The sequence below is a fragment of the Chenopodium album genome, chromosome 11, assembly GCF_948465745.1.
Source record: "Chenopodium album chromosome 11, dcCheAlbu1.1, whole genome shotgun sequence".
Taxonomy (NCBI): Eukaryota; Viridiplantae; Streptophyta; class Magnoliopsida; order Caryophyllales; family Amaranthaceae; genus Chenopodium; species Chenopodium album.
Genome location: NC_137844.1, coordinates 2,362,116 through 2,434,204, shown reverse-complemented (window position 1 = coordinate 2,434,204; position 72,089 = coordinate 2,362,116). Strand labels below are relative to the sequence as shown.

At 34.1% G+C, this 72,089-nt stretch overlaps 6 protein-coding genes across 7 annotated transcripts in view; 3 read left to right on the top strand and 3 right to left on the bottom strand.

Moving 5' to 3' along the window:
- LOC145568203 (NADH dehydrogenase [ubiquinone] flavoprotein 2, mitochondrial-like) overlaps positions 1-2,123 on the top strand; it is a 5,753-nt gene extending 3,630 nt beyond the window's left edge. Inside the window, exons 8-10 of the mRNA XM_081627640.1 lie at positions 13-90; positions 180-245; positions 1,731-2,123. Coding sequence (XP_081483766.1) covers positions 13-90; positions 180-245; positions 1,731-1,838 — 252 coding nt within the window. The 3' untranslated portion in view covers positions 1,839-2,123. The remainder of the gene's footprint in view (positions 1-12; positions 91-179; positions 246-1,730) is intronic.
- A 1,150-nt stretch (positions 2,124-3,273) lies between these two features.
- LOC145568202 (protein OSB1, mitochondrial-like) lies at positions 3,274-11,783 on the top strand. 2 transcript variants are annotated; one of them, XM_081627638.1, is made up of 5 exons: positions 3,274-3,740; positions 6,781-6,919; positions 7,011-7,094; positions 7,198-7,308; positions 11,271-11,783. In XM_081627638.1, exons 1-5 carry the CDS (start codon positions 3,385-3,387, stop codon positions 11,445-11,447), a joined length of 867 nt encoding a protein of 288 aa, XP_081483764.1. In that variant the 5' UTR covers positions 3,274-3,384; the 3' UTR covers positions 11,448-11,783. The 2 variants fall into 2 exon arrangements, with proteins under 2 accessions (XP_081483764.1, XP_081483765.1); XM_081627639.1 differs by having other exon boundaries at positions 7,011-7,095; positions 7,202-7,308.
- A 1,959-nt stretch (positions 11,784-13,742) lies between these two features.
- Positions 13,743-15,113, bottom strand: LOC145567146 (auxin-induced protein 22D-like). Its single transcript, XM_081626381.1, has 2 exons — positions 14,707-15,113; positions 13,743-14,582 (listed from the first exon to the last, which is right to left on the bottom strand). Exons 1-2 carry the CDS (start codon positions 14,925-14,927, stop codon positions 14,207-14,209), a joined length of 597 nt encoding a protein of 198 aa, XP_081482507.1. The 5' UTR covers positions 14,928-15,113; the 3' UTR covers positions 13,743-14,206.
- A 19,308-nt stretch (positions 15,114-34,421) lies between these two features.
- On the top strand, positions 34,422-38,070 carry LOC145567145 (auxin-responsive protein IAA14-like). The gene is made up of 5 exons (XM_081626380.1): positions 34,422-35,009; positions 36,225-36,463; positions 36,674-36,809; positions 36,959-37,020; positions 37,718-38,070. Exons 1-5 carry the CDS (start codon positions 34,684-34,686, stop codon positions 37,753-37,755), a joined length of 801 nt encoding a protein of 266 aa, XP_081482506.1. The 5' UTR covers positions 34,422-34,683; the 3' UTR covers positions 37,756-38,070.
- A 2,478-nt stretch (positions 38,071-40,548) lies between these two features.
- Positions 40,549-48,589, bottom strand: LOC145568201 (putative uridine kinase C227.14). Its single transcript, XM_081627637.1, has 12 exons — positions 48,454-48,589; positions 47,119-47,246; positions 46,991-47,034; positions 44,588-44,665; positions 43,682-43,874; positions 43,403-43,433; positions 43,254-43,312; positions 43,006-43,079; positions 42,160-42,246; positions 41,242-41,303; positions 41,124-41,155; positions 40,549-40,899 (listed from the first exon to the last, which is right to left on the bottom strand). Exons 1-12 carry the CDS (start codon positions 48,515-48,517, stop codon positions 40,810-40,812), a joined length of 942 nt encoding a protein of 313 aa, XP_081483763.1. The 5' UTR covers positions 48,518-48,589; the 3' UTR covers positions 40,549-40,809.
- Positions 48,590-56,113: 7,524 nt separating this feature from the next.
- On the bottom strand, positions 56,114-61,585 carry LOC145568200 (F-box/LRR-repeat protein 17-like). The gene is made up of 11 exons (XM_081627636.1): positions 60,993-61,585; positions 59,646-59,747; positions 58,869-59,013; positions 58,570-58,754; positions 58,330-58,434; positions 58,108-58,205; positions 57,787-57,983; positions 57,633-57,699; positions 57,445-57,530; positions 57,065-57,157; positions 56,114-56,557 (listed from the first exon to the last, which is right to left on the bottom strand). Exons 1-11 carry the CDS (start codon positions 61,583-61,585, stop codon positions 56,486-56,488), a joined length of 1,743 nt encoding a protein of 580 aa, XP_081483762.1. The 3' UTR covers positions 56,114-56,485.
- Positions 61,586-72,089: the final 10,504 nt, after the last annotated feature.

The following is a 72,089-nucleotide window of genomic DNA, read 5'->3' as shown; positions in this document are numbered from 1 at the left end:
TTATATTAACAGGGATGTTGTGTGAATGCTCCTATGATAACCATTGCCGACTACTCCAATGGATCTGAAGGATATACCTACAACTACATTGTAAGGCTGCCTTTCTCACTGTTAAGTCATCAATTAAACAAGTTAAGGCATGTCTGGAAATTTATGTTTATGTGCTCTGTCAAATGCAGGAGGATGTCACTCCAAAGCGTGTTGTAGAAATTGTTGAAATGCTGAAGAGGGGAGAGAAGCCACCTGTAAGTCTACTCAGCTGACTTCTTTTTTTTTTCCCTTTCTCAATAAACCCCTGGACTACTGCTTTGAAGTTTTGTTTGTTTACTCTTATCATATAGCAAGGCTTATTTAGTGGACAATTAGGCAGAAGCTGATACTGTGAATTCTCTTTTATTTAATATATCTTATACTATTATGCATGAAAAATGGAAGTGAATCATGTATAAATTTAGTCAGAATTTCAGAAAAAGTAGTAAGAGGCCAGATACAATCCTGGTCAAGCTGTCAATTTATTTTGACATCCTAATTGTAGGATGAAAAAGCTACATGTTCTTTCTGGTAGTCACTGTAAAAGAGAAAAAAGGACCTTCTGGAATCATATTTTTTATCCTAATAAGTTCTACGCTTGCAATATGTTTCTGTACAATCCTGATGAAATTATGATAGTGAGTAGCTCACTGTTACTCTATTACTCTAACTAGTTAGCCTCTATCCTCTACCTGTTTCTTCCGATGTACCTAGGGTAACTTTCAGAGCTCAAAAACTCTCCCTGCAAGGCTGTAATTGCTGTATGGGAGTTTCTCATTCCGTCTAATAGCTACAGCTAGTAGACCAAGTCTCTTCATGTCTAGAAACATCCCTGAGATTTTTAATGGATAGCTACTGAAATAGTCTCATTACACGCTCCACAGCCCAAGGGTATGCAGTCTCTGTCATTCTTTATTATGTGTTATTTGATGTTGAAAGTGCTCTCAATCTCCTCCTTGATGCTGCAATTTTTGCTCATCACTGTTTTGTATTGCTGCCAACGCTTCATGTCATTGATCTTGATGCTCCTTTGATTTTGTTTTTCTATGCTTCACTTCAGTGCTGGATATGATTGTTAATCTTTGGCACAATATTTTAATGAATTTGTTTTAATACTATCTTTTGTCGGTCTTCACAAACCAAAAACAACAATACATGAAAACACTACTAATATGCTCATGTCTTAGCCCCCATTATGGATTAGAATAGTTATTTTGTATTTCAATACATATGCTAGAAATAGTAACAACTACAATAACTACAGTATATATATTTACAAGGGCTGTGTGATTCTGAATTCTGCACAGCCGTTAACTTCTCTAACTTCCGTTTAATTACAGTTACACCCGTGAAAATACCAGTTATGTTAGAAAAACATTGCTTGCCATTCCCTGAAGACCTTTTAAAATACATGGTTGTGAAACTTTTGTACTTATAGATGCACCCAAAAACACTTGATGGTACTTAGGGTTGGACACAAAACGAAAGGAGAAATATTTTTCTAACTTTGATGTTGCCTTGAAGAGCATTTTTCATTTGTATCTGCTGTTCTGCCTTTATGCTGACTCTGCATAATGCATTTCTAACTTGACCCTCCTGTTAATCCTTCTGTGTAATTTTTTTAATATTATAGAGTGATGGGAGTCAAATAGATCCATGTAAATGCAATGCACTGCTCTTACTCTGATTTTCTGTTTCAGCCTGGCACCCAAAATCCAAACCGATTCAAATGTGCTCCAGAAGGAGGAAATAAAACATTGTTAGGTGAACCAAAGCCGCCTCCATGCAGGGATCTTGATGCTTGCTAAGGTGGCAGCTGCAGGACGATGCTTCAAATAAGCGATGTTTATTTCAACTATACACCATGTTGCTCTGAAGAGCTTGTAGCAATTTTTTTGTACTGATGCCATCGCTGTTTCCATTTTCACATCTCTGGTGCTTTATTTTAGTTGTGATTTTAGGTGACAGATTGTTGTACGGATGAGCTCTTGCTGACCTGCATGAGCCCTGTGATTGGAAGAACATAATAATCCTTGTTACTCTGTATGTACTTCTGGTATTACATGTGGAAAAAGCTTTCAGTTGAATAGTGATTTTTTTGGAGCTTGTTGTACTTCACCCTGTATTTGACTTGGTAATATGCATTACAACGTTGCCAAACATTGATATTGCCTTACCCCTTCCATCAATTTTATATAGTTTATGATTTACCAAAAAAAAAATAAAAAAAATAAAATTATATAGTTTATGAGGGTGAAGAAAAATTTATAAACGAGTAGGAAGGAGGCATGAAGCTTAACGTTATGTTTCACACTTAGGGTGCGTTTATACACAAGTACAAGATTATCTCTTAACTAAACTTTAGTGATAACTGATAAGAATCCTAACCTTGGGCATGAAAGCTTATAACCTTATACCAATTGGGACGCGAAACATGTATACCTTGTTATTTTGGGTATTAAATTGTGGATGGATATTCCCATTTTGACAGCAATGAACAACACCTTTTGTATTCAAGGGTAGCTTTTTTGTTCATTTTGGGACCTCTTAGTTAGGGTTTATCTTTTTAAGTTTTTCACTAGGAAGTTAGGGTGTATCTTTTTAAGTTTTTTTGTATTCAATCTTTTTAAGTTCACTAGGAACAAAAAATCTAGGAGGTTTCAAACGGTGAAAAACAACATCTTTTGTATTCACCTAAGTGCACATAGGGTTCAACTTCCTAGCAGAGATCCACCTGATTCATTCATTGATAAGAGTAGCGCTTGATAGGGGTGTCGGATTAAAACCTAAATCCAATTTTTATCTATCTAATCAAATTAACAAGTTTTAATTTTGTTTTTCAAGTTCTGTTTGGTTGGGAGTATTAATAAGCTTAATTTGGCTCTATTTTGTTTCTCCTAATAAGTATATTCAATCTTTGAGTAATTTAGTTATGTGATTTTTATTTTACTTTTTTGTTTGTTGATAGAAATTCGTGTTGCTAGCTCTATTTTTTTTTTTTTTTTTTTTAAAATCATAGTACTAGAATCCGCTACTTGAAGTAGCAATTTCCATTTCTAAAAACAGCCACATCAAGTAGCGACTTCTCTTTAAACCGATAATAAAATAACGATTTATTTTCCACTTGCTTACGTGGACTGAATTTAGGGAATTTATGAAAAAATGACCGTAGTTTGGGAATGGAGTCTTTTGGTAGTATTATATTGGGAAAGAGCTCATAAAAAATAATCACTTCCACAATCACGAGAAAAACCACAAATACCGCCTATACGGCATTGAAGGATACAATCGTCCCCAAGCTTTGGCGCCGAGACAAACTCAAAAAAACACAGAAAGCCAATATTCAACACAAAAATGGCAACATTAACAACAACTTTGTGTTGCAAACTTCAAAATCCTTTGAAAACCCTAATACCCATTTCATGTTCATCTCCATTAACCCCTTCAATTATCTCATTTTCTCTCAGGCAAAACATCAAACACTTGGTGTGCAAGACATTGCCGCGATGTTCATTGGACAACCGAGACGCTTACGAGTCTTCTGGAACATACCCACGACCCTCGGACATTCAGTGGAAGAAAGAACTCTGTAATTCTGTTCAACTTATTGGCATTGTTGCATTGCCTGTTCAATTTAATCAACTTAGCTCTGGCAAAGTTGTTGCTTCTACCCGTCTTGCTGTTCGGAAATCTCCCACTGATACTAGTTGGTACTTTTAAATTTCGCATCTTTTTTAGATTATGATTTAAATTTTCTTAGTATATGATTTGGTTTTATAAATTTTATTGTATTGCTCTGATGATAGCGGTTGAGTTTGTGTAATTTGGTGTTTTCATAGTGGCAATTGGGATAGTGCTGGAATTTGGGAATTGTTTATACTTTATCGAGCATGTGACAGGAAGTCGTATGATTCCGTTGTCGTGTTTATTTAATGCCGGGACTAGAGTCACTAGTCAGATTGTGTATTTGTGTGAGGGAACAACTAAATTGAGAATGTGTTTGTAGTTGGTGTTTAGTTCCTAAAGGTTATGAGATTTAGACACAACTTTGATTTTGTCCCTTTCAATTTAGGTAATATTTAGGGTGTAATTTGAAGGGACCAAATTTTGTGTAGGATTACTTTGTTGAGAATAAAGAGTGTAATTACCATAGACACTTGTTAATTTTCAAATGAAATGCTTGGTGCTTATTAGAGTTTGAGTATTTCTTTATGGAACAAGGGAAAATAAGGTTTGGATGTTTTGGTTGATTTATCATGTATAAAAGCAATAGCTTTGGCAGCTGTAATTGTAGGTAAGGCAAATCTATGTTTGAATTGAGGAATCAAAGCTTTTTCTAAGGAACTTATTCGATTCATTGATGGTCATTTCGCTAGCTTTTTTTGTTGGGTGAGGATGGCTTTCCCTTCTATGCATGATGATAATTGGGAAACATGTTCTTACAATTTGAAAATTTTGACTTGCCTGACTAGACAGATGCAATCTTGTGCTGTGTTCATTAAATCCTGACTGTGGTTCCTTTTTTTATAAAGCTTTCTACTTAATATCTTGAACATAGTGGCTAGCCACATTTAGAAGACTGAAATTCCTTAGTTGTATGCCTTTAAGGTTCATTAATATCAACAGTTGGTTGTTAAATAATGTATTTTTCAATTTTTTTTGTGGCAGTGAGATTCTTTTTTTTTTTTTAAAAGATTCATTTTTGTTGAGATGGAAGATTAGGTAAAGCCTTTTTTTTTATCCTCTATTGTTAATTTTCTGTGAGCCTTCTTCAGTGATTCCTCTGGTACCAAATAGTGGAACATATGTACTTATGTATGGATGCTTTGTGCGACAAATAAGTAGCTAGCTCACAAGTCATATATTTCCTTGATCCAATATTCCAATGTGTTTGCATTTTATTTTATTTGTTTTAAGAGTGCTTGAATTTATATGAAGCTTTATAAGCATAGTCCCTTGTTCATATCCATGGCAGTGCTTGTCCAGCTCCAAACATATTATATTCTTTATATACTCCCATTACCACGTCTTACCACTTCAAAAATGGGATTGAATGGTAATGGGAATTTAGGAAGAAACACTCTTTGTTTGGGGATGTTGACATGGGCATTTGCATGTAACTTCCTTTATAAACACTGTACTATATAAAGTCATCACTATTTCCGCCTACCAATCGGGTGCTGAAAGTATCCTCAAGATTGCACTCATGTTTCTCTTGGATTCTTGAGATCATGTCTCCCTTCAAAGTCAAGGTTACTGATGTAGGCATGCTATGATCTGATGGGGCTTAGTTGGTCACAGTAGGGGTACTATGCCAGTATAAATGTTTGCTGCATTGCTCCATCAATAGAATACCCTTGCAATATGAAAAGCGATAGGAGTTGAGAGTAAAGTTGGCACTTTGGAGGTTCTGAGTATTGCCGTGAGTTCAGAGCAAAATATAAAGTTTCATGGAGATTTAGAGGAACACACATGTCAGAGAGAGATTTCTGGGATTTCCATGCGCACACTAATGAGTGCTCTAGATATGTAAAGATAGTTAGATTTATAAGTGTGGCTAAACTCTCCAGCTAATAGCTAAGAGCTTTTGGGTTGGCATGGGATTTGGCTAATTCATTGTCCATCTTTGTCAAATGCAATTAGATTCTGAAGGTTACTTTCAGTTTGTGTAGTAAAGTAAACTAGGGATGTTATTGGTTGCACTGACACAATAATTTCCAGGTTGTTTACTGATTCGTTGTATACTTGTATTCTCTTAGGGGACTTTGTGTTTCTGTTGATTACCCTTTTCTTTATTTAAAATCTTTTAGTAAAATATGCGTGGTTCAGCTAGAAATTTGCATCAAGTAACTTAGCTACTTTTTGTCTTAGTTACTGCCAAAATCCAGCTATGTGTACTGTGTAGTTTGCCATCAATTGCATGTCAAAAACACTTCTTGCTCCTCTTGCCAGAACCAAGACCCTTATAAAAGACTACACTGTGGGTAAATTGAAAAGTGAATTTTATGTTCAGCATTTGATTTGATTTAATCCCACTCATGGGATTAAGGCTTTGATTGAGTTGATTCATCAAATGCAAACTAAAACCTTTTGTGGTAAAAGTATTAGGGCCTGTTCTCATACATTTATTTTCAGTTCAGTTCATTTCAGCTCAGCTCTAATCAGTTCAGTTCAACTCAGCTCGGATCTAATCAGTTCAGTTTATGTCTAATGATATTGCTAATGATATAAAGCTAAATTTCATTCTTTTAAGCTCTTATTACAACAACGACAATAATAATAATAATAATAATAATAATAATAATAATAATAATAATTAATAACATTGTATTAATTAGAATAATAAAGAGAGTGGTATATAGTTGGGGGGGTTGGCTCTGTTTAATTTCGTTCCAGCTTTTTCTTTTTTTTTAAAAAAATTGTGATAATTTTTTACAAAGTGTTTTGTGTTCTTTTGTCATAATAATATTTTATTTTTTAATTAAATAGTATATGTTTTTAAAATATTTTGGGGTTTCATGTTTTTAATATATTTTCCATAAATATTTTAATTATATAGTATATTTTTCTTAAATATTTTAATATGTATATTTGTATATATACATATGTATAATAATAAATAATAAAAGATCACTAATCCGTAGTTAAAAATCACTAATTAATAAGTTCAGTTCAGCTCACCTCAGTTCAGTTCAGCTTAGTTCAGTCAATGAGAACTGATGAAGTAAGTCAATTGTACTTGTGTTGTAGGATCAATTTGACATTTTGGGAAGATCTGGCACATGTAGCTCATCAGCATTTGGAGAAAGGTCAGCAGATATATGTCTCTGGCCGTCTGGTGTCAGATACTGTTGAAAGTGAAGATGGGAAACAACAGACTTACTACAAGGTTAGTTATGTATGATTATAATTCTTGCACCTTGCTTCATAGCTTTGTATATGGTTTTCTAATATGCAGACTCATAATTTATGATTCTCAGGTAGTTGTTCAGCAACTAAACTTTGTTGAAAGGAACTCTTCTTCTCCAGTGGTCTTATATGATGGCAGCTCTGGTTCAACAACAGGTGATTAATTTATTTAGCAGAGTTGCATGGGCATGATTTTGGAATTTTCTTTTTTATTTTGAATGTTTCAGCTGACATGATATTTTATTTTATTTTTTCCTTACAGTTGGGAAGTTTGACAACTCTGCTTCAACTAATAAGCTTTCCACTCAAGAGCTATGGCAAGCATTTTTTGCCAATCCAACAGAATGGTGGGACAATAGGAAGAATAAGGTAGTCCATTGAGCTATGTATCGTTTTCTGATTGCTTTCATTGCTAGGTCAAATATGAACGCTCTTAAGGACAGAAAGGGAGTATTATATTGGAAAGGCCTTAGGGGCCGTTTGGTTCGCAAGGGGTAAAGGGAATGGAATGAACAAAGGGATTCAAAGAGAATGGAATGAAAAACCATTCCATGTAATATGTTGTTTGTTTTAAAATAACAAAGGGAATCACCACTACCTCAACACCACCACCAACACCACCACACAACCCCTTTTCATTCACTTTCCCACTCCTCCGGCCATCCCACCGTCCAGCCACCACCTTGTCGGAATCCTCCGGATCCCGTCGCACCTCCCCCATCCCTCCCCTCCCCGGAATACCTTCTCCTAATCCCTTTCAATTTGAACCCCAGAAAACCCATATAAGAACCCTAAAACCCCAGAAAACCCCTATTAAGAAATCCAACAATTTCACGTTTTTCTTTCAATTCGAACTTCGAGGAATCGAACAAAAAAAACATTCACTCGTTTTTCTTTAGTCGAACTTTGCTCGTTTTTCTTCAATTCAAACTTCGCTTGTTGGTGGGGGGACGGTTTTCCGGGGAGTGAAGATATTTTCGGGGAAGGGGAGGGATGGGGGAGGTGCGACGACCTTCGGTGAGGGGTAGGAGAGGTGAGAACAAGGGCAACGAGTTCCGAGGAGGGGTCGGGGAAAGTTTTCGAGGGAGCTGCGAGATTTCCAGGGGTCGGCGAGTGGCGGGGGAGAGGCGGCGAGGTTGCTGGGGGTCGGCGATGGCCGGTGGAGAGACTTCGTGGTTGCTGGGTGGTTGTGCGTTGTGGGTAGGGTAAAAGGGTGGTGGTTGATGTGGGCATGGTGGTGGCTAAGCAAAGGGAATGGAAAAGTCTAGGAGGGTGGGTGGGGAATCAGTTTAGAGTGATTTTGGGTAAACTCAAAAATAAAAACGGGTAAAGGGAATGATTAAAAGTGATAAACAAACAGCAACAAAGGGAATGAGGGTTGTTCATTCCCTTTCCCTTTGTTTATTAACCCCAACCAAACGGCCCCTTAGAGAAATGAGTTCAAATCGTCTAAAACCTTGCCTCTAGCTTCCTATTGTGAACATATGGTGGTGGTATAAAGGCATGAGTTAAGAGAGCCATTAACATGACTCTAAAAGCATAATTTTTTATTTCTGAATGAGAACTTGCATTTCTGTCCAAAAATATCTCTTATGTGTGCACTCTGAGCTTTTTGATTCATCTTTGACCCAATTTTGGGAGTGGTTTTGGAATGTGGTTTACTGATGTAGTTAGCAATTTTGGCGTCTTCCTTCCAACAAAAACTTGATTTATAGGCAAATTACCATTGAAAATAATCACCTTAGTGCTTATTAAAGGACCACATATGTTTTGCGTTGTAGCCTTTTAAGTTAGGCTCCGTTTAAGCCGATTTTATGACTAGTGATGTTAATTTTCTCATTGCTGACTTGATAGTCTTTTTCCTAAAGTTCTATTGAGAGAATCTGAAATAGTCACAATAATTATTGCATACATTTGAGCATTTGAAATGACACTAGGATCTTCAAAGTCTCATAGGCATTGAGTTGCAGTGCGGGTGCTTTTGCTGGTTGGGGTGTAAGGACCAGCATTTTAAGTAACCTTTCCTAAGGTGGCTTTGAGTTGCCATGACAGGGGCTTAAGCAACACATGGTGCCTGCTCTTTAATTTTTTTCTAAAGTATGCGATTAGCATCTTGAGGGTCTCGTGGGTGTGGGCTATTTCTGTAGGATAGCTTCACAAAGTGCTATATTGGATGTGGTGTCTTGTTGTGGTTTTGATAGGCATGTGGGGCCTTCAGTGAAAGCTTGTTATTAATATACGTAGGTTTTTATCAAGATTTCGTTGGAAGCGCTGACACGTCCAAAATGGTGATTGGTTTTACTCCATAAAATAGACTTTTCCTTGGTTAATTGCTTGCTTGATGTCATCTAGGGTCATATGGCCACTTCACCAACTTTGGGAATCTTTGTCAAGCTCCACTTGGGAACAACTTTTAGGGTCTCATGAGTATTGAGTTAGCTGTTCAGAAGGAGGGGGGTGGCAGAGGGGAAAGAGAGAGAGGGGGGGGGGGGGGGGGGGGAGCCACCAGAAAGATCTTTTACTATTGTATATTGAGAAAAAATAAGGAGGTATGAGTTTAAGCCTTTGAAACAGGCATTATGCAGTGCAAATTTGGATCTGTGTAAAGACTAATCTATTGATTTGATGGCTAATAGAGGGATAGAGCCATCAGCATTCTGTAGGACTGCCATTTGTTATCTCGAATTCGTGATTGCTAATTCCTAACAGAGCCATCTGATACCTCAAGGGTCTTCTATTGTTCTTAAATACTTAGTGAAATTTGTGAATTGTGTTTTCCCCCTTCAGTTTGTAGCAGTGTTACTGGACAATATTGATATGGGTTTAATGATGTATGTTTAAGGCCATCTATGATTATCCTGACCATCAGGGGACCACTCACTTTAGGAGAAAGTCCATTGCATCTTAACATATAAAGACATGATTCAAAACTTAAGAAGTACGAAATTAACTTTATAGAAGGTAGTTTAGGTCATCTATTTTTTTCATGTCCATCTTTTGACCTTAGGTGGCATTAAGACCCTTTACCCAGATTTGTGAATTTTTCTTCAACTTTTAAAAGGGCATGACAAGTGTGAGTTATAGCCTTCGAAAATGGATTCACCATGAATAAATTTGTAGCTTTGATTGCTATTTGGGATTCTATAATCTAAAGTGAGTGCAAATCTGCAATCCTCCCGATTTCAGGTGTTATTTGGGTGCTGACTTGGTTTTGCAGCATGAGTCATATGCTTCACTATTCATTATGTAATTCCTTGCATATTGATATTACTTGAAATTCATAGTGTACATATTGATTTCTTGAAAAGGTAATTATCCTATGTATATAACTTGTGGCAGGGTCTCACCAATGGAGTGCTAAACTGCTAATTCTCCACTAAATCTTCTGTAACTTGGGTTTTGTTCCATTTCTTGAAAAACCATTATCTGAAATTTTGTAAATTAATTGAAGTTATTGGAACTTGTGTGAATTTTTTCCAAAATTATCTAGTTGTGAATCGAACTTTGATGGTTCATACCTGGGCTTATTGGAGCTTATCAGAAGTTAATGCAACTTTTTTGGACTTTTTTTCCTGAAACTTATTATATTTTATAAAGTGAATGAACAAAGTGCTGGATGTTGGATTACACGATCATGATGAGCCTCACGTTGCAAACACCTCATCTGAGATTCATGATTCATGCTATTGTCCATTCTCTGAGTGCCTTTTTTTTTGGGGTGTGTGTGTGTGTGTTTGTTTTTGGAGCTTAAGGTTCTTTCCAAAAAAATCATGTTGAGAAAATGTGTAAACCCTTAACAAGGTCTCAGGGGTGCAAGTTATGTAACTTTCAATATTGATTTTACTGAAGCTAATTTTAGATTCATTGTCATTTGCAATCTTAAGCTCTTAATGATGAAAGCCTTCCCTTTAGAATTATATTGAACTACAAAGTATAAGAAACTTTTATGATACTTAAGTGTGATGGTCTGTTTAAAAAATAAACAGTTTTGAGTTTATATTTACATTACTGAATCAGTTTGTTTCCAATTTAGTTGGACGTTATCTTAGACACTGCAGTAGTTCAGTGAGTACATTGTTTTAGTAATATACAAGTATCAATTTTATCATTTTACATTTCTGGATTGTCCACCGCGCACTTTTGTTTAGTGTTCTGTTTTGTTGAAAGTTTTCTTTATGGGTCTCTTGGATTATTTCCGTGATAGTTTCAGCTAGTAGAAGGTTTAGTCATTTAATTCCTGCCTATATGGATTCTGCCCTTGTTGGGACGGTGTTGATTTAATTTGGATTTGTTCAATTCCTCACTTGTTGCTGCTGATATCTGTTCTGCAGAAAACTCCCAAATATCCTGATTTCAAGCACAAAGACACTGGCGAAGCTCTGTGGGTGGATGCCAGGTATAATCCTCCATGGGTGAAATCTCAATTGGAAATATTGGATTCGAGAATGCAATCTTTTCAAAAGCAGGAAGACTCAAGTTTTTCCAATTATTTCAATGGTGGTTACTAGATGCTGCGACATCTTTGCTGCTATTGGATCAGTTCTGTATAATTACATGCTCATTTATTGTCCATTTCTGCCCTTTTGTAGGTTGATTTATGAACTTTGAGCTTATCACCTTTCTATTGTACAGTATGTTATGGTATTGGTGTGTGTGTGTGTGTATTTTTTTTTTTTTTTTTTTTTTTTTTTTCCGTAGCCTTTTAGTGTAATGTACATTTTGCCCGGAGTCTATCTTTATGTGAACTTGTTTTCACTAATCTATTCTAAAATAAATCTTTTTGAGTTGTGATGAATTTTGTGCAGTATTTAATACCAGTATTTATTTTTCACTTGACTTTTGGTTGAACACAAATATTGTGGAAGATCAAGTTGCTGTCAAAAGTTGATGGATACCCAAATAATATCACATGATAATGTTGTATATGGTTGGCAGGATGCTAACAGGTCTAAATGGTAAAGAATATAAACCCTCAATGACATTTTTCTACTCACCCTTTTTTCAGGATATGATTCCATTTTTCCTATTCATCGTTTTACTGGTTTAATTACCGGGACAGTGATTTGTTTCTTTGGTTGTTCTAATGACATGGTTGATCCTCTATTTCCCTTAAAGCCTTCTTTATTAAGTAGGAGAGTAATTCTCTGGTCTGTGATAACTTAGCGTTCGACATGCTTTTCTGACTTCTGAGCTGTGTTTCTTAGTGACTTGAACCTACTTGACAAAGAAGGGGGGAAATCAGTTGGTCACTAAATTTTTGCCCAGAAATGAGTGTAACTGCGGATAACTGGATCTCTTTGTCTGTTACTTTCGTCTGGCAATAATCAAACCCTTGTATTTATGGTGAGCCACTGAATCTGTCTAAGGTCGGGTCGATGTACTGACAGTTTGGTTTTCAGTTAGCTTTTAATGGTTTTATAAAGCCCTGTTGTGCGTCCCTAAGCTTTAAGGGTAGTTTGACCAACTAATCTCACATTCACATACACTGTACTTTTCTTCATTATACTTTATCATCAATGTTTGAAGGATTAGTGTTGGCTTCCTTGTGAACAAAGTACCTTTTAAGAAGGGTCAACCCTATAATCAGTCTTAATTATTTTCAGATCTAGTTTTGATTTGCAGTTGTAGTCATTTTTTGTTAATGAAGTAATATGTCACCATACAACTTGCAATGTTCCTGCCTATTTTTTGCACTGCACATGGATAATAAGCAAGTTAATGGCGGAATTGGCTACAAAATCTTTTAGCAGTGAGTATAATGAACTTAGTCTGGTTTGATTATAAATTACTCTAGTTTAGCAAATTATCCTCTGTAACGATTTCATGTAACTGGGATTTAGTTATGATAACTGATCGTAAATCCACTATACGGTCCATGAACTTTAAGATGACATTTTATGTTACAGTTTAGGGCAGTTTGAATATTCTCTCTTTAGGTCATGTTTGATACTTTTTCTTACAGTACGTTGTGGCAATGGCAGCGTCAGCAATTTCTTAATTTTGGAATAATGATGATACCTCTTTTATATTGAAGACATAGGAGTATGTCCTGCTAAAGTGCTACGGCTAGTCCCTTGCTATGTCTGTGACGGAACTTCCTGCTTCTGCTTATCAGTAGCAATTTGGTAGAATAGATGACTGCACGAACCTTCATCTAGCTTCTTTCTAATAGTTTATAGTTCTAGAGAGTTCTAGGGGCTAGTCTGGCTAAATGTAGTCTGAGAGAATTGTATATGTGCTACTTGGACTTGAAACAAGAACTGAACAGTAGATTTGTACAGATGCAGGTAATAAACATCTGTTGCTAAGGCTTTCTCATTCTTACTTCTGATATTCTGGTCTAGTTGAAGTGATCCTAGTGTCATGTTACAACTCAGGGGGTGAGGTGGATAGAACTCAGAACTAGACACTCTACTTTGGAATGAAGAGTCTGTGTAACTTAGACTACGATTTTTACTATGATTAATTCAAAAAACCCTTGCCTCTACAGATGTCTGAACTCAATGAACATTTGGGATATGATTCTATGGATTTGTTTCCGACTTTCAAATATATCTGTGTTGTGGCCAAATTTAGCTAAATTTTCTTCAATCTCATGTTTCCTTTTTCTGTGAGATGATTTTCATGACATGGTTGCTTTTTAATATTAGAAATTTTACACTTTTCAGGTGCTGGATCTTAATTTGTTGAAATCATTTTTGTTTCTACGAACATCAAAGAAAGTAAATTCTGAGGATATCTGAATTCTGAAATGCAAGTATTGCTAGAGGAAATGGAGAACACTTTAAAACACATAAAGAGTATATATCATGTCAACAATGTCATTGTTACTTTTGGCTTTTTTCTGTCATATCTATATTTCTTGCATTTGTACAATTGAATCTTAGGCAAATACATATATATCCAAAGTATAAAAAACAGTACAGGTTTTGACTTTTGTTATCAGTTTGTTGCTGCAAAACCAGAATGAAACTCAAAACCATCCAAGAAGGTCACAAGAAACCAAAATAGAAAACAAAATGAAAAAAAAAGGGAAGAAAAAAAAAAGAAAAATCTGATCTGACAATTCCCTGTATGTGTTCCTAAGCCTCTCTTTCAGAGAGACACAAAGTAAAAATTAAAAAAAAAAAAAAAAAAAAAAAGAACAAAGAAAAACCTCGAGCAGAAGCTTTTTTTGTTTGTTTGTTTGTTTGTTTGATAATCTGCTGATTCTATATGTTGTGAGTTTTAAAGATTGATAATCTGCTCATGTGTTTGTTTGTTTTTTTTATAGACATCCAAGTCCCTTTGCTTCTGAAGACTTCATGATCCGAAGCCTTTTGCAGGAGGTGATGAACATCTCCCATGGTACATCTCCAACCAGCATCCAGTCACCGTCCTTGTCTTCGTAGGTGGGTGCTACATCAGATCCATTATATCCGTCTCTTTCGGAGTATTGTCCGATACAGATCTTGAACATACTTTCCATAGCCTTTAACAGCTCTGGATAACTCTGGTACATCTTCAGGTCAATCTTCCTCAGGTATGGAGCTCCATCCATGCTTACTTTCACAAACATCCCAGATGTATCAGACTCGCTTTTCTTGGTCTGAAGGGTGTTCTTTCTGTATGAACGGATTGGTGGCCATCCAACAATTTGTGCCCTGCAAATTTGATGATGAAACACGTTTAGTTTTCGATTCATTTCGTATTATTATTATTGTTTGATTGATTATTAGTCTGCATTTTGTTATTTTTTTTAGGTATGATTTATGAATCAGAACTTACTTGGAAGGAGGGGGGCAATCTTCATTTCTAGCATCAGAAACACTAGAATTGTTTGTTGAAGAGGAATCCGCAGGAAGTTGATCAGGTGATGATCTCTTGATACTTCTAGTCACATTATTAGAGTTAGATTGATTTTCAGGCTCTTTGCTCCCTGGTAATCCTAACCTGAGCTCAGTTGCTTCGAGATGGAGGTCGTTTTCGTATGTCTCGGACCTTGCCATTGTTTCTTGATCGATAATATTCTTAGAACTAAAATCAGATCAATCCTTGTTAGAGAAACGAAAGACTCCGAGTTTGGTTTGTTGGTTGATGAACTGTTTGATCAATATGAATATGACAGTTGCTAATGATCAGAGAAGAAAACTCCTTTTGGCTATTTCAAAGCTTGAGAGAATGAAATATGTGCTGAGTTGTGATGAGGAGATAGGAAGAGGAGGAATACTATTATATAAAAGAGATTGATTAGGCAAGGGAGACAGAATAAAACACACATCTAAGTCGGAATTTATTCTGCTTTCTAAGGGGAATTATTTATTTAGCCATCCACACTAGAAAAGCTAATCCGGGGCCACGCGCCTCGTGTGGACCGTCTGATCACAAGGGTCGGTGGGGAAGACCCTTAGATGGATGACCCAAACCCGAAGCACAAGCAGTGTTATATGATCTTTAGTCCTGTGGGGTTTAGTTTATGGTTAAGGGTCTTCTTTTGTGTTTACCTTTGTTTATGGGCACAATATAAAACAGCTAATGGGTGTTGGGATATTGCATTGTGGTGAGGAGACAGTGGAGGGACAAAGAACAACCCAATTAGTCTAGAAGACTGTGGACCCAGTTTCGAATCAACGGGCGATATGGATCCTTGATTCGATTTTAGAGCCGTTGGATCACGAGGAGAGAGACACCGAGACCTTGCTCACCATGTGATCAAAGTCCCCACATGGATGATGATGGATGTTGCAATTGCATACCAATGTTGAGAGCATGACCATGTGGTTTAGAGGTTATGTTTATATTAAGGGACCTCTTCTTTGGGTAATACTATTGATTATTGATTTTTCATGTTTTGCCCTTGACATGTGGGGTTTCAGTTTAGGTGATACCCTAATTTATTGCTAACTCATCAGACATTTTAGACTTTGACTTATAATTGCAGTCTGAATTATTGTCATCATATTCTACTGTTATATGTTAGTCTGTTATTTAACTCATTGAACCTGTGTTTTAATTCCTTGTTCTGGGTGAATTCCAGTCAAATTTGCTTAGCAACCTTTTGTTGAACATCTTTTTGAATTCAATCAATTTCGTTAATTATTAGCCAAATGTATAAAGAAGGTTCCTACGAACTTTCTCATGTTTCTGCTAAATCTGCAAGATTTTCAGTTTCAGGTGCCTTCAATTATACTATTACTAGTATAAAAGTTTTGAGATAATTATTTGATATAGGAAGTTTCATCAGCATAATCCCCTTTTCTTTCCTAGTGGAAGTTGTATATATGACTCATAATCAGTTAAAACTTACTGATATTTTAGTAACTGCTCTAGTTCTTAACATATTAAACTGTCATATCCTGAAAGGCCTGTAACGATATTCTGCGTTGGACCAAGCTAGAACTCGACATGTCATTTTCGGAAGTTTCAGGATCTGATACTCTTACTATATAAAATTATTGTAAATCTTGGATTTTAGATTATGTAGTTGAGCAGATAAATTATCACTCTTAAGGGTGTGACTATTGGGCTTGACATGATGGTATATAATCTGATTTTGAAGCGACCTGAAAGAGCTGATTTTAGTTACTCATGTGTTTTAAATAGTTAAATTACAAATAGACTTGAACCGAACTGATTACCAAATTACGTTACTCATTACCTGAACAAGACCCTACCCGACTTAATTAACATGAAACGACTTTTTCATTGGCTAAAACTGTGAAAACTTTCCAAAAAGTTGCGATTTTTTAGTAGTTTCCAAAATTTTATTTTAGTAAATCTTGTTCATATGTGATCAATCTGTTGTGGTCCATAGATCAGGCTGCAATGTAATAAATCCCTGAAAATCAACTATTGTGCACATTTTCTACTAATAAAGATTTGCCACTACATTTTTCTTGTATGATTATTGCTGGTACTTGTCACAACAAATGCTGAGATTTTCACGGGCAACTACCCTTCTTTCAACATCCTTTTGCTAATTATATCTTGATGTTGAAGTTTCTCTACCCAGATTTTCAGATTGATTTGTGGCTAAAAAGCGCGTAAATGGCTCTTTTCATTGATTCGACGAAGAAGATACGTACGTTAAAGATTATCATCCAGGATTGTAGCTGGAAATTCTTCCATCAAAATCAGTTTTGTTGTCCAAGATTAGCAAGTTGCTAATCTTTACCTTAAGATTTTGCTTAATATTCTTAATTATTAATTAATTGCAAGTGGAATAAAATTTAATAATACTATAAGTCTTATTCTTATTGCTGAAGAAGCAGAAAGCATCACATTTATTGATCCTAAGTTTTCCTGCCATACATATATTTGATTTCCCAGCAACAAAATCTTATAATTATCAAGATAATGATGATTAATACTTTATTTTTTGTCAAATATGTAAAAATTAAAATCTTATCAAGAAGATTGGTGATTAATTAATTAAAATGAATTTTCCTAGGGACAAAAAAAATATGGTTTGGGGTTACACATAATTAGCTGTGATCTCTTATTTTTGGCTGTGATGTTTTTTGGCAGATATTTCTCACAATATCTGTACAAGTTCAAACTTGAGGATGAGAGTCATGAGACATGTTCCACCTTGCCAGCGACGTACCATTTACTACTTGATTACGAAATATCGTGACACATTGACGTGTACTTACTATTATGTAGTTTCGCTACTCATGCATGGTGCCCAACTTTTTGTATCCTTACCTTGAATGAGACGGGGACGGAAACCTCTTTCATATGTAACTGAATGATCATTGTGAATTATTTAAACTTATAAACGGGAGATCAGAGAAAGGGTTCTGACACAAAAATGGTTGGAAGCGTTTAATAATGAATGATCCACTTAGATTGTTTTATTGGGCTAATATTCTAGATAAGTATTGGTTAAAGTTGATTCTCGAAAACCTTAAAAATCTGTAACGACAATCTTAATCACGCAAAAAAAGTAGATCGATACTAGTACATACAAGTCAACGAAGTCATCTCTAATTAATCGTACGTAATAGGAATATGGAAATTCCACCAAATGTTCATATGGAAGCACCTTTAAATTCAAAAAAATGGAGCAAGGTACAAGTTGGTATGGGAGACCAAGAAAAGGCAAGTAAATGCAAACCAAGATTGTCTATTATAAGCCTAACACAACTTTTAGGGGTGTTACCCACATAGGGCTTGTGCACATTCATAAATAGATATGTAAACATGGGCTAAAGAAGATTAGATAAGCAATTGTAATTGATCGGACATGTTTGAGGTGTCATTGTCTTAGACTTCAAAAGATATGTCTTATTAATATTTCATGAATATTTTTATACCCAAAAAGAAAAAGAAAAATGGTGAATATATAAAATCTTATTCTATGGTGCCAAAACTAAAACCACAAAACAATTGAGGTCCACTTTTTTTTGTATTATATAAAGTTTTTGCCCTTTATTTTTCCCATACTTATATATATATATATATATATATATATATATATATATATATATATATATATATATATATATATATATATATATATATATATATATATATTAAAATTCAATTTCCATACTTATCTTTGATTGTATTGAAAGTAATGTTTTATATTTATAGTTTAATAAAAGGGAAAATATAGGCACATTTTTTTTTAGTACAAACTACTAAGGCGTAATTTAAATATTTTGTTAAAACATAAAATATTTTGTGATAATTTTTTATGAATAATATAATGTTAGGTGATTGAAATTTAGATTAAGATAAAATTAATATCACTTCAGGGTAACGTTTTTCTTATATTTTAGCATGACGATTGTATATATATTACTCCACTTATGATGTGTTCTTTATGTATCAACACTCAAATAAAACAAATATTCAGTCAAATTAGACTAACAAAAAAAGGTCAAATCAAATTAGACTACATAAATATATATTTGCTCTCAATTTCATTTACATACTCAATTCCTTGGGAAAAAAACATTATTGCTCAACTACAGTTGTTCTTTATAATTCTGATATTGATTTGATTAAATGCTGCAAGAATTTTTGAAAATTCAAAGTGCATTTTTTTTTTTTTTTAATGTCAATGGTACTTTATATTTTCCCACTTAAATTCCCACCAAAAATGGAGCCCCCACATAGTTTTGGAAGCATAATATGATGTTCCCTAAAGTTTCTTTCAATATTATTGCTAATGTTCCCAAGCCTGCCATCACCCTCGTCTTGACCGTACGTCCTTTTTGGACCCATCTTCTATTCCGTAAATCCAACCGTAAAAATGATTATTTTCTGTTTCTAATTATCTGATTAAACATTTTTTTGTTAATTTAATTAGTAACATGAAGAATCTAGACATAACATGTGGATATATGAGTAATAAGGTACTCTATTATGTAGTTTCGGTACGTATGATTATTAATATTAGCTAGTTTTTTTTAATTTGAGCTAGTAAAATGAGAAGTTGCTTGCATTAATAATGTTTGATGATTATATGGTTTACTCTGAAGTACTTTGATCAATAATTTTTTGGTTATATTTGGAGTGTAGTTTTACATAAGTATAATGAATAATTGCTAATTCTATTACACTTTGTATATTCGAGTGTGCTTAATACATTTATACATGAGTGATGAGAAGTGTGTTGGCAAACAATTGAAGATATTAAAGCCTTTTACGATATGATAAACATAACAATAAAAAAATTTTAAATATATTTCCCTTAAGAAATAACTTATGAATGCTTGTTTCATAATGTGATATGTTTTAGTGTAAAGAGAATCATATAGAAGTGATTATGCATAAGAAACGATTTATAGTAGCGATTTATAGTAGCGATTATGCATGCACCTATGACCCATCAAAAACTCAATTTGGTCATAGTTCTCATGGAAGTGAGACATTATCTTAGGGCCCAACAAAAAAAGAAGAAAAAACGTTACAAAGAAAATTACGCAAAATAAGGAAGACAAAATGAGAGAGAAGGTAATTTTTGACTTGAAGAAAAGAGGTCTAAAGACGTGCTATGAAAATGAAGACAAGTAAGCAAAAACAAGGACATAAATTGGGGAAAAGTAAATGGAATTTACTGGTTGAATCAAATCCCTATGTCCATGCCGTCAATGCTTCTGGAACATCGAGAAAAAAAAAAAAAAAAAAAAAAAAATAGAGAAATTTCAATTTGTTTTTGTATTACACCTTATAATTTGCTTTTTTTTTTTAACACATATTATAATAACTTTAATACTTAATACTCGTAATTAAAGTAATAAACACATTTATCACACCAAGTAAAGATTTTATTGTATTTTTTTTTTAGTCCGTATATTGCACATTTGCACTAGGGTTAATTTTTGGGAGGAATTAACTAGTACATATATGTGAAGGGAAATTTAATATGTAATGCACTATATACTACATTAGCACATGTATGTTCTTGATCTTGCTAGGGAATAAATTTGGTGCTAATGAGAGTAATTACTCAATCGTACCCAAGATGATCATGTACATACACGTTTTGCAATTGGGAACACTGAATATTAAAAAGCTTCTACTTGTAGTACCCCATATGTCACGGCTTGCAAGCAACAAAGTGAATTAAATTCAGTTTCATATAAGACACATTTTAGACAAGGTTGATAAGTTTTAATACATGAACTGTTTATAATTCCACAATAATAATAGAAATTTATAATTATGTTCGGCTTGTGAAGTAGGTGCACAAAAATAATGGGGTAGGATGTCGTCCTTAGTATTTTTATTTGTAATTTTTTCTTGTAAAATTAACCCCTTATTTACCTTAATGAAACTATTTCACTCTTTTTCCCAATTCAAGCACTATTCAAGTTTTTGAGTAATGTTTTCAACCAAACTATCCATACATAGACATTAGGTTAACAAAAAAAATGACCAATTTAATTGTCTAGCAAATTGTTAGAAAATCAAAGTGGTTTAAATATTAGTTTAATCGTCATAAAAAGGCATAACATTGTACACATAAATTTAGTAGTAGGCTCAAGAGCAAGGCTCTTTCAAACTTTCTAAAATCAAACTTTTCCATTACATACATAATTGTATTCGATATTATTATCTCCATAATTATATTTTTGCAATTTAACGTTCGCACATCACTTCTTTAGTTATCGACTAAAAAAATGCAAAAAAAAATTCCTCAAAAATAAAAAAAAAAATAAAAAAGAAAAGAAAAAAATAAAATAAATAAATAACACAAAATTGTTAGATTGATCTTCTTGAGTAAGGTTGTACCGATCAAGAGACATTGAGGCACTAAAACACATGCATATGTGTCCAAAAATAGGGTAATATATGTAGTGACAATCACATTATCCATTAGTATTTGGGTAATATGTGATAAATCTACTCAATAAATTAAAGGCCTACAAAACTTAATGGAAATAAAGACCGCAATGAGAAGGACTAAAGTACATAATTTGAAAGCCACTTTTTGGTAAAAAAGAAAAAAGGATTAAAGCTATTCCTTATACTTATTGGAAGCAAAAAGCCAAGACTTGTCTGTATTTTATGCTCAATCATAGTTGAATGGAGCTAAAAAGTTGAGACAAACCATGTTCAGAAATTAAAACTAAAGAAAAGGCTATATATTGGAAGGCAGGCAGGCTATAGCCTTTTTCGATAATAACTTCTCTGTAATAAACACTATTGTACTCCGTAATGAGCGTTTTTGGTTAAACTGTTACAAATAAAAGCGAACAAAAGTAATATACTCGTATGTTGCATTACTACTCTCAAACTACTTTCTCCCCCTTAAAAGCTTACTCAAATATCAATTTAGGGCCTTTTTTTAAATTAGTTCGAGACCTCTTTTGATACGTTTTCCAGTTACTTTTTTATTCTTTTTTCGATCTCATGTCCATGTACATGTACAAAAAGACTAACCCATCATGTACTACATCTTTAGCCTTTTTGTTCGATTTGAACCTTCATAAAGTGATTTTTAGAATTTTTATTTTGATAGACAAGAAAAAAGAGTCATATCGAATCAAAATTTCTCACTAGTTAACTCAGTCCGAATTAATGGAGTAATAAAAAAAAGACAATGGAGATGGGGAGTGTAGTGTAAAAGTCCATTTTTTAAAATAGTATATTTTCCATAATATAAAAACCAAAGTGAATAAGATCATCCATGCTCACCGACCATCAATGTCAGTGTTGTTGTAAACAACACCACGTACGTGTGGAGTAATAAATGATGAAAGTGAGATGTGGGAACTTTCCACACGTGGGATAGTGGGCCCAACAAGTTCTTGGACTCTTCGAAGAAGATTATGGGTCATAGGCCCACAGTCCATATGGGAAGGCCCTAACAATGTTCCTACTTTATTTTTATTTTAATTTTTATTTTTATCTAATGAAAAAGATGGATTATTGATGGTATATTGTGTTATATGGCCTTATTAGCCATTCATGTATCCCTAAGCTATGTTATGTCATTGAGATGTTCAATCTAAGCTTACATTTATATTATAGATAGCTAGATAGTACTTCTATTTTTATTTTCTTATGTTATATTGGGCTTTTGATATAATCAAATTGTACTACTATATAACATGATTTGAGAAAGACATTGGTGGTAGCATCTTGCAATCTGTAGAAAATCTCATGTTGCTTATGTTATCATTTTAAAAAAACAAAAATTGCTTATTTCATCCTCCAAAGATTTAACCTAGCTAATTCAATTTAATCATCTCTGATTATGAACTAGTTGTGTAGTGTATTCATCATTGATTATTATCATCTTATACGATATGATACTTTATTCAGTATGTCAAGAGGAGACAACATATATTTAAAGATTTAAATTGTCGTTGCGTAGTGTATTGTTATCTTGAAAATACTGTGCTTCTAATTAAGTCTTTTACTATACTCACAAGACATGATATATAGCTATGTTTTTTACCCAGCTATAATCCAATTTTCTTAGCTTACTTTTTCATCAAATTAAACTTCAGTTAAGATGCAAAAACATATTTTTGCTGAAAAGTAAGTCGATCATTATTGTTTATTTATCAAACTTAATTTATTGTTGTTGATCATTTTCGTAACATAGCTTAATTATTTTGTTGCTCAATTTAACCTATTAGTGTTGTAAAAAACTTTTTAAAATTAGCTATATCCAAAATAATCCGATTTGCCTAATTCATCACTATATTATTTTTTGATTTTTAGAGAGCCACAAATTTAAAGGATCCTTCACTCTCTCATCACTAAATTAATAACTCTAACATGCATTTTGAGAATTAGAAGAGGAGTGCACAGATATGGAATGAAAATAGTGAATTATATTAATTAGTTTCCTCTTTTGTAAAACCATGCATATAAATAAAATTTATAAATATAAATACTTGGTAGAAGTATATAATATAATAGTGATCCATTGACCAAAAATTAAAAAAAATAAATAAAATAAGAGGCAGTATCATTAACGAACGCAACTACCAACTATAAATTGCACCGTCAACCAACAGCATTGTTTGTGCAATGATGGAATTTCTGGCCGCAATATCTTTATTCTTTTAACAATATATTAATTACTTAATTAACTAATTATCTATTTATTTATTTAGTAATTAATTAATCTAGCTCGGCTGTTTCCACTTTAATTTGATGTGTTCACACATCTACGGAGTAAAAAACTGTATTATCATTACATTTGCCTCCCTAAATAATTTAATACGAGTAAATTGTAATCTCTTTTGCAAGAAATATCGATCAAATAAATAATTTTCTGACAAGTGAGACATTTTTTTAAAATCATTCTTTCTTTTTTATTTTATTTTTGTACTCGTATAAAAAGAGATGTAGATGTTATATATATATTGTGCAATGTAGCAGGCTTATGACATAGTTGGTCAGCCTCTGTAATGTGAAATACGGAGTGTACTTATTATAACGGAATATTAAACCATTTTTATTGATGAGATTCAATTTAGGTCTCAAAAATTTTTCGCAAATTTTATCTCCAATGATGAATGGTAAGTGTAATACTCAATTCGATTTAATTATCTTATTTTCAGAGATTGACTCAAAAGTCCATTGGTGAGATACTCTATGAGTCTGGACCAAAAAATAATTTCAAAGGATACCACCCATTAATTCACTATTATTTTATAAAATAGAACTTTTTTAAAAAAATTTACAAATCTAAAAAAAAAAAAAAAAAATCTACAAATTTAACCTACAATTGCTCTCATTTTTACTAACTCATCTATCAAATAAGGGTCTCTTTCAACAACATTCTCTCCTATTGAGCCCCTATATGAATCCCATTGGATATCCTTTTCGGTTTTTATAATATATTTTTATTAGTTTTGTACATCATGTAATTTTAGTATTCTATTAAATTTGCCACCACGAAATGTAGGATACTCTATTACGGAGTATATTTGTATATTTGTATTTTAAAATGAAATTTATATAATTAACTAACATTGTAACCCATGCAATGTGCGGATTACATAAAGTAAAATTGGGCTATAATTAATTAATTTTTAAATAGTTTTATAATTTTCTTTGAGAAATAATAAAGAATTAAGGAGAGGAAAGTTGAACATCATAAAGATGTGATATATTCATTAAAACTATCAAGTTATGGAGAGTATGAAAGAACCACCACATGTAGATTAAATAATCAGCGATAAAACTATATTTACAAAAAAGGGGGTGGGGATGATGATTGTGGACTAGGTTGAGTTTTATATACTACGTACTATAAAAGAGTTCCTAAACAAGTTTACGTGCCACATGACACTCTCCTTATTTAATCGAATGTTTTATTTTATTTGCTAAAAAGTATGGATTATACAAGACTTGAACTCTCAACTTCAAAATTAAAGTGTTAGCCATTAAACTATTGTCATATTACTTGTTACCATACCAAAATTAAACATAAATAAAGATTTGAATCATGACATTTTTTTATTTTTTTATTTTTTTATTTTTTTTGATGAAGGAGAGAGGCAAGCCTCTAAACAAAGGAAAACAAAGCACACTAAAATAAATAAATAGATAAACGCAGCTAGCCAACTGAAGCAGATCGGGTAGCCTTATTCTTGAAGTCCGCACCATTCGCAACAGCGCCACTCCTCCTAAGTCCTCCGATAAAACCCTATGAATCATGACATTAATTTGATGATCTGGACCTCGCCATGTCCAAAAATTAGTTATGTTTTTTTTTTTTTTTTTGTCAATCATGTTATATTTTCTTGTTGATTACATAGCCAATTAGGCAATAATATATCGAGGATTATGTTCTTCTTATAGTTAATCCAAATTTTAATACATACTACATAGGAAAATCATACTTACAACATATTTAACCAACAGGTAATCACCTACCTTATCTCCATAATTAACGTAATTAATAATAACACTTTTTTTTTTGACAAGATTAGTAATAATACATACGTACTATACATGTATATGATTCCATTTCTTTCAATTCTCTTGCGCTATCTATCTATCTTTTCCTTTCCAAATCCTTTCAAAAATCAAGTTTCTATCATATCGAAAACTAAACAAGTTGTTAAGTATGGAAGAGTGCATGTATCCTCAATCTCGATCAATCCACAACTCAAATTAAATTATTAATAATGGCTTTTAAGTGTACTCAATAGTTCCCTTTATGTCGGCAATAATCAGCCAAAAACTTGCTAAATTGTCAAGTTATATATATGGTGGATCCACCTTATATTTATAGGTGTCACCACTCACCTTAATCAACTATTACTACTTCTTATTAATTTATTAATAACGGAGAATATATATTTACTACTTATAATTTTCATATTTAAACATGCATGTTCTAATTAATAATGTATTGTAATGCTAACATGAATAATATTTTTATAATAATAAGGGCTAGCTTATTAATTATAAGAAGAGGGTATGTGCCAAAGAATTTTGGATAATTCATCATTGATTTTAATTAGAGAGTAACTTTAAGGGAATTGCCAATTTCTTTTTTTTTTTTAAAAAACCTTTTTTTGGATATGATAGATCGAGTGAGATAATACTAAATAATTATAATTTTATTTTCACGATTAGGGTTTTATTTTATTTTATTTTATTATTATTTAGAATAATGAGTTATTAAAAACATGCATCCTATTATGAGGGTTGTTATTACATGCATCTATCCTATGGCAGCGGCCATTATTGAAAGAAAGATGTATACAGCTTGAATGAAGTAACATTTGATGATTAGTTCATATTAGATTAGAACCCGTGCGATGCACGGTTAATATAAATTTTTTTTTTTTTATAATTTGTACATTTTAAAAAAAAAATAGATAAGTATAAATAAGAGTTATGTACCTTGTACAAAAATATATGTACTTTTCAAATTTTAGATCTTCATCAAAATTATGATATAATACTTGTTCAACTTCGCCTAATACATATTTCAATGTAGGAGTCTATTTATTAGTGTGTTACTTAAAATTATTTTAGTTTTTAAGGATAAATTGATAGATTGTATTTGTAATGTAGAAACTTTTAATATTCAAATTTCAAAATTATTAAATATTTTAGGTCAATTCAAATTTATTTCGGGTCACATTCATATACATATTGTAAAGTAACTAATAATCTATTATTTTATCAATTTATTTTGATTAAGTAATCAATCAAGTAATCATAGTAATTCTATATGGATCAAATTAAATTATTGATTATAAGCTAGGTTATGTCAATCAAATTTAGGGTTTACTACTTCACTCTTAAGCCTTGGATTGAGCATGCAATAATCTAGTTTTACAATGTCAACATACCAATATACATTATCACTTTTTGAATACAAGTATATACTACCATACAATATCGCATGTAGTATAATAATGCATGTGTACAGTGTACTCCGTAGTACAGTCAATTATTACAACAAAATACAAGTATTCAAAGAATTATGAATATTGAATAATAATAATGATAACGATAATGACAATAATAAGTACTCGTATTATTATTGGTATATGATTGTTAAACAAATGATGTTCGATCCCCAATAAAGATTGTCAATTCACAATTAAGTTAAACCAATGCATAGAGACGTCGAGCAAGAGTAAGTTCGTAGTAGAACTAGTAGTAGAAGATCGAAGTGTACGTGTTAATGTAAGGAATTAAGGTGGATAATAATGAGTTAATTAGCTTAGTTAATTTGGATAATGGCTAATTGTGGTTGCGCAGGTACAGGGGGGAATCCCCTGCAACAGTGCACATGGGATTAATTTTCATAAAAATGAAGAAGTTGACACTTTTATAACTACATAAGTTTACATACATACTGCCCTTCCCACTTCCCATCACATGCTTCCATCCCACATGCCTTTCTTACACTTCTGTCCCACTCTTTTTTATACCTACATTTTATTCTATGTATACATAACTTAATTATCAGTACATGTATTATCCTATCCTATAATTACATACATACATAAAATTTAATTTGTGTCATTATGTATATTACATCAATGTTAAGTTTATGATGAGTTTTTAAAAATTATTAGAGTGAGGTCTATATAGAATGAAGGTGTATGTAAAGCATGAAATAATAGCGCACTCTCTCTATAGTCTATACCCACCGGCCTATGGAGAGTAGCTCGAGTTAGCTAGGTCGTGTTCACTGATCGATCATACATCCCTCTTGACTAGTTAACGTACAAATCTAGCTTAAGATGTCGAGTATATATGTGATCAGAGTATAAAAGTGTACTATATATACACAACTACCAAATAAATATTTCGGAGTATTAAAAGTGAATATATATATATATATATATATATATATATATATATATATATATATGTATATATATATAAGGTCATCATGCTCTCGTCATCTTTTTTTTTTGGTAAGGAAAACTAATTGCTACCACTTAATAAATCTAAAATAATGATCATATCATATGACATGAATTTTTTTTTTATTATTATTTTTTTTTATTTTGGTTGTTAAGAAAGCCACAAGGCGCGAGAGATGAGAATCAATCCCAAAATCACTTGGAATCGAAAGGAAAGCTCTAACCACTTGAGCTATATATCATCACTCACTCTCATGACATGAAAAGAATTTGACCTTAAGTCTAATAGCATAATATAAACACCTAATGATGGTAATGAATATACAAGTAGTTAGCTTAAACCTAATGGATTTGGTTATAAATACAAAATCAATCTTGGTAGTAGTTACACGAGATTCCATAATCGTTAAAAAGCTCATTATTCCGGGATTTCGCTCATTGACCCCGGGATAATGGTCCCTATCTTCTTTCTTATAGACAAATTGCAACTATATATGACTAATTTGAGGTAATTATTATAATAATCTTCTCTTAAATTAGGTCAGTTAGGTTAATTAATTACGCCACAACACTATCTTTTGCAATTTGCATGCTCTTAAAGACATAATTGTGTATAGTAGTGTCGTAGCTACGTACGCTAGCTAGAAAATGATGAGCTAACTCGTCATTTATAAGTTCATGCACCCAACTCTGGCTAGCTATAATACATATGAATAGATGCAAGTAACGGTTTTTTTAACACAATATGTATATTAGTCGTATACCATGGATTGTAAAGGTTATAGTTATTTAAAAAAAAACACTTTTAATGGAAAATTTTATATTATCCTCTTAAATTTCATCATTTAAACAATTCTCTATCATTCAAACATTTACACGTCTGAGTTTAAATTAGTCTCTATATATTATTGTTAATAAAAGTTATCCAAGTTTAATAAGGGTGTTATGTGTTATATATATTCACTTGACTGATTTTTACTTATATGCATGAACTTATATTTTCTTTGAAATATAAGTCTAATTAAGTTCAATTAAGTTTAATTTAATAATTTAGATAGTTAAAATAAGTGAAAGTCAAGTGAATGAAATTAAACAACATATACACCCTTGTTTTGTAGGCGAGCGACGTTGATTGAATTTGAGTTCAATATTGTTGTATACGTACTATTTGAATGTGAATAAGCAGTTTAGACGATTCAATCCACTCCCCTCGCTCTTATATTGTTTTTAGTTTACCAGTATTTCACTTAGAAAAATTAAGTTATGATAAATTTAAATGTATAAGTTAATTAAGTTTAAGCTTTGCCCTGTGGTTTATTAATTAGCAATGGGTAATATCAATAATGTCGAGTATAATATCAATAATGCTAACAAATTATTAACCTCAATTATATAATATATTGATTTTACACTCAATGCCTTAACTAATAATATAATGTATAGGACTAAATTTAGACCATGATTATATATAATAACGATAGGAAGTAATAATAAATATATAATTAAAAGTCTTGGAGGTGAAGGAATCTTAGGTTTTATGTATTATGTATTGTCTAAGATTAGACATATTTTTGGTATAAACATAAGAAGTCAATCAAGCTAATTAGCAAGCTCTAATATAAGCATAAAAATAATAAAGTACTACAACCTTGTCCACCAAGTACAATAAAATGCATGTGAAAGTCCTTAATTACAAAACAGCTTGGTGCTCCTCAAATAGAAGCATTGGGCATAATTTGTGTTAATTAGTACTAAGTGTCCTTAAAGTTAATTATTTTAGAGTAGCAAAATTAACAGAGCATGTAATTAAAAGCTAGGTAGGGTCATAACCCAACATCTGAATTTGCCCTTGTTTTTCTTCCTAATGTGCTTGCAATTGCCTCCTTTTGTACGTTAAGGTTTACGAGAGAATTCGAGATCGACTCTTTCATTTCCCACTTACGGTGAAAATAACTCTAATTACACAACGTTACTTCCTTCGTCCTTAAAAGATTTCAAATAGGAGAACATGTAGAGACCGAGGGAATGCTTAATGGCTAATTTGGCCCTAGTTGCTGAAAAATTTATGTCAAAGAGTCTGGTTGTGCATCTTGGAAAATCTCCAATACCTCTACGTTTATGATTGAGTATGATACTTGGCCACGTCGAGGCAAGAGATATCCAACATGGTGTCATTCTCATACCAGTCGTACGTACCATAGCCAATTCTGGTTACAACGCCTAGTCTAATCACGCAGGTGCGTGATATGCTATCTTATATTTATATCATAGTCATGCAACTCAAACGACCCATGTTAGCTCGTACCAAAATTGAAAAAAAAAAAAAGAATTAAACACATTTATGAATCGAATAAAAAAAAAAATTGAGCTATTCAAAATTGTAATTAGACCATTAGAGACCCTTTTATCCAATTCATGTATTGACAATTGAGCAAACATTAATCTAGTCACAAAAACTAGTCCATAGGATGATACATGCAATGTTGTGCACTAGAAAAGACCCACCAATTTAAGGTGATTGCGAAAGGCTAAGTAGGTAGACCAAGTTAATTTGCTTTTATTTAATATACTCATTTTAGTGAAAGGCACCTAGCATGATATGTCTTCCTATGTTTGTGTGGTTTGGGAAATTTGTGTAAAAGTATGAAAATGAAATTTCCCACTATTTTTCATAATTTTACACAAGAATAACCAAACCAAAGTTTGGTGTTCTAAATCCCACTATTACCAAGTATAATTCTCTACCATATTTGGTTATTCTCTTGCTTTTGCCCATGTCATAGCCTATTTTGTGTGAGCCAATTAACTGACACATTAGAATTGTACTTTTGAGTTTTGCCTCTTTGATCTTGCAAAAAGACAATCTTTGATGACCTAATCTATTGAAAAAAAAAAGCTTCAAATGAAACTTCATTTTTTGCATGCATGAAATTTGACATATGATCACGAATTGAACTTGGTTTACCCGTCTTGAAGACCTATATGAGTACCACTTGGACATTGTACCAAATTTAAAGGCAGGTGCGAGGAAATTTGCTTGTCGTATGAGCTAAGTTAAGTACTACTCTATGTAACTCCCGCTGTGAATTACGTATCATAGTTTCGAAACTTTAATTTGAAATCTTATATTAAGAATGTAACATGATTTTATATAGTTATATAATTTGTATGATGGTCTGTTAGTCGTTAATCCTTTCTCATCAAAAACTTCTTAGTTCTTCGTTCAAAAAAAAAAAAAAAAAAAAAAGAAAAAAACTTCTTAGTCCTTACTAAGTCAAGCTCAATCTTTTACTTCCAAGTTAGCTTAAGAGATTAAAAGGAGATTTAATTTAGAAGATAGTATATATTTGATGAAATATGATAAATTCTTTCAACTATTTGAATAATATTTTGTACTATTAATTCTGAATCATGGGGACATTTAAAATTAGTTCGTTGTCCGTAATAAGTAGCCATCAGGATTATATTATCTCTAGACTCCAAATAGTAGTGTTCTCTAGATCTTAAACCTAGTGGTACATATATATACATATGAATCGCGATTGCTCTTTAATTAATATATTTAGTATCAAATCAACATCAATTTATCATACCAACAATATGAACAAATGAGACACAACATAATCAACAAAACAATATATATGTGAAGTACAATTCAAATGGCACATGTATGATTTATTAGTATATATTGTGTCATAAAAAACATCTGTAAGTTAAATTTATGTATGTTCTAGTATGTACTACTCTTACTTCTTCAACAACTATGAGAATTAAAAGATTTGCTCACAAATTCACCTTTTCATTTTTTTTTTACAAATAAACATGTTGACCCCTTTTCTTTTCTTTTGTATTTTATGTAGCATGTGCATAAAGAAAAAGAATAATATTACCTCCGATTTTTTTTAGTTGCAACTTTGGGGTATTATTTGAGAGATATAAAATATTCCAAAATTGCAACTAAAAAAAATCGGAGATAGTATATATTCTCAAATCCATCTACAAAATATTAGGAAAAAGACTCACAAACAAAAAGAAAAAAATATATGCATGTAAAGTAGCTAATTTAATTAATTAACATCATTAAACAACGAATATATATAATCAATTACTAATTGCACTTGGCTCAATTTGCTACAATTAATTGCTAGTTAAAGAGGGAGAAATCGATCATTAATCTTTATTAATTATGGGATAATTTTTCCTTAGCTTTATAGGTTTTCCAAATGTACAACAACGTAATATTTGGTCAATGAATTGAACGACATTATATTATGTAGGTTAGTACATAAGAATAAGGTAGCATGCATGGTAAGTGTCAATAGGTGAAAGGTATTTCCTTTATACGCGTGCTAAATGTATGATTATAATGATGTGATGCTGATAGAAGAATTATTCATGTTGGTTTATGCCGTGTAGCACCTCTTCGGCTTTATGTATTCCATTCCCATCACATTGTACAGTAACTTAATATTCTCGCTTTTTAAGATCAAACTTTGATTATTGCAAATTTTACGATGTTTGTTTTAAAACAGAAGGAATAAATTATAATTGACATTACATGAATCACGATGAATATACACTAATCAGATAGCATATATATTATGTATGTATTTGTAATTTTTTTTTTCAGCAGTTTAAGAGTAATTTAGTAGTGAAATTAGACTACAAAAGTGAAGATATATGACATAATTAGACTACACAAGTATCACATGAGTCGCCATCTAGTCAAATACTCAAAAGAAGTTTTCTTTTTAACTGTTGATAAAATCATAAGCCATTATAACTATGAAGGCTAAAAGTTGTAGCTAATAAATTTGTGAGACACTTCATTTTCCATTACTGTGTCAATTTAGTAATTTGGAGTTCTATGACCTATCCCACTTCAATTCATGTCCCATCTAGCTAGCATTTTTCAAGCCATCAAATCATGTTAGTGGTCACACAATTTAAGCTAGTGATAGAACTACTAAGACATGCATAAATTATACTCGTACTTTGTATTTCTACACAGTAAATGATTCAGATCGCGTGATGATCATAATTCTTAGTACTGATATTGCTCTCAACATTAATTATTGATAGGGTTAAATTAATAATTTGTAAATCAATTACATTTAAAAGGATTACCTTAATTTGTACTCCGTGATAAGATTGTAGCAAACTAGCTCGCAGGAATTTTTAATGGTAAACTACATGCCGTGTAGAATGCAACACGTAAGACATAACTCTAATTTAATTCTTAATCAAGATAAGATTAGTAATTAACCAATGCATGCATGTACATATACGTAATCAAGCTATGAAAATTGCAAAGGATATTTCTAGAATGAGGAGTTGTTAGGCTTAGGAGGACTCAATCTCAAATCCCATGAAAACCATATTATAGTATAATATATTAATACGTACTCGAATATTGAAATATGTAATGCAAATAAAAAAAACCATGAAAGAAGTGATAAAAATAAAATTAGTTGTTACGTAAAGAATGAAAATTACAAGGCCAAGGTAGAAAATGTGAATCCCGTGAAAGACAACGAACTTTATACGAGGATTAAAAAAGGAGTTGATTTCCCAATATCCAACTCTGCATGCAGGCTCCAAATTAGTAGCTTGGCTCCTTAATTGGCAACCATTGCCAACTGGATCTGGATGTCGTGTCCACTTATTTTATTTTTATTATTTTTCCACCTATTTTTATATATTTTCTCTTTTATTATTATTTCTCCCAAAAATATTTAGTATTAGATTGTTTTGTATGTGGTTATCGATCTATAATGATATAACTATACAAGAGTGATTTTCATTTTTCATGCTCACTTAATGAGTTATTGACTTTTAGATGGCTATCAGTCGACTAATTAACATCTTGTTAGTAAAAATAAAAAGAAAAAAGGATAAGAAACGAAATGTGACTCTTCCGAATACATAATACCCCCTTGTGAGGCCTTATACAACAACCATTTTTGTTGAAGAACTCGGCATCATGCATTTAGGTTGAATTGATCTCTCTCTCTCTCACACACACACACACCAAATTAAAAAAAAAAAACACTTATTTTTGTGAAAATGGATCAACTTCTGTATTTTAAGGGTATAATTTGTGTGTGTTTTGAGCTAAACATTTTATGATCGATGTCAAAGTCAAATTGAAGCAAATTTTAAGGTAAATTCATGTTCATTAATTCAAAAAACACTTACATCAATAAGAAGATTTATGAAAACAACAAATGAAATTTTACAATATCATTTGACTAAAATTGTGCAAGTAGAATTAATAATTAAAATGAGTTGAAACTTTTTATTATTCAAATTAAAAAAAAAAAAAAAAAAAAAAAAAGGAGAAATTATCTATCAGCAGACAATGCACCAATCAGCCTATTTATTGCCCACATGGCCCAAAACCTCCCCCCTTCTCTTTATCCCACAGCTTCCTGTTACATTCTCAATTTAATTATTTTTTTTGTGACACTTAACAGTAATAAGTAACATTATTATACAATATAACAGAATTATTCTTTATAATAATTTAAACAATAATATTATTAGAAAATAAAAAATAAAAACTCCTAGTAATAAGTATAATAATTGTAGTAGCATTATTATCCCCTTCCCCACAATCTATTATCATATTATATAGTATTATATTATAAATATATGTATTTTTTGTAAAAAAAAAATCATATTTAAAAAGAACCAACCAGGAAGCAGCATATACAACCCAACTAAACTATAGAGGAGAGAGAAATTAAAGAGAGTATTATTATACACAAACCATTCATATATATATAGAGAGAGGGGTCAAGAAAAAGGGAGGAAATAAACTAAGCTAAGCTAAAAACATTATAAATATTTATTAAACAACCATCAAAGTTATTAGAGAAGAAGAAAAAAAAAAAAAAAATAGGGGGGAAGAAAAAATAGAGAGAAATTGAAATAGAGAGAAAAAATGGAAGTTGGTCTGAAAATGGAGGAGACAGAGCTGAGCCTTGGACTAGGACTCGGGTTCGGGGTTCGAGGCAGTGGCGGTGGCGGAGGCGAAAAAGGTGAAGCTGTTGCTGTGAAGAGTGGTGGTGTTGGAAGTAAAAGAGGATTTTCTGAGACAGTTGAGTTGAAACTGAACAATAATTCTGAATCAAAAGAACAGACTGCAACATCAGCATCTCCCTTGGATCTGATGAAAAATGATAAAGCTGCTACTGCTGCTGCTTCTGATTCTGCTGCTAAGGAGATTTCCTCTAAGGTTAATGTTGATCCTGTCAAGCCTCCTGCCAAGTAAGTTTTTGTTATTTCGTATATCATTTTATATGTACTTCTTTCGTTAATTTTTAGTTGCATTAAACAAAGTTTTTATGTCTCACAAATAATACAATCCCTTTAATTTGCTACAACTAAAAATTAATGGATGTAGTAATTTTTTTCATTTGAGATGTTTATTAATTTATAATAATTCTTCATAATAAACATAAACATAATGATTTGTGGGTAATATAATGAAAATTAGCTAGCTAGCTACTTAGGTTGCCATGATTAATTTGGTGCAAAAAAAAAAAAAAAAGGGTTATTTTGCTTATATAATTAGTTGATCAAGAGTAGTAAGATATACATATATATGATGATTATATACTTTCTTGTTACGGTAACTTAGATTATATGGTGATATTTTTCTACTCCAATCGATGGTGTATTTTTTACAACCAATTGATGTATTTGTTATAAAAAAATAGTGATGCTCGAAAAGGTAACCATGTGGTGTTATTGTAACGAAAAATAAAACTATTATAATGATCGATATGGGTGAGATCAATATGAATTTGATTGCATGCATCGAATCTTGAATTATTTCTTGAGATATTTGCAAATACTTCGAACAAGTATATACTAGCAATTCAATTAACAAATCATTGTTAAAGCAAGAAAAAAAGAATGAATAAATTAGTATAGAATATGGACTGTTTTGCAATAATAGTTTGCGCAAATTGAAGGTCTAGGGAAGAAGCAAAAGTTCCGCCAAAAGGGCCGTTTGGTGCTACATATAATATATTATTTCTACATATTAATTTTTTTATGTTGATGATAAAAGTAGATTTCTAAATTAAAATGTTTTATTAGTCTAAAAAATTAATTACTCCGAATTTTTTTCATCTATGCACATCAAAGTTGGGGATAAAGCTCCCTTCAAAAAAAAAAAAAAAAGTTGGGGATAAAGCTAAGGTAACTTATTAATTATGGTAAATTTCATGAATTTTAAAGACAAAAAAGAACTCATAATCAGTATCATCTGCATGATTTAGCTCTTAATTACTTATGAAACACATAATATGAATAAACACAAAATTTGATTAAGAAATCAAATACTTGCACAACATAATCTAGCATAGATCAGATTTAATAAACTTAATTGTATACAATTTGATTCGTTTCTTTAAAGGAGAAATATATATAATTAATAACTTAACATATGTATATATTGTTACGTTAATAATGTAGGACACAAGTTGTGGGTTGGCCACCAGTGCGAGCTTACAGAAAGAACATGCTGGCTGTCCAAAAGAGCACCGGTGGAACGGATTCTGAGACTGAGAAGCCAATGAATGGCGGTGGTGGAGCCCTCGTGAAGGTGAGCATGGATGGTGCACCTTACCTACGTAAGGTGGACTTGAAAATGTACAAGAGTTACCAAGAGCTTTCTGATGCTTTGGGCAAGATGTTCAGCTCTTTCACCATAGGTATATTTAACTCGCATATACTTTATTATCCGTTTATAACATAAAATACAAGTAACATTTAAAGATATATGCATACTTTATGTTCTACATAAAAAATTACTCGTATTGTATTACTTATTTCAACATGGATATTTTAATTACTTGTTACATATATATCGACCCACCTACATATTCTTGTGTAAATTTATGAATTTTTGTGATTGTGTCTAGGCAATTATGGTGCTCAAGGGATGATCGATTTCATGAATGAGAGCAAGCTGATGGATCTCCTTAATGATTCCGATTACGTACCAACCTATGAAGACAAGGATGGAGATTGGATGCTTGTTGGTGATGTCCCATGGGAGTAAGTTCATTCCCTATATATCATGCATAATCCTTTATTGAAAATATTATTAATTATTACTTGATTATCATTAAGTAACATTATATTCATGTTGTGATTAATATATATATTGATTATCTTATAATTGTGAATAAATTTTATTTTACCAGGATGTTTGTGGATTCATGCAAACGACTTCGTATCATGAAAGGAAAGGAAGCTGCTGGACTTGGTTAGTGATAGTTCTTTCTAATTGTTTTCATTTCCTTTCCTCAATTATAAATACTCCTATCAATAATCAATTAATTGCTCAATTGGAAATCATTCACATATATTATATGCATGAAAATACAATTGATAAGGATGAACATAGTCCATTAATATCGAAGTTATCATGTTATTCACCTTGCATGCATAATTGAGTTATAATTGAGTTATAATTGAGTTATTTATTAATAAATAATGCAATTGCCTTCAAAAGCACTATAACCCCCTATAGAATTTAGCCTTCATATTACAAGCTTAAATCATACAAAGTACTTTGCATTGATATGAAATCATCCACGACTTCAAATATGTGGTTAATTTAAGTCGAGTCAGATTCTTGAATCGCCTGACATTGAAATAAAACCAACCGGTAGGATCCTAATAAAACACCACCCACCCTCTCACAAACGCTTATTTGGGCCTAAAAATATATATGAGGGTCCAATCAAATTTTATGATAAAACATCATACATGCATGGCATGAATTCACCTAGTACAATTCTCATTAATTACTTCCACACATTACTATCCCAAGTCTCCTTTACAAGTCTTGTTGGTCGGATTTCCTTAGCCAACTAAGCTAGTTGATACTATACGTGAATTTTCTTGATTAATCTTGTTGATCGAGTATAACCTAAGGAGTTAATATTGTACGTTTTCAGCTCCAAGAGCCATGGAGAAGTGCAAGAACAGGAGCTAAACTAGAAAATGGTACATCAGCCTGCTCCTTTGATCTTAAGGCCAGCACCAAAAGTCAGTTTAAAGAGGGTACCGAGCCTAACAGATGGATTGAGCAGGGTGAATTTGTAATTTCATGTGTACTTGTTTTCACCCCCTTTTTTTTAATTTTTTTTTGGATTTCTTGTACTATGATTTGATATAGATTTATCATATTACTACTTTTAAAAGTCTGTGAGTTGTATGGTGCTGAAATTTATGACTAGACATAGAAACAGTAACTAAATTGTGTCCACAAGTAAGACTATGTTTGGCCCAATATGTTTATGTTTATGTTATGTTTTTTATTTATTGTATTAATTATATTTTGTTTGGCTTTAAAAATACAATAATTATAGTTTAAGTCATGCTGCTTGTGATAGCAATCAATGGGGTTGATAACAATATTCCTTTTGTTCTCTTGATATAAATAAATACTGTTAGTATGACAATTAATTAATTTAATTTTGTTTATTACTCGTATTTCATATTTACTTCATGTATCATTTATCGTGATTATTAATATTATTATGACTCCCTCCCTTCGTTTCTAAATGTTTTCCAACTAAAACTTTATCCGTAAGACAATCACCGTTAGAATAGCAACAATATTGCAAGATGTGATTAGTTCCTTGGCCTGGCTCTTTTTCATTGGATTCTTTGAACCAAACAATGCCCCTATAATAAGGTGATTTATTAAAATAGTTGTCTGTATCAATAAATAATAGAAAAGTGGGGACTGAAATAATGTGCATGTTCCATGAGTTGGCTAAGGAAGGGAGCAAGATCATGTGGATGTTGATGGGGAGGTTGGCATTTATATATCTTTGCCTATCTGTTTAGGCCACTCTATATATATTCTTCAATTATGATGTAGATTGGTGGTTTCAATGTTAATAATTTAACTTAATTATACTTTTTTTTTCTCTCTAAAAATCTATATTTCTCATTACAAAAAATAAAGTATACTACTATATGAAGAAATTATTAAGGAGAATTATAAGGACTAAAGAGGAGGGACCAATGAAAACAAATTTATGCAATGCTAATCATTTACAAAGATTGAAGCTACATTATCTTAAAGAAACTATATTGATATTTTATGTTTGATCTGTCGTCGGATTGGGATAGAAATAATCAAACAATACGCGCTGTTAATTGAAAATAAAAGAAAAGAAAACCTCATTCGTTGCTTTGTTTATGGAGATCAAGAGTGTGTTCGATAACAACTTTTAAATTAGTATGGTGTTTTGCCTTGCTTGTTCCAAACATTAGCGTATAGCAAAGTTGCCGGTAGTATTAGTTTTAGCTTACAGCATTATTAGAGATAGTTCCAAACTTGATGGTGAATGTGAGAACCTCTAGAAAGCTTAGAAATGTAAACTCTTAATCAAGCAAAATCTCTTGCATCGGTTTTTTGACTTAGAGATTTACTTATTGAAGGTAACAATCTTTGTGTCATCATCTCTACCAAAGGACCGCACAAGATTTGTTAGTCAATCAACAATATAATTGGAAATTCGAAGTTTGAATTAGTCTTTTTCTTTTTGATCCCTTTTCATCACCATTTCAAAAGATGAAACATGCGGTTAAATTCAAGGAAAATACACCGGACAACTATAAGTTGGTTATATATATAAGAGCTTAACCAAACCTAGCATTCTTCCCTAGTAAAAAAAATAAAATTTTATTTAGAGTTTCACCCAGTATGTCAATATCCCAAAAGACAATTATGAAAAGCTTATACTACTTCCGTTAACATTTACTTGCAACTTTGGGGTATTATTTGAGAGACATAAAATATTCCAAAGTTGCAAGTAAATGTTAACGGAGGTAGTACATCACTTTAATTAATTTGGCATGAAGTATTGCAATTTACAATCAATAAGAAATTCTGAAACATTCAATACAATTTTAAGATTTTAGCAGTACTTTTTAAAGTATTTTAGAGGTTTCTTCCCTTGGATATAATTCATTTTGAATGTTGTATAGTACTTGTATTTAGTAACCTTAAGGCTTAAGCATTAAAAAAACTCCAACAAACCGACTTTCCGAGACATTAGTTCCATGTTCAAAGATCCATCTTTGGATGGAAGTTGAATTTTCACTCCAATGGTTTTCAAAGGTACATTTAATTGGCCAGACATTGAGGCAAAACTGTGTTCACAGCTTTAGATCTCTAGTCTTTATGACAAATTGACACTAGTAGATAAAATTGACTCTTACTCGATATTCAAATGCATTACATTAATTATAACTGAAACTGATAGAATACAAAATCAATCCTAAGTATTTAACCATCAGTTGAAGCATGAAATTGTTTTGGTCATTTTATACATATATAATATCAAGAGTTGACGTAATTAAAAGAGTAACTAAATATGAGTCAATCATATCAAAGCCAAATCAAATGACTCAATACCCAAACAACTCCCGAATCAAACCCAATCTAAACAGCCTAGTTGATCACATCTACCAATTCAAGGTATCATAAAAGGGTAAAATATTTACGATTTTATCGACTAGAGAGACGGTTTCCGAAAGCCCTACAAGAGCTTTTAAGACAAAATGGCAAGGAGTTGATATAGTAGTAATGGAGTAGGGACAATGGCCTAGATTAGAATGCATAAGTAATCAACATTAACGAGGAGCAAATTGGTGATACTGCCATGTACGGTTGATCTATAACTTTTGCCTCAATTCAGGGAACTGAGTTCAGTAAATCACTCTAAAAGTTGTGTTGACTATCTTTCTTGGATCACGCGTAGTACTATTTCCCATATTACCCTTTATGGAAATAATCAAAGAATAGCATTATTTTTATGAATGGAACAATTTTCAGCAAATTTTGACAATCAAGTTTTCTTGGAGAGATCCAAGGATTTAGGAGGATCAACTATTATGTTAAACAGTCAAGTGCCTACATTTCTAAGCAACTAATTTCAACCCCTATTTGACTTTTATTGTTTCTCCTAGTACTAATTTTTCATCAATTTACTTGAATGAAGTCAAACAAGTTCATGATCGATCAATGAGATTATGAGGTTTCGATTGACCTTATAATCAAGTCCGCATTTTTCTTCGATTTCATGATCATCTCCGCGTTGGGGCGATCGTTGTAATCTATCTGCAACATAGAATTTGTATCAAAAGTTAGTAATGAGTTAAAATCCGATTCAAATCTTTTGTTGCACTTTGATATGTTTTGTCGATCTTTTATATTGGTTTGTGTTGCTAGAATTAAAGCCCTACCACCAATTTTCTAGAAAATGGCATTCAACTATACAAGTGGTGCAAAATAGTGGGAGAGAGCATTTTATTTCGCCAAAAACATAGATTCATAGGACTTACCCGCCTTTTCGCTTCATCATAAGACCTCCCAGCTGAAAGATGCATTGTACCAAAAGGAAAAATCAGTATTGGCAATTAGATTAATATTTAAACACCAAATGTAAGCAAGAATACATACACTTTGACATATGCCGTTTCAGAACCCGCTGCATAGATGTGTCAAGGTCGACATCAATGAACCTGCACATTTTCACAACAGCAATATCACTTGAAATTGCCGAATCATTCTTATAGTTTTTGTGGTTCAGATTAACATAACAAAGCATCATTAGCTTAAACACCCAGTTGAGTATGCTTTCTTCTGACTCGATAGCGTATTTTTTAACTCATCCTGTAATGTCTTAAGCTCTTTGGGAACCCTTAGTATTGCTTAACTACTAGAACAACATCCTTCAGAAACACCTTGGTCAATCACAGACTGAGCCATTATTCTCAAAACCAGGCGTAAGGCGTAACAGAAAATAACTAAATATCAAGTTCCTTGGGGTAATTGTGAAAAGTAGCAGGTATGACAAAACCATACATATTTATAAATTTATAAACAACAAACTCTTAACAAACTAGCTAAGACATGCTTGTAGTTGCACTGTTGCAACACAACCTGTTACAATGAAAAAACAAGTATTCCCTTATCAATAGTAACATAATATTTTAGAATGTCCGAAAAAAAAGGTTGCCATCTTTCCTAAATCAGTAATGGTCTGTGATTTGACTGGTTTAAAATGCAATTACTACCATTAAGTGATTAGAGATAGAGTTGGTGGATGATTGAGTGAACCAATTATTACAAGGGGTCTTTTAGTACTATTGTATTATATCGTTATTAATGATGGGTTGGAGCAATCGACACTTCTGAACGGAGTAATTCTTTTTCACAAGCAAACAATCCAGATAAGTTGGGTTCATTAATTTCATAATCCCTCAAAGTAAAACATTTGGGATCAGATGTGCTGCACATTTTGTTTGCATCACATTTTGTAGCTTCTCACTTAAATTCAGACCAAACTAGAAGCATCATATCAACAAAAAGATTTACCATTTTTCGTCGAACATGGAAGATATATCTTTCCAAACCCCTTCATCAAGGAGCAAGTAATTTCCTTCTACAATCACAACTTTATGCCTGCAGACAAGAAACTCAAACAAAGACTCATCAGCTTTCTCCTTCTACAACTCATGAAAAGTGAAACAGAATTACACCAAAATTAACGTTAAAGTTGATCTGGAAAGAGACGCCTAACAGACACAGATCCAATCAGTTTCAGCATTGGGTCATTCTAATAGGGATCTGTGACATAAGATAAAACCACTAACATTTTATGGTTTCCTATCAGGGAACAAATTTGTCATATAAAAGTTCCATGAGTTTTTAGCTACTTATACGGAGTACAACAAAGGTTTGTTATTCATACCATGACCCAGTCTATAAACCATCAAAAACTATACAAAGATACAAAAAATAAATGATATGTCGAAATTTAAACGGATGAAACTGTTAGCTGCCAGAAATTGTTAAGTGACAGCTGCTGTAAATTTCCAAGAATCATATTATTTATACTAAAGTAATTAGTTATCAGAAGTGAAAAAACAGGAGCACAGCAATAACATTAATCTCAAACGCCTGTTTGCTTTGTAAAGGCCATCTAAGTTTGCCACCCAAACTAGTGGCTAAAAGATGAAGACAACTAATGACTCAAACAGATACAGAGTAAACTAGTGGCTAAAGCCGTAAAGGCTCTCAACTTCTATTGATATGCACAACTTGTTAAGTGGTCTTGAATATGTTGGGCCAAATGGTAAGGGTACAAAGTCAAGAAAACACAAGTATCACCAGTAATTGACAAGGGGCATATATAAGCTGTTACAAAAAGCATTTACTTACTGAAGGGATACAAAGATGTCATCTTTAATAGGATCTCCTACGCCATGATCAAATGATGGTGCACAAACGGATCCCTAGCAAATTGATTGTGTATCAGAAATTAGTGCAAACACACTAAACAGTAATACAATCTAAACAGCATCCACCTTTACCATCAATTTTTTTGCCATCGTAATATATGTTAACATCATGCTAAGAATTAAATTAAATTCATGTCATCTTTCTGAATCACTAGCAGCAAAAGTTACCTGACTCCTCAAAGTCTGAAGACATTTAAGTAGCTTTGCCGGGTCAAATGTCCATGTTGCTGATATTAAAATTGGTGAGACTCCGTCAACATTTCAAAGATCATAACAAGCGGCACCATAATGAAAAAAAAAAAAATAAAGAACCTTACCTCCTCTTCTTGCATGAGCCTCTTTAGGATCCTAATAGGATGGTGAAAAAAAAAAAAAAAAAAAAAAAACTCATGAACAAACATTACTTGGAAATAGAGTAGCAAAATCTGAGACTCGTCTAACACTAGAAAATGGTTTACCAAAGCAATCATTAAATACCATATAAGCATTTACTTATGGAAAATTAAAAGGTTTGCCAGACTCTATCTACTTACTGTTTCTGGAAATAGCATAAAAAATCTTCCTAAATTAATTCAACATGTTCAGGAAAGACAAACCTCCATCGCATCTAGTTCACTACGATAAAGATGGAATCCATCCATGGGGAGAACAATTGCAACATCTGGTGATCCTACTTGTTCGTCCATGGAAGGTGATTTTTGGGGCCACGACTTGTTTATGCGTTGAGCCACTTCATGGGCCACCGTACTTTTTCCAGCACCGGGAGGACCCGCCAAGCCGACAATATATCTGCAATGTACCCAGCATACATATTTACTCGCATATTTTTGAAAAAGCATATACAACAATACTCTCTCCCCATCAAAACGATACAGATTAGACTCCAAAAATTTTTGGTCTAAACTCACTGAGTTTTGACAACTGATTTGTCAAATATGTATTGAGAATTACTTAATGTGACGTAAAAAATACAATAGACTCCATCTTATAAAGTACTTGCATAATGTTATGATTTTGTAAATCTGTTGAGGTTGTAACTCCCAACTGCCAAGCATAGTCGGGTAGGAATTACAAGCCTCAAAACACAGAGACTGCTATGTCCTACCCATGGGCTGCAGCACGTGTTGCTCCTCAGAACAAACACTTTCTCATGAACGCAAAGTGCAACACAAAATTACAGGAACATCTTCCAAAACCCTGCCAGTGGTACCAGAAGACTTGCATAATTTTACATGAAGCAGAGTGTATCTGAATTTTGGTAGTTTGGTTTAAGAAACTAGTTATTTGTTTCCTCATAGTGTTTATATTGTTGCCGTATTCTAGGGTATATTTCAATACACGGGTTGCTTTAGTTGTTTGCTTAAGCTCCAACAACCAATGTTAGTATATATTGCAATTTGTTTCCGCTAATTAATTCAGTCCAATTGACATACTTTCCAAAACCTTAATCATAGCAATATAGTTAAACTTCCAGAAAAAAAGATAAATGAGCATAAACTTACTTAAAGTTGGGGTTTGATGTCACGGCTGCAGTAGGAAGAAGACGATGCGCCAAAGCTTCATACACCTCATCCATAGATCTTAAAATAACATGTGTCAATTAATCATGAAAAAACAATGAACGCCGACAGTTTTAATACATAAAATAATAAATCTCAAAACTTTAAGCATTATGAATTCACAGATTAAATCAACAGACTATATATAATATCCATCAAATTTGGTGGATAAAATAATATCTGAGACTTAGACATATTAAAAGTAAACATATTTCAGACATGGGATTGGCAAACGACATGCAAAAACCTTCTGGGCTAAGAAAGAATGGTAGTACTCTGTCTCATGTTAACCTGTAATGTTCCTCATAGCCCCAAGGTCTATCAGGGTCATGAATGACAGAGCCAAGAACACTAAAGAACGAAATTTCTTGGCCACAATTCGTGCTACGATGTAGCAAATACCCATAAATCCCTACTTGTGAGTTGTGACAAGGCTCCTAGCATTGTCGTCATAGAAAAATCCCCATCAAGACATAAGTAGGAAGTTTGGGAAAGAAAGGCTCCATGACTGAAACTTCTATGGATCCCCAAGGTCAATAATAGTTGTCTTGGTCGTCAATGACTAGACCCAAAATGTCCCCTAGGAAAAGTGAACTATGCTTAAGGGACAATTCGAAAACTGGTAACAAACCTCAAGCACTATTAAGAAGCACCCTCAGGTTGCCTAATGGCTGAGACCATGCATGATAGAACAGCTGAACCAACTGTAGCTGATATTCACAACACCAACAAATATGCTCTAGTGACCCCTTTCAAATACATGTGAAATATCCACAAAAGCTCAAAGGTTTCATGAATCACAAGCAGCTCCTCAAGGAATCAAGTCTCAAATTTCCAAGGTAGTCATCATAAACGTAAACTAAAAAAAAATCTGGATTAGCCTATCAATTGCACGGACCCTTTGCCAACAAAAAGCCAAAAAGTCATGCTTGAGAGACTCTGTTTACAAGTGAAAAATTCATAAACCCCAAGCAGCAGTCAAATATTCCACAAAACCGTAATGGCTACATAGAGTAAGTAAAGATCATACACGACATCAAACTCAAATTTTGGTAGGCCAATTGAGTTTTTAAGGGTAAAATGCAAGTTTACACATCCCAGCCAAACAGCTTATTATAGCAAATATCAAATACAATTTTAGAAAGAAAAACTTTAGGAAGGGGCCCTCAAGTGCATTACACTTAGCTGGAAGATATTTTATACTGGACGGGAAATAACCAAAAGGAATTAAGTTCTAAAGCTAAAAGTCACATCCAAGCGATCCAATGAGGCAGATCAGAAAACGCAACAGAAACACTAGGAAGTCTATATTGTGACACTAGATACAAGACCTAAAATACAAAGGCAACCTCTTGATGAGGACCCATTGTAAATTGGCCAGACATGTCCCCATCCCTCAAGCGGTTAAAGAGTCTTGCCAAGTCCTCCAAGAGCTATAACGGCTATCCAGGCGAATATGTCATGACACATATAATGGAAACTGGAAATCAATTTTGAAGGCTGAAACTCATGCTCATTGAGTCGTCAATTTTTAATCATTATTGTACATGTTGACAATACTCTAACTAATTGACTGGGATCATGATCACCAGTCATCATAACCAAAGAGTTACATAGGAAGCCCATTACTCACACCTCAAACACCTAATTTGAGGTCGATGATACAAACCATCAAATGCTAGGAGGATGCATCTTGGGGAAATGCAGGGACCTCTGGTAGCTTATATGACATAAAACAATTAAAGGTTGACGGTGACAGTAACTTAAGTTCATGACAAAGCTTAAGATTAACTTGAAAGCTCAGTTTTGGAATCCTCTTCTATGATTTAACATTTAATCTTTCGCGAGTTAAGCTTACTAAAGTAGCTAGAAAGTACACTATAACTGGAATGACCAGTAGTTATAACTCAATATTGTACATCACTGCAGGAGCATCACTGCAGGAGCATCACTGCAGGAGCGTGAAAGCTCAATGCCGTGGCCAGCAGCCACTTGTGATCAAAAACCTATACATAGTTGCAAAAGTTCTAGAGTTCTCCCAGATATAACTCTTCTCACTACCCCTTTTTATAGTTTTTAAAATCATGATATGAACAATAAAGACTTTGGCTATTAGAAATTTGAGCATGAGAGTTTCTCCAGTTTCAAATCACCACTTTCATTACACCACTCATCAAGGGAGGATAACAACAATAACCAATTGATCAAGGTTAAACAATATAACAATAACTTTCACAAAAATAACCCAAGACTATATAATACGGTACACATCTGATTTACCCTTCCAATTAACATGCACCTACGAAACCCTCCCTACTTCACTAGTATTATAAACCGTCTCTATACCTGGCTTCCTGGAGAGAAGCTTCACTCTTGCGGCTAAATGATACCTGAAACAGGTGGGAAGCAACCTTTAAAAAAAAATCCTACATACTACTACAAATTATAAAAAGAGACCAGTTCAAGAAATGAACCTTTAGAATGCCTTTATTTTGAATGTTTGACGTGACAGCATACAGAAAAGGCTGAGTTCTATTACCAGTCAACCTTATGGATACAGAAGATTGATGCCATGGAAGAATACCTGCTCCCTTAAGCACATCTAAATGAACAGGCAAAAAAATTCTTATGACTATTGACACAATTCAGTGATGCCCACAAATTGAGCACATGTTAAGCATAACCAAAACCCAAGCCATTATACATAAGGAACGTTCAGTAGAAAATATATAGGAGCATATCACAAGAGATGAACTATTCAATTTGCCAAATTAGGCCTTGTTCATAAAAACAGTATTTTTTCCTAACATTTAGCATGATGTGGATTTTTAAGTATCTTAAATTAGAATGCTAATTAGCAAATCACCGTGAGAAGTAGTTTTTAAAATTACAAAGATAGCAAAACACCGCTTTGACCAAACGCTTAGCATTCCAGGATGCTAATTACTCAACAAACAAACTTTTGCAATCCACCATCTACAAATCAAACCTGGTAATCCAATCTACTGGTTACTAAGTGTGAAACAGAACCACAGTAAATTTTCTTTGAAACGGGTAGAGCCATGTTCTTATCTACATTTACTCCCAAGTTATCAAAGAATTTAAGACTTCATTATCAACAAGAAAGACTCACTAACAAGCAAATTTCATGGAGAAAAATCCTTGATTCAATGGGTATTCAAGGAAATCTTCTTTCATAAGCTCACTAACTGAAATCTTGTAAACACACTCAAAACAGGTACCGTCAATGCCTCAAATAAACCTATCCCCACGCACCCCGCCCTCCGGGTGTACAGCATAACCACAGCATCATCATGGTCTTACTCTCACCTTACTTCATAATGAACCAATTTTAGACCTTTGATTGAATAGCAATTCCATTATCACCACAACATTATTTAATCAAATTCTTAAAACTTTAAAATAAATTAAAGTAACCCAGTATCAGCATTAGGCTAAGAAAACACCAAAATAAACAAAATGGTTAACAATACTATACAATTAAAACCCCCATGAACTTTTTCAAAGGTTCAATTTTTATAAACCATATTTCAATTCAAAGTAAATTCAAGAAAAAGCTCCCAACTTTCATACAAATATAAAACAAATTATGATCGCAGTTTACAGAACAACGAAAAGCAACAACACAATCTGAAAACTAATGTAGAACAACAACAAAATATATACTAGTAAATCAATTGTTAACATACCCAAACTTTTTTAATCTATATAACAAAAACTAAAATACGCATTAATATATACCAAAATAAAATTAAAAAATTAGGGAGGCGAGAGAAAGAAAGACTCACCTCGAGATGAAGGAAATAGGGTGTGAGTTCCACTTGATGTTGCCGGAAAACATGAAACCTCCATTACTTCTGTGTTTTTTTCTTTTTTCAAACTCAAACTGTCTCTCTTGTTTTTTTGTTTGTTTTTTTCGGGAAGATGTCACACGTATGCTACAAATCCGAATTAGAAAAAGTACTTAGTGAGAAAGTTGTTTTTTTTTTTTTTTTTTGTGAGCACGAGGGGCAAGCCCCAAGAAGAAAAGGAAAATTACAAAGTAAAAGAAAAGAAAAAGAAAACAAAACAGAAGAAAAAAAAAAAAAAACAAACAAAACAAAAACAACTAATAGAGCAAAAGCTCTTTATTGACACCAAGCAGCTACTATCAAGTCTCGGACGGTATCAACCGCACCCTCGACACTCCCCTCAAGTCCTCCAATAAAACGGTTCGAAGGTCCTTCGGGACCGCCTCAAAGAAGACTATCTTTTCCACGAACGTTACTCCAAAATTAGCTAACCAATCCGCCACACGGTTAGCCTCTCTGTAGCAATGACCAATAGTAAGTTCCCAATCACGCCGATCAATAAGAGACTTACATTTATTTATGAGATGAATGAAAGGAGAGTTGGTCGGGGTAGGCTCGACCAACATGCGAAGTATAACTTCGGAATCAACAGTAACTTGAACCTTGCGGTGTCCTCCGTTCCAGGCAACAGCAAGGCCTCTCAGAACCGCCAGCAACTCAGCCTTGGTATTAGAACATATCCCACAGTTCATGGCAAAGACTTGATATAGCTCACCCCGGTGGCCTCGAATTACCCCACCAGCACCAGCAGGCCCCGGGTTGCCTCGTGATGCCCCATCAGTATTTAAACGAACCCATCCTTCACGAGGATACTTCCATCGAATAGGCATTTCGATTCTCTTGCGCTTCTTACATCTAGTATCCAACAGATTGTTATCAAAAGCCTTGCGAATATCGCCCACCCTAGCCATAATAAAGCTTAATTGATCAACTGGAACCACTGGTTGTCTATCGAAGCTCCTCTCATTTCGCCATCTCCACAACCACCAACAAGTAGTTGCAAAAATAAGGGGCCAATCCTCTTGATCTAGAGAGGTTTTGCCTCTCAAGTTATTCATAATCCACATCTGCAAATTATCATTATTCCAATCTGGATTCGAGCCTTTGTTTAATTTTCGCCACACCACTCTAGCTGAAGGACACTCCCTTAAAATATGAACCATATTTTCCTCCACCCAACCGCACATAGAACACCTAGGATTAGGAGTCAAATGTCGAAGGAATCTGTTGGCATTAGTCATCAGTTTGTCATTGCAAGCAAGCCAAAGAAAAAATCTTATACGTTGCGGAGCCTTCAATTTCCAAATTCTTTCCCAATGCAGATCAATTGGGGAAGCCTCACTCCCACCAGTTCTCAAAATATGAAGAGCTGAGCTAATGGTAAATCCCCCTGAAGGCGACCCATTCCAATGAATGTGATCCACCGCTTCGTCATCTTCAACTAATTCGTGAGATTGGATTTGTTGAAGTACCTCGAAAGGGAGGTAGTCAGCAAAGTACTCTATCATCCAACCCCTATTCATGTCCCACATCTCATTAACAGACCTCTCCAATGATGCCGGGGGAGGGCTAGATGTGACCAAGTCAATAAGAGGAACTTTTGTAGCCCATCTCTGTTTCCAAAACAGAGTCGACTTCCCATTGCCAACAGCTATATCGATACCCTTGCGAAGAATATCGACATTATCAACTATACCCCTCCAAGCGTTCGAAGAATCTCTTCTATGCTCGAACATATCAACATCACATCGCCCTTTACAATACTTATGACGAACAACTCGAGACCACAAAGAACTAGGCTCCGCAAGAATTCTCCAACCCAGTTTAGCAAGGAACGCAGCATTCACTTGACGCATTGACCTTAAACCCAACCCTCCTTCCTCTTTCAGTGCGATAACTCGATCCCAAGCAACAAGGTGCATCTTTCTTTTTTCATCCGTACTACCCCATAAGAAACCTCTAGTCTTCACATCAATTTTATCACATATACCCTTTGGCACACGAGTGGTCTGCATAGTATAATACGGAATCGATGATAAGGACGATTGAATCAAAGTTGCCCGACCAGCCATCGAGAGGACCTTGGACTTCCAACCTGCTAATCTAGCATTTACTCTTTCAACTAAGAAATCGTAATTCTCCTTAGTTACCCTGCCATTAATAGTTGGAACACCTAGATAGGTGCCAAAATTGTCAGTGACCTCCATAGCAAGTTCACGACAAATAGAGTCTCGGATGTCCAGATTGGTATTGTTCGAGAAGTAAACCCGACTTTTATCCACGCTCACTTTGCTCCCCGAAGCACAGCAAAAATCATCTAAGCACTTTTTCATCACCACCGCTTGATTAGGGCTAGCTTCGCAAAATAAAATTAAGTCATCCGCGAAAGCTAAATTAGAAATCGAAGGACCACCTACACTAGCTCGTACAGGTTTCCAAGCTCCCAATCTACACTCCCTATCAATAAGATGAGCCAAACGTTCCATACAAATGACATAAATGTAAGGAGATAACGGATCACCTTGACGAATTCCTCTAGAAGGCACAAAATACTCAGTCGGTTCTCCATTCCACAAGATATGCAATTAAGTAGAAGAGATACATAGCATCACTAAGTCGACAATATTTTGGGGTAGCCTCAATTCAAGAAGAGATTCTCGAATGAAAGACCATCTTAGCCGATCATAAGCTTTCTCGAAGTCGATCTTAATAGCCATATAACCCACTCGATCTTGTTTCCTTCGCATTGTGTGAAGCATCTCTTGAACAATAATGATGTTATCTATAATCTGTCGCTTTGGTACAAAACTACACTGAGTAGGAGATATAAGAGTAGGGAGTAGGGGCTTTAGACGGTTCACAAGCACCTTAGTCACTACTTTGTAAATAATATTACACAACCCTATCGGCCTAAAATGTTTGGGGATTAAAACTATGAAAGCTTCAGCCAAACCTTCTGGAAAATATTTTCCATCTAAAATGTCCAAGACTGTTTTCGTGACACTAGGCTGAATTAACTTCCAATACCTCTGATAGAACAAGGGCTGAAATCCATCTGGGCCTGGGGCCTTATATGGATCCATGCCCATAATTGCAACTTGGACTTCACAATTCGCAAATGGACGGATCAAGATCTCCCAATCAGAACGCTCAATTTGAGGGAAATAGTCCAACAGTAGCTGACATTGGGCCGGCCCAACATAATCTTCCGAAAATAAAGCATGCCAGTAGTCCACTACCATCCTTTTCACTTGGGTTGAATCAAAAACCCAATTTCCTTCACTATCTTGTAACATTTCAATTCGATTCCTCCTCCTCCTGATCACAGTGGAGAGATGGAAAAATCTAGTGTTACGATCCCCATCGACAATTGCTTGAGCTCTTGATTTTTGAAACCAGAGCACTTCTTCTTGATCAAGAATTTCCTTCATTTGATTTTTCAATTTTTCCTCAAGTTTCAAAATATAGGCTGGAGCTCCTCTCTCTTTTGCTCGCTGAATTCCTTCAAGCCTAGCCCACAATTCCGATTTCTTTCGAAAAATATTATGAAAATGATCCCGATTCCATACCTTTAATTTGTTAGCAAACTCCTTAAGGAATGGAATTAAAGGAGAGGTATTACTCCACGCAGCACCAACAAACTCTTCAAATTTTTCATGCTTTATCCAAGCTGCTTGAAATCGAAAAGGTTTAATAGCCATTGGAAGAGGAGCAAAGCCATTAGTATCGATCAAGAGAGGGCAATGATCAGACACTAATTTTGTTAGGTTTTTCACAGCACCCTCAGCGAACCGTAACCTCCACTCATCATTCGCCAAACCTCTATCTAACCTTGCAGCCTTATAAGTAGCTCGAGAGAGCCCTCTACTCCAAGTATACTTAGGCCCAGAGCACCCAAGATCAATTAGATGATTCGAATTAATCCAATCAGAGAAATCTTTGCACCTTCGAATCATCTCCGAGCCACCATTCCCTACTCTTTCTGACATACTAGTAGTGTCATTAAAGTCACCAGCTAGTAACCAAGGTCCTGTATAAGACCTCCCTATGTTCTCCAACTCCCTCCACAAATCATGTCTTGTGGTAGAGTCGGGGCTAGCATAAATTGCAGAAAACATCCAAGGATCATCTTCTTTTTTCTTCACTTCGACAGTAATGTGTTGAGAATTGTTATCAAGCACGACAACCTCAATCAATTCACTTCTCCAAAAAAGCCAAATTCCACCACTAAAACCTTGAGCTTCAACACGAAATTGACCAGAAAAACCTATTCTGTCACAAATCTTTTGTGCTTGATCTCCACTAATATGTGTTTCAACCAAAGCTAAGATTGTAGGATCATTTATTCTTTTCAATTCACGGATAACCGCAAACTTATTCCCTACTCCTTGAACATTCCAAATCATAATCTTAATAGACATATTAAAATTTGCAAAATTTGGAAATCTATCATACACGTTCAAAGGAACGTTAGGCAGAGTCTTCAGAAAAGCGTCTTTCAACGCCTTCATTGGACCATCTACTTCCCTTGGAATCGCTACTGTCATTAGCATATCCGGCGGGGAGTGGACTGGTGGCAGGAACGAATCCACTAAAATCACTGCTTTGTTCGCTATGGGATGCACCACCACCAAAGTCGGACCATCCATCGGATAATCCACCAGTGCTGAGTACTCCGGGGGAATTTTTGTCACCAAGGTGATCGGGGGCCTGAGGGGATTCATCGATACTGTCTTCCAAGATAGCAGGATCTTTGAGAGCAGAGGGCGTATGAGAAGCAATAGAGTAATGAATCCTCAAATTACTATGGGGAGAATCTTTTTGCAAATCCGGCGGCTCAAAAATATCTTCTCCTTCCACAGATATCTTTTCCGGATTAATATTTTCCTTATTTGCTGCTATTTTCAACTTTCCATCATTCACTATGATACCTTTGGAATTATTCCCATTTCCCCTGTTTTGTTCACGATTATCTCCTTGTCTAATGTTCTTGCCTTTGATAATATTATCAATTTTCCTAAGAGATAACGCCAAATCAACAGTTGATTCTACCGAGTTATCTACCTCCATCTCTTTTGCCTCATTTAACCCCAAAGAATTATCTCTGTTTCCAATAGAATTATCCTCCCCTAAATTCACGGCACCCTCCAGCACATTGCTGTTATCAAAGGTCAAAGATTTGACTTCCTTTTCCTTAATTCCAGCCGAAATATTATGCTCGACTATATCTTCTACGCTTTCCATATCTTCATCTTGGTTCAAAATTTGAAATCTAGACCCACTGGGGTTAGCCATTGGAGCCACTGGATCTACAACCTTATCCTTCTGATTAGCCTCCTTACGTGCTATTGACTTAGTTTTCTGGTTGCTTTTCTCAACACTCGGTTGACCATTCTCTTTGGACTTAGGTTCCTCTGCAGCCTTCTTCGAGCTTTCCCCTTTATTCTTAGGGGAATACTTACGGGTAGTCCGTTGAACTAACATCCAAGAGCCATATTGATCACTCTCCTCTGGTCTTGGTTGTTTCTGAGCACCACTGCTACTCTCTCCTGCATTGACAACTTTTAGAGCACCATTTTCATCCATTCTTTTAATCATTGGGCACTCTTGTTCCTTATGTCCTAACTTACCACACTTGAAACAGATTAGTTTCAAACCTTCATATTGGACTCTCCAGACTCTCCCATTCAACTTAAATCTTGACAGTAGCGGTTTAGAAAGATCCACTTCGATACTGAATCGAACAAACTGACCTCTGCTCATAGACTCTGTATTCTTGTCTATGCTAATTACTCTTCTGATACTAGATCCTATCTTATGCAAGAATTCCTTATCGAAGTATTCGACAGATAGCTGAGGTATCCTTACCCAAGCTGTTAAAAACTTGATAGGAGCTTCATCTGCCACAAAATTAGGCACCCATTTCCTGATAGTTAGATAACTATCACCAATAATCCACGGCCCTTGGGTAAGAACATGATGATAATCCTCCATATTGGTGAAACGAACCACATAATAAGCAAAACCCCCATCTGTCAAAGCAATGTCTCCCTTCAATGCCCACTTAAATCTCAGCCTTTTGATGAAAACTTCATAGCTGAGTTTCCTATCAAACAGCTTAATGATTAGAGCATTCTGCCATGGGCGTCTCAACCTTCTTTTTTCCTCTTTGGTAAGAAGAAAATTAGGGCATGTTTCATCATCTGAATCACACTCTAATGGGACATCATCATCAGATTCCCATTCCTCATCTAGATTTATAGAATTCGCTCCTACAAATCCAAAGCCATTTCCACCCTTAGTCATATTGCTATATGACATTTTCTGAGCAATAGGAGGAGGTTCCTCATTGAAACCTTCTTCAATCTCATGCACCAGAACTGTATCAGCAGCTTGATACTTTGGATTAGGGATTCCCTGGGGGGAAGTCTCTGGTGTACGCTTGAATTTTTTATTCGACCTACGCATTAGGTCTGTTTCCTCGCTCGATAACTCGTTCGCTCTCCATTTTTTTTGAATTATCTATGTTTTTTTATTGATCAAAATAGAAAGTTGTTGTATGTTAAGTTAATCTCCCCTCGCTTAAAGGATCTTATGTACCATTGTTTTGATTATTTTATCGAATATACTTCTTCCGTTTTTTATTTATTGCACCACTTGCCTTTTAAGGAAGTTTCACAAATATTGCACCAATTCTATTTTAGGAAATAAAATATCTATACTCACACTACAAATACCCAATATACCCTTACTTTTGCCACTTAATTCTTTAGTTTATGCTTACATTACATGAATAACTTTGTAATTTTACCCCTTTCTCTCTTCCCTTTTCCCACTACCAAAAAAAAGTGTGCCACCTATATGGTGCAATAATAAAAGAACGGAGGAAGTATTAAGTTTCCGATAAGAGACATATATCAATATATGATATTATCTTATTTGAGCTTTTTTTTATGGTTATATTAAAACTTGTAGTGTATAATTGTTTCAAAAAAAAAAAAGAAAAAAAAAAAGAAAAAAAAAACCACTTGTAGTGTATAAAATTAGTCAATTTTATCTTGTTATTTTTTGATTAATTTTTTTTAAAGATATTAAGGTTACATCGATTCATAAAGTTGAACATTTAAAGACTATCGATTCACAAAGTAAAACATTTTAAGACTATAATGAATTATGTTAGTTTAGATTAGTAAAGTCAAGTTAATAGTTTTCCTTGTACGAGTAACAAGATCTCGGTATTGGGTATATTGCTTCCGTTATTAGAAATACAAGTACAATTAGACCATTATCACCTAATTTTCACTTATTTGTCAAACACCTTATAAAAGAACCCTCAAAATTTGTTATTAAGATAATAAAGTGCATGTCTAACTTATGTTTATCATATTTGTAAACTGGATCAATTACAACAATACATTAACTTGGAAGCAAATCACAGACAAATGGGACGTCACACACTCATACGTGTTTATCATATATCACACAAGCATCAAGACATAAATTTTGTCAGATCATTGGAATTTCCTGAACATTTTCATCTTGTTAACTTTCATTTCTCTACTCTTAAGACTATATGGCTTATTTTTAACAAGGGAAGAGGCAAAGAAAGCTTTTTCTATATGCAAGGCACTGCAGCTTTGGATATACACAGTTCGTAATTGACAAGAGTCTTGAAGAAATCGAAGTTGAGAAAGTCGAAATACAAGATGTGGGAAAGAACACACTTAAATTTATCTAGCAGCTTATAAAATACAGTTTCTTTTTTATTTTTGATGAATTACAAAGCAACTTCAACAACTTTGTTTATCCAATATTCTGTTTACAGTTTTACACTGTTATCTAAACGAAAGAAAGACATATGGGGTTATGTAACCGAATCACCGAAGGATGGAGCCAATTACTCCCTAGTTTAACACTCACTGCAACCCCCAGAATAAAATACATTGATGTACACAAGTCACAGGGAGGGTCATCCCATAAATACAATACATCTTCGCTTTCGAGCTTGGCCTTGCTTGATATCATCAGAAGGCTGCATAAACTGAGAAAAGAAAGATACATTTAGCATACTTTCAGGGAAAGAGAAGGGAAATAGAGACAGAAGGCCCTGGTATAGTTCAATGTTCCATGCTAATACATTAAATTAAACATCAGGAACAGGATTGATAGCTCACAACAGCAAACAATAGCTTACTTAAAGCACAGGGGAAAGTTCGCAAGGATCATAAAAAGAGGAAGATCATATGCTCAGCACCATGGGGGGGGGGGGGGGGGGGGGGGGGGGTGTGGAACATACATATGGCAGTTGAAGATCAAACACGGATTATTGGATAGAAGCGAATAGTTCAGAAAACAAAGACTAGATTTAAATTGGAGAACATTTCAAGTTCATGACAGCCTGACAAGGGAAAAGAAATATGCAAGTTTTGGTCTCGCCTCAAAGTTTAGTGACCTAACTGGGTTTGAAAAGAATTAAGCACCAGTAATAGAAGCATTAAAACCATGAATAATTTTGTATTTTCTATAAGTTATATAGTGTAATAATTACCTGCTGGCTGAGAATGTGAGGAACTCTAACTCTCTTGGATCCATCAGCCATTCGTTTGCTTAGTAGATGGCTTTCTGATGGAGCATTTTCAATCTGCAAGAATTTCAGCATGGATGTCAGCTCCATAACTAAATAAAGTTCATGCAATCCTAGCACCTAGGATTGTTGAGCTACAAAAAATGGTCTCAACTTCATACAGTTAAGTCCACTAAAGCCCTATACTAATGCTACTAGAGCACTGACCATGCAGCTTGAACTTAAGGCAAACTTTTAAATGGACATTATTTCAAAGGAACCCAATTAAAGAAATTTTTCACGCTTCATAACTAGCAAGATGAAATAACAGTGAGACAAGAGACAGGAATGGGCAGAAGATATACCTGTGTTTCAATAACCTCATGCAGCGATTTTACACAATCAGTTGCATGAACGCTTTCTAAATTGGGACACTGAAGAAGTAGCCTCTCTGAATAAAGCAAGAAACAACATCAGAAACCTTAAAAATTGTTTAAATTAGCAGCTTTTACCAAAAACCATCCATCAAAAATTAAACATCTAAATTACTAACCTGGATGCAAATTTCTACAAGAGGTAAGATTCAGGTCACTGAGCTCTGGACAGTTTAAGTATAGAGCCTGCATTTTGTTTAATTCACTAAATCAGAAATGAAACCAGATGTGAAATTTACAGGCAACCAGACTGTGTTCAGCAGAAGGACTCACATCTAAGCCAGAGCAACCCCACAGGCTAAGTTTCTTCATCCGACTATGCTTGATGATAAGCTTCTGGTATATATGATGCAACTTGCTACTTTTGCTTTCATCCACGGGAAAATCATCCATGTCAGGATCACAGATAGACATACCACAGTCCATTAGCTCCAGAAGAGGTAATTGAGCTGTGGCAAACTGAATACCACCTGTTCATAGGCAGAAAGCATTGTACTTTCAGAATCAAACTGATAATGTGTAACTGAAAGTCTGAAACCAACAAAAAAAATCCAAGGTAGCATAATTAAATCTAAACAAGGAATAGAAATTTACTTGAAGTAATATTAGGGCAAAGCGCTAGCAATAATCTTGATAAAGTTCGGGAGAACACGTTACATATCATTCCGATGCCACTATCAGTGATGCTAGACCTACATCAACAACAAAACAATCTAAGATTCTTGCAGGTAAATCTAGTAAACTAGAAACAAAGCCTAATCCTGCTAGTGAATGACAAATTTAACTCAGCAATGAAATACAAAGATGAGGCATTACCCGCTCAAGTCAAGCAGCTCTAGCTTTGAAAAGCTGTAAGCAATTGCGGCAACAGAAGCATCAGTGATGCCAGATCCCAACACTAGTGAGAGCATTTTCAGTCCCCTGAACAAAAGGAAACAGCAACCAAAAGAATTTGTCAAGCCTCAGCATAATATTCACTTTTATGCTAAAACAAAAGGTGTACAGGCCTTCCTCTTTATAAATAACAAGTAAAAAAATATGTATATTTGTACCAACCTCAAATTTGTTGCCGAGAGAGCAAGAACAGTATCATGAGATAATCTAGGTGATGCAACATGAATGTTCTGCAACCTTGGGCAGAATTTTCCCAAGTTGTCCATCATGGTTGTGACATCAGTACTATCATTATCTTGACGAGAAAAATTCAAAGAAATCTCCCTCAAATTAGGGCAGTTGATAATCTGCAGTGATGAGACCCAATTAATAAGCACAAAAAAAAAGGGACTGCAAATAGATTTTATAATTGCAAAAATTTAGATATTCGAGAGTTGGAATAAAAAGGAGGGAGTAATCACCGTCTTTGATAGAGAATGAAGATCAGAAAGCCAGAGTGTAGAAAGACTACTAGAAGAAATAATGACCGATCCTAGATTAGAGCATCCTTCCATCTTAAGACTAGTAAGACACCGTCTATCAGCAACAAAACGACCCAGCTCATCTCTACAGTTCAAAAACAGCAATGTTAATGGCTTGTGATTACCATGAAGGGTAAAAACAGCTAGGAATAATTACATTCGATAATTTCAGGACATACAATATAGTGATAACGCTAAAACTAATGAACCCATATGTTCAGATATAAGCAAAAGAAACCCTCCTCCCCCCAAAATTCGTCATTAGGTTTTTCATTTGGCAATTGACATGTTGATAGTCACTTGAAACAATGAGTTAGCAGCTATTTGTCTGCCTGAGAGTAAGCTATCAGCTACCAGTTAGGTAGCTCAGACCACCACAAACAATAATCAACCTTGCAAAGTCATTTCAAATAGAGAGCCACATAAAGAGCTCACTGCATTACATAAGTTTCTTGTCTACTAGAAGAGTCTGAACCCATCTATCCTTTTAAAACATATTTGCACAATTTCCCTAAATTAAGATGTCAAGTGTTCAAAATCATCTTCTAATGTTCAATCATCCAATTCCACAAAGATATAAAGAGCAAAATGGGGAGCTCATTTCACAAACAAGTCATACCAGAGCCACAAACTTAAAATTTAAACTAATATGGTTTCCTATACAAGAATTTTTTAGACCAAATTGGACTAAATCAAATAGGAGCTTAGTTTATATACCCAGATATACGGTTAATTGATGACTCTGACATAGAGATCTCCATGGTTTCCAGATTGGGGCAAGAGAACGCAATGCAAGCCAGCATTGTTGCATCCATATCACTGCAATGAAACACAAAAGTTGATGAATACAACGCAACACAAATAATTAGTAAATTAAACACATTACATTCTAAAGAAAACACAAAAATAAACCAAGCATTTCTTTTTCATCAGAAATTCACAATCACAGGAATGCTGCTTCTATGACACCTGAGTTTCAGCTCAGGTACAGCAACAAGCACAGAATTGAACTGATTTAAGCTTTAGCAGTATTGAAATAGCTTTACATTTTTCTGCTTCATCAGATGAAAAACAATTTCAGAGCACATCAATCTACCGTACCTAATATATGATCACAACAATGTAGATTCCATCCTTACATTAACAATGTAATAATAACCTTGTCCATTTTAAGTTCAACGGAATATCTCAAAACACAAATTTAAGATTCTTCTAAGCTACATTTTAATCGCTTGGTTAATCTAACTATCCCATTAATGGTTGAGTACCGTAAATCATGACTTATGGGATTAGGGATTACTTAACAATAACCTCCATTGTTACAATGGTAGATTGTTGTACATCCAAGTGATCCAATCCTCCTTACACTACTGAGTGTAAAAGGCTCAGGCATTGGAGTGATGTTCGTATATAGTTCATCAATACCTTTTTATAATCATTTGTCAAAACCCTAGATCTAATCACCCAAAAGAACTTGTCTTTTTTTAATTCAAATCAATGTCACTTTAGATAAATTCAATCAAAACCATGGTCTTACTATCCATAAGAAATCCTTGCTAGCTCAACTTCACTCTTTGTCCCTTGTTTACACTTTAGTTAAGTCATTGAAGCTCAATTTAATGTCATTACAACAATCAACAATCCATTTTAAATTAAACTCCCCTCATTTAACACAAACCAATCCGATTTACAACTACAACAACGATCTCATAACTTCTCTTGATTGAGTTCAAATCAAATCACTTAAAACCCTAAATCTTACTCCACTCAACAACACATACTAAAAATAACACAAACATCAAAATCCAACCATATAAATCCCTTGAAAAATAAAATTAACCCAAAATCCAATCATATTCTAATATTGTGAGTCCATTTATCATCCATAAAACCCTTGATTCATACTTAGTCTTATATACCTAATTTAATTTCACAAACTAACACCGATTAAAATCATAAACATCATCATCTTATAAAACCACCCCATTTCATCCAGATCAAACCCACAAAACCCTAGATCTAATCCACCCCAACAAAATCAAAAAATCAAAAACAAAAACAAACCTCTCCATCCGAAGAGAGATCCTAACAAGAGACGAACAACACTTCTTCAACACCGACCCGACAAACCCAACAGACCCATTAGCGGGTACCCGAACCCGCAACTCCTCCGTCGATTTCCAGACCCGACCCGCTATATCTCTCCACCCTTTACAAACCCCAGAAGCCAACATCACCGATGAAGGCGGCAACCGCTTCATAACCTCCCACAGACAACCAGCCGGCAACCCACCTGAAACAATCTCATCAACATCAAAGTAATCATCATCGTCGTCGTCGTCTATCCCCTCATCAATCGGCCCTAACCCGACAGCCGCCGCCTCGGTATCGGACGAATCCCCGACATCAACATCGACATCGTCAAAGGATAACGCTCGTTGGGTACGAGGTGGCGGCGGTCGAGGGGTCGCCGGAGAATCAAAGACGGCGGCGGAGATGGTGGTGGTGGTGGTGCCGTCGCACACGTGGCCTTTTTTGGGAAGGCCACATCGACCACAGTTGTAACTCCCGCGTTTTTTGGCGCGTTTGGTGGGATCTAAGTAAGGGGTAACTGGGGTTGTTGGGGCGGAGGAAGCGGCGGCGATGTGGTGGCGCATTTTGAAGAGAGAGAAAGTAGAAAGTAGATAGAGAAACAAAAATGGAGGATTTTGGTGGGCTTTTTTGAGAGAAGAAAAGAGAGGTTTTAATAGAAAAGGAAGGTGGCGCGGGAGGGAAAAACAGGGTTTTGGCGCCCTATTTTTGAAGATTTTTTAAATTGAAAATTAAAATCAGCGTTTTTAAAGAGCGGATTCTTTTTTTTTTTTTTTTTGAAAGTTTGGGGTGTTTGAAATTACGAAAATGGGGGAGTTGTTTGAAGGGAGATGGGTTTAGGTTGAAGGGTAGTTTGGGGATTTTGAGGGTGGGATTTTGGTTTGAAGTTTGGTTTTTTGTTTTGAGAGAGGGAGAATCATGGAAATATTGAGTATTTTTAATTTGTGATATTTTATTCCATTTGTGTTGATAGGGTTTTTTGGTGGGGAGAGATGGATCATGGAATTTGGACATTACCACATTGGGTATGGAATTGAAGGATGAGTGTACATCATTTTGAAGGAGTTATGTCTTCGTCGTGTGCAATTACTAGATATATAATTGGATCAAATTATGGAGATAATTAAGTCCGGACATTTGGGTCGTCGTTTTGCCATAGCTAGAGGTACTTACGATCTTTGGACTAGTAAAATAGGCCAAAGCCCAATTGGACGGATCCTATAAGGTCACACAAAGGGGCTAGATCGAGCATTAGAGGACGAGGCCCATCATGGGCCTCATCTCTCTAGGTGGCCGGCCATGTAGGGGCTTTGAGAGGCTATTGGGCTTCGTGCCCTAGTCTAATTATAATGAGATTATAAATAGACTAGGTGCCTAGGTTTGCACGTAAGAAGGAATTAACTGATCATTTAGATCAAACCCTAATTAGCAAACACGAAACCAACCCCCCCTCTCATACTCCCTCTCTCACGGCTCTCTCCTCCTCCTAGGCGCGGTGGTGTCTCGTGGTGGTGGTGGTTCGTGCGGTGGTCGGTTGTCCAAAAAGGTGGTGATCGCGGTTTTCCTCAATCACTCGACCAATCTAGTATTGGTGGACGGCTCGTTCGAATCTCGTGGACTAAGTAGAGGAGCAACACTTGGGGCTCTATTCTCTCCCTGATTTGCCTGTCGAATAGCTTCGTGGAATTCACGCTTCAAAGGTATGATTATGTGTCTTGTGTGTTATGCATGTGATTCTTGGGATTAGGTACTTTATTGAATATGATTCATATATGTTATATCCGCTGCGTAGTACCTATAAACTCCTACAGTGGTATCAGTTAGCCTCTTGCATTAACGCGCTAGATCATAATAATACCATTATTTGATGTCCACGATAATTTTATAATCAATTAAGAGGGAGAAATTAATTTAATTATGGTTCGATTATTATTTTAATGTGATTAAACTTTTGGAATCGATTAAATATGATTTAATTATGCTCAAATAGCCATAAAGAGGACCGAATTATGCCTAATATTTTCGAAAATTTCGAAAACCCTAACCCTATATTTCGAAAATTTCAAGCCCTAAAATATGATTTTTGTGCTTGACTTTGGTTTTAATTCGATTTGTTTTATGTTTCATAATTTTAATTAGATTGATTTATGCATAAAAATGTTTTATGTATGATCATATATTTAATTTTAAAAGTTAGAATTAAATTGGGATTAATTTTATGATGAACCCTATTTTAAAATTGAATATGATTTAATTTTAATCTTATGGACTAATTTAATTTAATTAGGATAAATGTTATTTTAATTAAATTAAAACACAAAAAAAAAAAAATTAATTTATTTTGGCCGGCAACCGCGGCTGGGTGGCGCAGCCACGGCGGCTGCCGACCAGGTGGCGTCCAAGAGGGAGGGGAAGGGAGGGCGGCGGTCTAGGGTGGCTGTGGGCAGCAGCGTGCAACCGTTGCACGGCTGCTGCCACGGTGGCCGGCGTTGGTGGTTGCGGTTTTTCAAAAAAAAAAAAAAAAAAATTTATTCCAAGATAATTACGAATTATTTTAGGATAAAATCGGTTTTATTTTGGATAAGTTAAAATATTTTCAAAATATGATCTTTTATTTTAAAAGATAAAGTTGGTTTTATTTGGATAAAATCTTTTTGTTTTAGGATAAAATCAAATATTCAAAAGTTGTTATATTTGATATTATCCATTTTAGTTTGTTATTTTGATAATTATCCTAAATTAAAGTGGTTAATTAAGGATAAGATTGATGAGGATATTCTGAGCATATTCCAAAAGGATAATAATTGATTTAAATAATGTGATTATCCCATAATTAGATTAGGATGTAATTGATTTTAAAATTATTTGATTGGCTAGTAATTAGGATAGAATCTCCTAAATTAGGATAATCATGGAAGATTAAATATGATTTTATCTTTCTAGATTAAAATATGATTTGATTCTATCTCATGACTAAATTAATATATGATATTTTATAAACCGTCATGAATAATATATGATATTATCTAATTATGATTAAAATATAAGATATTTTAGGAAATGCGTTGACTTTATTATGAACATTCGATGTTGTAGTTTAGACAAGCATGTTGAGTGAATTATTATATGGCACCTTTCTAATATATGATATTATATTGCTATATATAGACTAGTATGGCCCATAGATTCTTAAATACGATCTGCGTATCGTGATGTATTTTTGTAATCTAAATACGGTCTGCGTACCGTTGAGTATTTTCATAACTTTTTATTTAATGTAAATAGAATAGTTATTTAAATGGTGTTAGCCCAAAAGAAGCCCATGAAGTGAAGGCCCAAAGGAGCAAAGTGGATGAAGATCCATGATGATTCAAGTGGGAGCATTTTCATTTCTAGTTTTCCTAGGACTAAGGGGCCATACTATGTCATATTTTATTGCATTAGTAGATTATGCATGTTTAGGTTTATTTATGTTGTTTGATGATGCGCTAGAGTTCACTAAATAATCACAACATAATAAATCTAGATCCCAGCAATATTGATGCAACTTTTCCAATTAAAAACCCGATGAAAACCTTGATCGTTTGTGGTGGGTCGGCCTCAGCAGAGCATCATAATATATCTTGGGGAAGTGGGGGTAGATCACGTTCTACACTTTTAATTGGTTATATTCAACAAGGTTACCTAAAGATCAGTTTAGAACCTTGAAGCTAAGGGTAATAATTAAACATGTGATGGTTAATTATTCAACCAAGAGTTACAAGAGTTGTAATCAGTAAAGAGTTTACTCACCTTGAAAATGTAATGGTTGATGGCAGGGCCTCAGTCCGGTCAATTATTGCACAAATAAAGGATCTTGGAATCACTTAAAATTCAATTGGGATCATTTAATTATTGAATAAAGTGTTTTAAAGTTACCAAATGAATATGTTTTGTGGTACTTTAATTTATTAAACATAATTATTAAACTTTGCCTTATTTTAACATAGATGGGTAGCCGTAATAACAATGACAACAACGTTTACAATTTGCGACCATTCCTTGAAAAGGATAGGTTGACAGGGGAAAACTTTTCCAACTGGGAAAGAATGCTAAGGCTTGTTCTGAAATCTGAGGGTAAGGAGGATATCATTGATACCCCATTACCAGGACCTCTGCCAGAAAATCCAACTGCGGCAGATATCAAGAAGCACAAGGAAGCTCATGATAGAGCTATGCCTATCACTTGCTTAATGATTGCTACTATGGAACCTAGTCTTCAAAAGCGTTTTGAGGACCTGGATGCCTATTCAATCATGGAAGAGCTCAAAGTTTTGTTTAAGAAACAAGCTAGAGTTGAAAGGTATGAGATTCATCGTGAGATTATGGATTGTAGAATGGAGAAGGGTGCCACAGTTCATGATCATGTTTTCAAAATGATCGGCCTAATTCAAAGTATGGAGAAACTGGGGTACCCAATTAGTGATGATTTGGCAACAGACATCATTCTCCATTCACTTCCAGAAAGTTTCAACCAGTTTATCATGAACTTTAACATGACTGCGAATGCAAAGACTATGAGTCAATTGCATGCAATGCTGGTTAGTGCTGAGAAACAAATCCCTAAGGAACCTAAGAAGGAAGTTCTTATGATTCAAAAGGGAAAGGGGTTCAAGAAGAAGGGGCAAAAGGCTAATGCCAAGAGCAAGGGCAAGCAAGTTGCCAAGGCTCCTGAAAAGCCTAAGGCGAATCCAAAACCCAAAGTTGCAAGTGAGAATGAATGCTTTTACTGCAAAAAGAAGGGGCATTGGAAACGCAATTGCCAGAAATACCTTGATTTCCTCAAGAAGAAGAATGGAGCATCAACCTCAGGTATTAAGTTATAATCATTTTAACTTTCACTAAGGTATGTGATACCAAGTTGCAGTGCTTAACATTATGATGTTGCACAGGAACTGCAAGCAAGTGAAGCTAGCATGGAAATGGAGCTTGAAGGTGCACTAGGAGTATTTAAGTGGCCAGAGATAGCTTCATAGTTTTAATTTCTGATTAGTTTATCATGACATTTAGAACTATTTCCAGTTTTTGGTGAGACAATATTTCGGTTTTCTTGTTTTGAATACTGATTTGTTTTACTTGGCTTGGACAAATGTTGATCCATGACCAAGGTAATAAATTGTTTTCATTTTGCTAGATATGAGTTAATTTTATTTATGACATTGATATATGTAGATCACAAAAGTAAATTTAGATGATTCAAAGCAAACATACTTATAACAAAGTAAGGTTAGGTCACATAAACCATTTGCACATCCAAAGTTATGGATGGACTCTTACTCTTATATGATTATGAATCACTTAAGAATTAGAAGTCATGCTTGATAAGGTATAATGACCAAGTTACCTTTTAGTTGAAAGGGTAAAAGAGCTAAAAATGACCTTTTGGAACACAAACATATGATGTGTGTGTACCATAAGTTCAAGATATAGCAAAAGGATTTAACTATTTCATTGCTCTTATTAACGATTTAAGTAAATATGTCGATAATTACTTAATGAAATAAAAGTTGGAATCATTGAAATGTTCAAAATTCCAAAAATGAAATGTAAAATCAAGTTTGAGATAAACAATTTAGCACCACAATATGATTGTTGTGATAAATATTTAACTCAAAACAAATGATCATCTAAAGGAATTGTTGAATTAGTTCACAATCCAGGAACATTACAATTAAAATGTATGTATAAAATAGGAATCAAACTTTGCTTGCCATGGTTCGATCTAAGATTTAATGATTTACAAATATCGTTTTGAGGATATGCATTAGAACAACAACAATTGCGAATATACTAAACAGAAACTTCACCAAAGCAGTAGAAAGACTGGAAATGTTCCAAAGTAATCTTTTCTAAACAGGATTGAGGGAATATGAAATTTATGTAAAATGTTTACAAAGATGACATAATAGACCCTAAATCAGAGGTATTATTCCTACAATCGCGTAAAACAAAATGTTTGTTGCTCGCGATAGTGTCTTTATAGCAAGAAATGTCTTCCTACAAAGCCAAGTGGGAGTAAAGTTAGATCTCGATGAGATTCGAGACGAGCAACAAAGGGATGTAGATAACACTACATTAGAGACGAATGCGCATGAAATCAGCTAATTTGAACAAACATGTGTCGAAGCAAGCTAATTCAAATAGCGAGACTTCTATCGTCGTACTAGAATGAAATGCTTCAATGAGTTGAAGAGAATAATTCTATTGTCGCTCACACCCATCGTAGGTTACTTAGGATTAAAACAAACAGTTTGTTGGAATTCTAGTAAAAGGTGGATTCTAAAATTTTCCTATTGGAATGGTTGGAATCCATACCTACAAGCAAGCTTTGGACAAGTGTCAACTCAGGAAATGGCTTAAGGCCAAGAAATCCAGAATGGACTCCATGTCTGTAAAGATGTGCTAGTCCATGATAGTCTTACAAATAGAGTTAAACCTATTAGTCATGTAAGCCTATTCGGATTATTTCTAGTCATGGAAATCAAAATCACCTTCATGAAATGTTCTTGATGGATGGGATGTATATGATACGACTTAAGTTTTTGAATTCCAGAAAGTCCTAGAAAGTTTTGCAAACTTCAGAAATTCATTTATGGATTGAAGTAAGCATTAAGGAGTTGAAATATTCATTAGGAAATCAAACAGTTTGATTACCTTGGAATAATGAAAAGAAATCTTGTACAAACAAGAAGTTTAGTGGGAGCAATTGGTCTTCTTAGTCTAGTATGTAGTTGACATACATCTCATATGAAATGACATATCAATACTTGAATAAGTCAAGAAATGGTTAGAAAGATTGTTTCTATATGGGAGACTTAGGAGATGTTGAGTACATATTGGGAATCAAAATCCACAAAGTGAATCTTGAAGGATGACTGGACCTAATCAAGAGACTTATGTTGATAAGGTTCTTGACGAGTTCAAGATGCAAGATTCTAAGAGAGGATCTCTTCCCATGTCTCATGGTTTTACACTCAGTAAAACTCAGTGCCTTAAAAGCTAGTTGAGTTGAGTTGTAAAGGCAGTGGACCTAATACTTTTGCAAAAGGGACCATTACATGTACCATGAAATGTACAAAGCAAGTTGTTACATATGACTTGTGCATATGTAGCAAGTTTCAAGCAAATACAGAATAAGCATACGGAAAGTTACCAAGAACAAATCCTTGAGTACTTGAGAAGCACTAAAGGAATTTGTCTAGTTTATGGTGTTAAAGGTAAACAAGTTTGTCAAAAGTTTTACGAATGCAAGTTCTTTCCAAACTGGCAAGATGACTCTAGATTTTGATCTAGACACACAATTTTGTCAGTATGGAGAAATACAGTGAGCTTGAAAAGTTCAAAGCAGAGCACTATTGCATGCTCAATGTCAGAATATGTGTATTAAGCTATAGTCGGATAGTTTTAGAGGAAGTTTGGATTAAAATGTCATATGACTAAAGGGTTACTTTTGCCCAAGAACAAAGGAGCCAGGGTCACATTACAAATCCAAACAAATGGATATAAAATATCGCCTCAGTTATGAGATCATTGACCGGCGGAAGGTCACGTTCTGCGAAGTTTTATTATGAGTGAGAAATCACTAAACCCCTTCCATAGACAAAGGTATGAAAGTCATATTAAAGTCTTGGATTGAAGCAAATTATGTAATTTTAAGTTGTGTATGTTTGTGGAAACATATTACATGAGAAAATACATCAATTTGCAGAATTATGTTTAAAACAGAAATTATTATTTCTCTTATTTAATTATGGTTTTGAAATTAAATAAAATGTCCAAAATAATTATGGATTGATGGGCTCATCAGGTTGTCTATCAGATAGAGACCTGGTGTATGAAACCCCACAGGTGAACAAAATCCACATATTATTTAAGTTCCTAGTTCGAAATCATTAAAGTGGACATAAATGATTTCAATAAATGGACTAGCATGTAAGATTGATTGGATAGCTCGGTTTCATGGGCTATAGGGGCATAGTGATGCTCGATCAATCACTTGGATATGCATGAATGATGCATGATTGAACTATTGACCTACTTTGAAGTTCAAGTATAGAGCTTCCGTATATATTAGTGGATTCCTTTGACATGAGTGGAACATTGATTTCATTCAATGGATGTTATAACTGTGGTACATTCAAACGTCTTCCCGTAACTGGAGATTATAAAGGGTGTTTCCTGGTTATTTCAGAAGTTGAGTGGGAGGCTTGTTGCCACAAGATTGGATAGAGTCTACCTATTAAATTAGGAAATGTGTCATGGCCGCTTGAAGAGGGAGAATTCAGAAAAAACGTGGCCGCGTTCAAATGCATTACTCAGTAATCATTTGGTTTTGTAATTCTAACTCAGATTTCAAGAAACGATTTGTAGATTAATATGATCTCGACATGTGATGCAATCATATTATCAAATCGACATATACATTGACTTAAGGAATTTGAATATTGCACCCTTGTCTCAGACAAGTGGGAGATTGAAGGAGTTATGTCTTCGTCGTGTGCAATTACTAGATATATAATTGGATCAAATTATGGAGATAATTAAGTCCGGACATTTGGGTCGTCGTTTTGCCATAGCTAGAGGTACTTACGATCTTTGGACTAGTAAAATAGGCCAAAGCCCAATTGGACGGATCCTATAAGGTCACACAAAGGGGCTAGATCGAGCATTAGAGGACGAGGCCCATCATGGGCCTCATCTCTCTAGGTGGCCGGCCATGTAGGGGCTTTGAGAGGCTATTGGGCTTCGTGCCCTAGTCTAATTATAATGAGATTATAAATAGACTAGGTGCCTAGGTTTGCACGTAAGAAGGAATTAACTGATCATTTAGATCAAACCCTAATTAGCAAACACGAAACCAACCCCCCCTCTCATACTCCCTCTCTCACGGCTCTCTCCTCCTCCTAGGCGCGGTGGTGTCTCGTGGTGGTGGTGGTTCGTGCGGTGGTCGGTTGTCCAAAAAGGTGGTGATCGCGGTTTTCCTCAATCACTCGACCAATCTAGTATTGGTGGACGGCTCGTTCGAATCTCGTGGACTAAGTAGAGGAGCAACACTTGGGGCTCTATTCTCTCCCTGATTTGCCTGTCGAATAGCTTCGTGGAATTCACGCTTCAAAGGTATGATTATGTGTCTTGTGTGTTATGCATGTGATTCTTGGGATTAGGTACTTTATTGAATATGATTCATATATGTTATATCCGCTGCGTAGTACCTATAAACTCCTACACATATGGCTAGATGTCTTGATGGTGATATTTCAAGTAGTTGAAATTATTAAGTAAAAAAACACTAAATGAGATTAGGTAATTAATCAATAATCGTATTTATTTCTTGTAAATGTTACTCCATATGTTGTTTACATATGCATAGCTTTAAATTTTGAAAAAGTTATGCTATGTGTTATATGTATTAATTTGATACACGAATATTTATTAGAATTTGTTTTAAATATACATATACAATTTACCGGGGAAATTTTCAAGGTAAAATTAATTACAAATCAAATCCCAATCCACACAAACACATTATTGATTGTCTTGACTTGACCTTGCTTAAACACTAACGCAATGAGACAACATCATGAAGAACAAATTATGCGTTGACATGTAAAGTGACTAAACATTGGAGAGAGAAACTCATAATCAGTGTAAGAAAAGAGTAGAGAAGTATTTGGGCCAACGTTGGAGAGATACATCATACATGGAGAGGAAGAGTATATTGGGCTTTGGGATCCAGAAGTTTCAATCTACGGCCCAGTCTTCTGATGATGCTTTTGATTCAATTTTAAAGTTTTGCGGCCCTTTTGGAGTTGTGTTGAGATTTGTGAAGAGGATGTGGGCTGGGCCACTTGATTCAACAATCTATTGTGATCGAGCTAATGGTTATCTAGTATTATTCGAATAGTATGAGTTTTTTTTGAGGGAAAATTCGAATAGTGTGAGTACTTCTTTATTACTATCACCATTGCAACAAATTTGAATGGTAAATTTACCTCATATAACAAGTTAAATTGGTAATTTATACGAGTATTTTTTTTGTTTTTTTATTAGATACATCACTTTTGAAATTGCGGATTTTTAGGTAATTTTTAGATGATGTTACAACGGTCATTTGAAAAATTACTACTATATTATTTTAATGATATATAATATGATCGGTTTATTTTTTTCACATTATAAAATGACCACAATTACTCTTATAATATCTACAATGTAAATATAAGTTTTGAAAATTTTAATTTAACATATAATAAATATTTTTTGAGAAATTATAAAATAAGAATAAAAATTACATAAATGAAACTAAAAATTTGATAAATAAAAAAAAAATATTAATTTTACTATTTAATACTATTAATAAAGTAATATAATTAATTACTCGGAAAAAATATGAATGTGTGTGTGGAAATGGCAAAGGTCTTTAGAAAGGACATTAAAAAACCATACATAATTAGAAAGCCTAAAATGGCAACCAAATTTCCAGTCAAATTGAGTTGTCAACCGTCCAATTCAAGAATCTCAAAGACTTTATCAAAGTCATAAATTAAAGATAAAAGTTAAGATGACCTCAACATGAGATGACAACATATATAATCAATTTTATGATGCATAAATTTTAAATCAGTGAAAAACCAAGGACAAACAAAGCTAGGTGTTAGCTTAGATGAACTACTACGAGAGGGGGGTGAATAGTAGTAGGTTCCAATCATGAAACTTATGCGGAAATTAAAAACAAAACATAAAAGGAACTTAAAGAACACAACAAGATTTACGAGGAAACCTTCCAGTGCCTAACTGAAAGTAAAACCTCGGTCCTTCTTGAGACTTTCAAACAAACTCCACTATAATAGGCAACTCTCCTAGTACAACCTATTACACAGACCTTGCTTCGCAAGTTCCACCACAAACACTTGCCACTTGATAGGACACCTCCTACCAGACCTAAGACACTTCCTAGGTGCCTTTTCCCTTAACCCAAGACGTTTCCTAGGTGACCCAAGACACCTCTTAGATTCCTTTCACTCACTGTGC

Bases quoted from the DNA above. Each gene is read 5' to 3' on its own strand.
- LOC145568200 (XM_081627636.1), bottom strand. From the start codon at position 61,585: ATGCGCCACCACATCGCCGCCGCTTCCTCCGCCCCAACAACCCCAGTT. The intron at 58,206-58,329 runs GTAATGCCTCAT...TTGTTGATGTAG, and splicing joins GAGCTGCTTGACTTGAGCGG to GTCTAGCATCACTGATAGTG. The intron at 57,700-57,786 runs GTGAGTCCTTCT...AACAAAATGCAG, and splicing joins GGGGTTGCTCTGGCTTAGAT to GCTCTATACTTAAACTGTCC.
- LOC145568202 (XM_081627638.1), top strand. From the start codon at position 3,385: ATGGCAACATTAACAACAACTTTGTGTTGCAAACTTCAAAATCCTTTG. The intron at 3,741-6,780 runs GTACTTTTAAAT...CTTGTGTTGTAG, and splicing joins TCTCCCACTGATACTAGTTG to GATCAATTTGACATTTTGGG. The intron at 6,920-7,010 runs GTTAGTTATGTA...TATGATTCTCAG, and splicing joins AACAACAGACTTACTACAAG to GTAGTTGTTCAGCAACTAAA.
- LOC145568201 (XM_081627637.1), bottom strand. From the start codon at position 48,517: ATGGAGGTTTCATGTTTTCCGGCAACATCAAGTGGAACTCACACCCTA. The intron at 47,035-47,118 runs GTTCATTTCTTG...CACCTGTTTCAG, and splicing joins AAAATAAAGGCATTCTAAAG to GTATCATTTAGCCGCAAGAG. The intron at 44,666-46,990 runs GTATAGAGACGG...TGTTATTTTAAG, and splicing joins GCTTCTCTCCAGGAAGCCAG to ATCTATGGATGAGGTGTATG.
- LOC145567146 (XM_081626381.1), bottom strand. From the start codon at position 14,927: ATGGCAAGGTCCGAGACATACGAAAACGACCTCCATCTCGAAGCAACT. The intron at 14,583-14,706 runs GTAAGTTCTGAT...TCAAATTTGCAG, and splicing joins GATTGCCCCCCTCCTTCCAA to GGCACAAATTGTTGGATGGC.
- LOC145567145 (XM_081626380.1), top strand. From the start codon at position 34,684: ATGGAAGTTGGTCTGAAAATGGAGGAGACAGAGCTGAGCCTTGGACTA. The intron at 35,010-36,224 runs GTAAGTTTTTGT...TTAATAATGTAG, and splicing joins CCTGTCAAGCCTCCTGCCAA to GACACAAGTTGTGGGTTGGC. The intron at 36,464-36,673 runs GTATATTTAACT...GATTGTGTCTAG, and splicing joins GTTCAGCTCTTTCACCATAG to GCAATTATGGTGCTCAAGGG.